Below are 72,089 nucleotides of genomic sequence, written 5' to 3' on the forward strand. Positions count from 1 at the left end.
ATATAAGAAAAACTCTGGTCAAAGATAGATTTTTTTTTATTATTTTTTATTTTTTTTAGCTCAGAATAAAGTGGCACATTTTCTACATCAGGGAATTGTCTTGTGAGGTAGACTAAGAAATGGAATATGCTAATGACACTTCAGTTAATTTCTAAACATCTCCATGAAGATGATCTAGTTTATAAGTGAGTAGGGGGTGAGAAGTTTTTAATGGTGACCAGTTTTTTCTTGCTTAACAAAGTGAAAACTAATTAGCAAGTCAAACATGCTCAGAGGAAGTCATCTAATTAGATAGATTTTACAGACTAATCAAAGTAGTTAGGGAATTTTCCCTAGACTTCCTTCTCTCCACTAGGGGAGGTTAAACACATCCCGAGAAAACATTGCCCTTACCAAACTTTATCTTCCTATGCAAGTCTTTCTGTAATCAAACTTACCAAAATATTATATCCAACACCCTAATGCAGACATGTATGCAGATTCCTTCGTGGGCTTAGTGTTCCGTGAATTTTCCCATAGAATTTAATAATTTTTAAGAAGGAGATGTGTCAATATATCAAGTCCTAATTATTCAAAATTACATTCTTCATTCGTTTCTACCTTATTTTTCAGAGTTAAATCAGAAAAGTAACACACAGAATAAAGAAAACATGTAAAGAGGTTAAGGAAAACTGTAATAAACAGCACACTTGCAATAAAAGGTGTATAATAAAAGGAGAAAAGATGTCTTTTTATTTCATGATAATAAGGGAGAGAATAGATACTTTCACCTGTTTCATCACACACATGAATCAGCTATGATGGAACACCTGGAGTAGTCAATACTTTTCTTGTTAGTTAAACAAGTTTGGCAAGCAAGTAAAGATTATCTTAATAAATCAAATGTTCATTTCTGCAATTCCAAATACTGAAATCACTGCATACTTAAGGAATAACAAAAAAAGACTGTAGGGTTCCTCTGTAAATTTCAGTAACTAAAGGATATATATATACACATATATCTCAATCTTGGCTAAGGACCAATTTTTTATTTTCAGGGTTGTCCTTTATAGAGCTCATCAACTTAATTTTCAAAACCCAAATGTTAAATATTCTATGGTATAAAATGTTTATATCTAGATGGTGAGATTAACTATGATTTTCAATTTCTTCTTTAGGTGTTCCCATTTCATATTTTTAAAAAACTAGTCAAGCATGGTTGTGGGAGGAGACAATGTTACTCAGCTTAACAATAACCCAACACCCTCAGACCAACTATTTTGTATTGTTTTTATAGTGTTTATTTTTATAGTGCTTATAACTTTTATAACTAGGAGGAAGGATATTGAAAAGAAAATCCTGGGCTATCAAACACACATGGAAGTGCAATTCACAAGGGCATGATACAATGATGAGTTTTGAGACAGGTTTTCACGAGGATGGCTTCTTACCTACTCTACGTTCTGGGATTCAGAAACTTAGCCATAAATGTAATCTTGTATCCATCTAAATTAGGTACCTAGATGTATTTTCTAAGAATTTTGTTAATAAGTTTAATTAAGAACTGATCCCACATTAAGAAATGGTTTATGATAAAGTTAATAAACATTTGAGCCAAGCCCAAAGCAAAACAATAACTATATAGTTTACAAACACTACTGTATTCCCCCAAAACTGTTTACCCTAGGAAACAGAAGAATGATCCACCATAAATGGTTAGAGAAACTCCTATGGAAGTCTTGGTCCTGCTCAGATTTTTGTATTCTCTCATAACCTAGTTCAGTATCATCCACAGCTACCTCTCTATGCACAATGAACCATATCACATGGCAGTCTGAGTCCTCACGATAGCACTTGATTTCTTTATATTGTACTTGAATCCTTAGTCTTTCTGTCTCCAATTGTCCAAATCTCAGACTTTAAGAAACAATGTCTTCTTTAACGTTATTGCTAATTGCCAGCTACTTCAGTCTCTAATCGCTGTATCACGGACCTTTGCAAATATAACACTGTTCAAATGCTATAAATGTCCACTCTTGTTCCCTGTTACAAAACACCTCCTTCTCTCTCAGACAATGGAAGTAGAGAGATTTTTTAGACCTCCTTGATTTGCCAGGCAGTGGACTGTTTTCATTTATAATGAAGATAGAAGCTGTTACTCCTTCTTTGCAAACTGACTCTGTTTTAGCCTAAAGCCAGTAAGAACTTAGGCCTTGCACCATTTTTACACAAGAAACACAATCATTCTCAGCATTTTGAGATTTTTAAAAATAGACTTTATTAAAAATTTCAAAGATGAAACACAACAGAGGTCTTACATCATGTATCCTCATCAAATTGCTGCAAACATCCCTATCAGAGCTGACTATCCTCTCCCTACTCTCCAACTTTGCTGCCAGCTGGGGTTTTCCTTGTTCCCTTCATCCCTAATAGAGCTCCTAGCCCCACGGATTCCTTTTCCTCTCTCCAATCTATCACCTGCAACCTGCATAATTATATACCCAGTTATCAGCAAATTAAACACCTTCTTTAGAAAGTGAAGGGGGTAAAGAATAACAATGTTATTTTCCTCTATTCCATTCACATTAAGTGCTCACAACAAGTCTTTGTGATAGGTTTCATCACCCCAAGTTTGCATTAAAGAATATCCGAGTACAAGCCAAGGTTCTCTTCAGAGTTTCATTCTAAACTATTATATCATGTCATTTCCTCATACAATCATAAGACATCTGTCTAACCCTCACATAAATGGATGCAAAATGCCCAAACATCAAAATTCAGACAGTTATAGATACATGGATGGTTTCCAAAATTCAGACAGCTATAGATACAGGGATGGTTTCCATAATTCAAGACAGGAAATAACCACAGAATTCGTTTGGTTTGTCTTTTTGTTTTAATAATGAAGGAGAATATCTCAATGTCAAATCCAACTTTGGAAGTTGCCTCTTTCAAAAAAAATTTAGGACAGCCTATCTATCCCATCTATCAGAGTCACATTGAAAAATCAATTTTCAGGGATCATATTTGTGCAGAGTAACATAGAATGAAATATTCTTAACACCCAGCATTTATAAAGGTGCATGCAGCAGCAAATAAACTGTGTGGTGGTGCCACGGAAGTAGAAATACAGTTAATAAAGATTCTGTAGTTTAAAATTTGCACTTGAGAACTGCAAAAAGAGAAAGTGAGAGAAATCTACGTCGTTATTATTATTCTTTATCAAAGAAGGGAACCATGACTTGCCTGAGTTGTGAACCACCATGGGATTTGGAAGGATAACAATGAATGAACCTGAGTGAAGGAAAAATGGGGGCCAATCGCAGTTATGGGGAAATACTAGTGAAATGAGTCCTGACATAAACTCTCAATGTCTTCCCTGCATCACACTCCTACTTTTGTTCTACATCCTTGCATAAAACAAAAAAGAGATTCCTTTATCTTACCTTTGAACACAGGAAAGAGTTGCCAAAGCAAAATCTAGGTATGTTATGGCTAGAAGAAAAATGGCATAAGCTCTTTGGAGATGAAAAGGGCTGTAAAGGCACTGGAGGTGGAAGTTCCTAGGAAACTATCCACAGGAATGAGACTACCCACATGTTTTGACTCATCTTAGGTGGAGAAAGAAACCATTCTCCCATATGCAGCTGAATTGTAAGGACTGTGTCAGTCAATATGGGCTAGATTTTGCTGCATAAACAAACTACTTAAAAAAAATCCCAGGAGCTTGAAATGACAGATGTTAATGTCTTGCTCACACTTATATATCCATTGCAGATTGGCAAGGCTGTTTTGCTCACTGTAATCTCTTAGGGACCCAAGCTGATGGAATCTTCATTTCAACATGTGCTTCCACAATCACCAAGGCATGAAAAGAGAAAGTGGCAAAACATACACTAGCTCTTAAAGTTTCCACACAGGAGTGATCTGTGTCACTTTTCTCTCACATTTCAATGGCCAAAGCAAGCCAAACACCCACAGTTACCTTTAAAGGGAGTTGGGAATGTGCAGTCTCTTGTCCAGAAAGAGGAAAAGTAGGATGTTTGAGATCAGATCCAGTGACTACCACAAGCAACTATAATGCTAAGTTAATAAGGGAGAGCTAGCAGGTTGTCCTCTCTCAATTTCTCTGTTTCCAAAGGTCACAAAGGCTGTACCTGTGCCTCCATGCAATGTATCAGCCATTTTGATTTAGTTTCACTATGGATTTCACCATTCAGTAATGAAGAGGGATTAGAATTAACATCAGAAACTCTCTGCACTTGAAATTCTATGTTCGTTAAAAGCCACAGATCAATACTGGGTTCAGTAAACTGCATATATTCATTACAAAGGTAAATTTAGCCATTTTCGGGTAATGCTCTTAGCCATCTTGAAATAAAAATCTCACGTAAGAAAGTCATATGAAAAACTTAAAAAAAGGATCACCTTATTTAGGTAACTGACAATTGCAAGCAAGACCCATTTGAATATACTGCTAACGAGACTATAATTTGACATAATCCTTTTGGGAAAAAATGCCTCACTATGTATTAAGGGCCTTACATTATTCCTCACTCTTTTACCTCACAATTCAATTATTGGAAATACATCCCAAAGAACCCTACGTGTTTAAAAACTAAACATGATGTTCACTACCATACTATTTATGGTAGTAAATAATTTAAAGTAGTTTAAATGTTCCACGACAGAGGAAGTATTTAAGCAAATGATGGTAAATCTACATGAGGGACCCATTGGAAGTTGTGTTTGTTGGGAAAATGATTACATTATAATATTAGCTTAAAAATACAAAATTACAAGATTTATAATTTTACTGTGGTCAAATCTGTGTTAAATGTATCTATGTCATGTAATATACATTTTTGTACATATTTTGACATCCTTTATGAATAGACCATTTCATACAATGGCACTAAACAGACCTGTTTCCCTTTTGATATGATGCATTTTATACATGTGTGACCAAAGGGCTACTATTATTTCTTAATTAACAAGACAGATCACCACAAACTTGTTGACAACACAAGGGTATAATAAGATTTTGAGTTGATTTTAGAAAGTTGAAAGATAAAGGCAAAATGCATGCATGTATGTGTGTGTGTGTGTTTCTTCGTAAAAGAAAAAGAGAACATTAGGGAAAATGCATTTTTCAAAGTTATTAAAAGAAACTGATTTGATATAAAGAGACCTAGTAGAAAAAAGCCTAGTGGACACATTGTAAAGACTGAGACTGTTTTGGAGCATAATTCTTGGGTGTATATTAACTGCAGAGAGGTAATCCTATATATTATGCTTTTAATATACTAATGTATACAAGACAAATGCTAGTTGTTTTATAATGATAATAATAATAATAATAATAATGTTTGAGAAAGGGCTACAATGGAAAAATTCTGAAGGGAATTGAGGTGATTGAAACTGGAAATAGAAATCTGTAGAGAAAACCAATAGGTATTTAATGAAGTAAAAGGCATATTTGTGAGAATGTTGATAAGCAGTCCTTTAATGGTCATCAACATTGTCTCTATTAAACATGGACTGAAAGCAGACAGATTTCAGACAAATTAGAGAGCACTTCCTGGGCCGAGCGTGGTGGCTCATGCCTGTAATCCTAGCACTTTGGGAGGCCTAGGTGGGCGGATCATCTGAGGTTGGGAGTTCAAGACCAGCCTGACCAACATGGAGAAACCCCCGTCTCTACTAAAAATACAAAATTAGCTGGGCATGGTGGTGGGCGCCTCTAATCCCAGCTACTTGGGAGGCTGAGTCAGGAGAATTGCTTGAACCTAGGAGGCAGAGGTTGCAGTGAGCGGAGATCTCCCATTACACTCCAGCCTGGGAGACAGAGTAAGACTCTGTCTCTAAAAAAAAAAAAGCACTTCTTAAGTAGCAAAGTAACAACATTCTGGAATATAATGTGAAGAAATTTGGGCAGTCTTCTTTCTCAGGGTTTGTTTTGCTTGAAGGAAAGAAAAATGGCCAACTATCTTTTGGGGTGTGGTGTCTTTCCTTTGGAGGAGGACAATGGTTTCTCCTTTAGTTCTTTCGGTTTGGACTATAGGTGCCTTGTCTCTCTCATTCTTTCCCTGACTTCTTTGAAGACAGCAAAAATTAAGAGACTTTTTTTTTTTTTTTTTTTTTAACTTTCAGTTCTGGGATACATGTGCAGAACATGCAGGTTCGTTACATAGGTATACATGTGCCATGGTAGTTTGCTGCACCCATCAACCCATCACCTAGGTTTTAAGCGCCACGTGCATTAGGTATTTGTCCTAATGCTCTGCCTCTCTTTGTCTCCTACCCCCTGACAGGCCCTGGTGTGTGATGTTACCCTCCCTATATCCATGTGTAGGAGACTCTTTTAAAAAAGAAATTGATGGTTATTTCCAGTCCTATTAATGATAATGAAGTAATTTTGAAATTTTAAAAATTTCTTACAGCACTCTCAGAAATAACTTCTTGCATATTTATTTTTCTTGCTTACAAAGTTAGAAATTTATTATAGGCCCACAATCTCTTTTCCAAAAGTATTGGAGACAAATATACTTTGGAATTATTTTTTATTCTAAAAAGACAATATGGTACAAAAATCATGCATTATGTAACATTCCCAGTGGAATCTGGAGCAGTACCTATTATTGAAAACATTAATACATATAATGTACAGTGATACACATCAACATTCACACAGAGTAAAGATGATAAATAGCCTTACCTCTAGGTTACATTTTGCCACAAAATAGTTACAAAAATCTTAGGTTTTTAGATAGGGTTGCAAGATAAAATACAGACTGCTCAGTTAAATTTGAATTTCACATAAACAACAAATAATTTTTATTGTTGTGGTTGTTTTTGTTTTTTGTGGTGGTGGTGGTGGTATAGGAACAAGTAATTTTTTAGTATATGTCCCAAACATTGCATGGAACACACTTATACTAAAAAAGAAATACATATTCAGGCCAGGAGTGGTGGCTCGTGCCTGTAATTCTAGGGCTTTGGGAAGCCAAGATAGGAGGATCACTTGAGGCCAGGAGTTCAAGATGAATCTGGGAAAAATAGGGAGACTGGTCTCTACAAAACACACACACACATGCACACACACACACACACACACACACACATTATTTATGTAGAATTCAAGTTTAATTTAATGTCTGTTTTTTTTTATTTGTGAAATGTGCCTCTTTGATTTGAAGCAGCAAAGAAAAGATTATAGACTCATATCTAAAAATATCCTAATTGAAATACTATTAAGAGCTACTATTCCAGGAGTTGAGTTTGATTTGGGCCTTTTTGAAGGGAAACACAGAAAACAAAGTTTTATTAAGTATGTTTACTTCCACAGAGTATGTGAGACATAAAGCCTGTGCAAAGCCAAACAGATGAACAACTCAAGGTATTTAAAGAGTTAGAAATAACATGGCTATTTTAAAAACAATTTATATCATGCATTTTAATAATGGTTCTTTCCTGTTTCACTGGAAAATTCATCATCTATAAAATATCCCTTTTAGAAATTTATAACAAGTCTCCTTAACAAAGATATAGCTCCATCTAATGGGAAAAATATCAAATTACAGCCCATCATGCAGCAGGAATTAATCCAATATTTCTATGAGTGTTAATAAAATTATATGTGTATGTAGTTTATACACACACATACACAAATACTGGACGTGTTTCTGTGCTTATCCTTTTTTTGCAGCCAGATAGTATCTAAAAGTTCCTTCAAGAGCTGCTCTTTTCCTTGGATTGAACTAACGTAAATATATTTTTATTTTTATATTTGAGAGACAGGGTCTTGCTCTGTTGCTCAGGCTGGAGTGCAGTGGTGCAATCATAGCTCACTGCAGCCTCAAACTTCTGGGCTCAAGTGATCCTCCTATCTTAGCCCCCCATGTAGCTGGGACTAAATCACGCACCACCATGCCCGGCTAATTTTTGTATTTTTTGTAGAGATGGGGTTTCACCATGTTGTCCAGGCTGGTCTCAAACCCCTGGGCTCAAGTGATCTTCCTGCCTCGACTTGCCAAAGTGTTGGGATTACAGGCATCAGCCATCATGCTTGGCTATTTTTATTTTTATATTTCTTTCAAGAGCATCTCTTTTTAGACTAATATAAATATATTTTTATTACATATAACCACCCACACCCTAAGCTCATTCCCACCCTATTAATCTATGAAATGTAACCTTAAGAGTGTTTAATTTTCTGCCCTTGAGAATCATGGCCTCTTCAGACGTGGAAAGGACATTAGAGATTATCCAACTTGTGGTTCTCTACCCTGGCTGAGTATTAGAATCATCTGGGAAAATTTTTAAAAATACCCCTGCCTGAAACCACCAACATAAATTCTTATTTAACTGGTCTGGGTAAGTCCTGGGCTTGTGTATTATGTAAAAGCTCCCCCAGGAGATTCTATTGTGCGGGTGATTCTAATCCCCCAGCTGACTTTAACATGCAGCCAGGATTAGGCCCTAGTGAATTTTAAGACAGACAACATATTTTACGATAGAGGAAACCAAGCCCCACTGAAGAGAAGTGATTTTGTAACTAGAATGTTAGGGTCTCTGACATATAAGAAATCACAATTCTTAGAAATAGATAAGAAAACACCATCATCATAGTGTTCTCACCCATCCTTTCTTTTATGTAAAACTTTCATCTATGAAGATACAGCAGGAAAATGTCTATTTCAAAACTCAAACTCAAAGACATCAAATCAGAAATATGAATTGTCCTCACTTCTGAGAATTTGACCTCCAGGTTCAAATTATAGTCTATTTTATCTCCATTTTTCTTTCACCCCTCTCTCCATTTCATCATCAAATCCTGTTGGTACTTTTTGTAAGCTCTGTGACAGCAGAGCGTGGGTCTATCTTGTTCACTGCTATAGTCCTAGCCCTGAGCATCATGTTGGCTCATGGCAAGCACTCTATATGTGCAAAATTAAGCAAATGAAGTCAAGTTCTCTTGCATCCATCCACTCCTTCACCTCAAGACCAAACCCTCAATTCTTCCTGCTTGGGTAACCATTCAAGTCTCTTTGCTAATTTTCTTTGATAATTTCCTAGGGTTTTTCCCCCCGCCAGACGTCAGTCTCTTTCGACTAATATATTTTACGTGTTACTTTCAGCCTTCATCATTTCATTCCCCGACATTCACATCTCTGTTTCAATTTCTTCCTTACTCTCACTCCACTTTAATTATTCAAACTTTTCCTCCAGTGTTCCCCATACCCTTCCACTCGTGCCATGGACTATAGCTCTATTTCCTCCTGCTCATACCTTTCTGCTTTGAAGAAGTGGAACAAACAGTCTGTGGGATCAGACTGATTGCAAGTGGTTCCAATTCCAGCTTTGCTGTTTAATCACTCTGAATCTCAATTACTTCATTTATAAAATGTATCAGTAGAAAATAAGATAATATATTTAAAGTACCTGGTGCTACTTCTTGTGCATAGTATTGAGCCAACTCTTTATAGTCTCTCCACCAGCAACACACAATCTTGATTACTGTAGCTATTTTTCACACCATTTAGAAGAGAAAAGCTTTAATTCTAGAAGTACTTAAGTTGACATTCCTCTATACTAATTTTATAAACAAATAAGCTGTGTCTTCCTTGTTTAAAGTATTAGAGTAAGAACAGTTATAATCAAAGGTCAATTTATCCTGAATTTATTTTGAAAATACCTCCCTCTTGAGGGCATTACTATATATGACTCAGTATACTGTGAACTTGAGCACTGTGATATATATTACTGGGTGGAAATGGAGGTAAACTAGTACAGACATCTTGGAGGACAATTTGGCAACATCAATTAACATTTAAAAATCCATGAGTATAAAGACTTATAGGCAAGGACAGAGAAGCATTATGCAGAGTCACAGAAATTGTAAACTGCCTAAATGTCCAGCACTAAGTGACCAGGCAAATAACACACAGTAAAACACACAATAAAATAACATGTTACTACTAAAGATTGAAAAATCTATACATACTTACATGGATTATATCCAAAACATATCTGCATAGACATACTTGTACACACATAAAATAAAAATACCTTCAGATGAATGCTGGTAATAGTCATTGCCTTTAAGAGAATAAATGGGTCAGTAGGCCTCAGGGAAAGGAAGGAATACTTTTCACTGTGTACTCTTTTACAATAGAAACTGATTTTTAAACCACCTATATGCATTATATATACATATATAATATTTAAATATATATAAATTTTTGAAATAGGACTTACACAAAGAAAGTGAACAAATCATAAGTGTTAAGAATATCTTTTTAATAAAGTTAACATACCCACCTACAAAACACTCATATCAAGGAAAAAAGCATTACAATATATGTTTACAAGAAAATTCCGGTATTATTTTACCTTTACTACTTCAGTATGTATAGCAAAACAAATCAAAAAATAACAATAATATCATAATCACACTGAGTAAAATGAATAATAGTTAGGTTTTAGAATATGTAATGCTTATATTTTTCAATACCCAGTTCATGTTCAATTATCTTTGCTTATCTCAAAAATATCTATTTGCATGTGGTTTGTTTGGATCGTTTTCCAAAACTGTCCCCATGTTACATATGGTGAATTTTTCTCTTAAATCTCTTTTGTTCTATAACTGGCCCACCCTCTTCTGTTAATGCTATTTCTTTGTCACTGGAGAAACTGGTTATTTATCTTTTAGAATCTCTCACATTCTGGATATGGCTGATTAAATCCTCCTGGTGTCATTTAATATGTTCTTTACCCACTGCATCTTTTGTAAACCATCAGTGAGCTCTAGAAACTCATATGTTTTCTTGAGATGGTAAATAAAAGTACTCTATGATCCACTACATTTGGGGAAAGCTACATATTTGGGGGAACCAATGTATGGAGAATCGCAAAGACCTGAAAAGTCCCAAAGTAAATAAATGTTTAGTTTTGCTTAACTGTCTATTTCCCATGTGTTATTTTGTTGTTACTGTACTACTTATTATGTTCACATGGAACTACAGTCCTGTTTTACACACTCTGATAAACACTGGAGCAGAAGATCTGTACAGTCTTCTCAAAATCCTATGACTTTGCATGGTATGAGATATACAGGCTGGGCACAGTGGCTCGCTCCTGTAATCCCAGCACTTTGGGAGGCTGAGGCAGGAGGATCCTTGAGCCCACAAGTTCAAGACCAACGTGGGGGATATAGCAAGAGCTCATCTCTACCAAAAAAAAAAAAAAGAGAGAGAGAGAGAGGGAAAAAAATTAGCTGGGTGTCATGGAACACACCTGTAGTCCCAGCTACTTGGGAGGCTGGGGTGGGAATATCCTTGAATCCAGGAAGTGAAGGCTGCAGTGAACTGTGATCTGCACTCTAGCCTGGGTGAGACAGCGAGACCCTGTTTTTTAAAAAAAAAAAAAAAAAAGAGAGAGAGAGAGGGAGAGAGAGAGACATACTGCAGATGCTCATAAAAGTTTGCTGATTAATCCAGCAGTCATGTGTTGTGTTTTCTATTTATAGTGTACTGTACTTGAAACCACTATTCCTGTCCTTAAGAAATAAGATTGAGTTGATAAATCAGCACGTGTTCAGGCAATAAACTCACATGCTTATTTAAAGCATACGGCAATTAAAAAAAAAAAAATCAGCTGTTTGTGTTGTGAATTTATGGAGTGGCCTGTTGGGTTTCATGAGGAAAGCTCCAAAAGAGAGGTCAGCCTTGGAGTACATCAACAAACATTCACAGCAAGACAGAGCTGGAAACACACACACACACACACACACACCCACACCCACACACACACACATCCACACACACACATCCACACATCCACACACACACATCCACACACACACATCCACACATCCACACACACATCCACACACACACACACATCCACACACACATCCACACATACATATACACACACACACATACACACACACATACATACACACATTCACCCCCCACACACATATCGACACATACACATCCACACATACACACACATCCACATACACACACACACACAATCCAGACACATGTATCCACACATACATGCACACACACACATACATACACACACATATCCACACACACACACACAGACATACACACATATATACACACACAGAGACACACAGATACACACACACACGCACACACATACACACACACACATCCAGACACATACACACACCCACACATACATACACACACAGACACACACATCCACATACACACACACACACACACACATCCACACACACATCCACACATCCATACACACACACACACACACATCCACACACACATCCACACATCCATACACACACACACACACACACACACACACACACGCACATACACACATACACAGAGCGAGAGAGCGAAAGAGAGAGCAAGAGAGAGAGAGAAACAGAAATCTGCTGGTTTAATCTCTTAATTTATAGAAGACAGGAAGCCTAAGGACAGGAAAGGATTCTTACGGCTGATGAGACCCAGACATTCCTGCTGCTAAGCTTAGTGCATTCCCTTAGTAGGTCCAATTCAATATTATTTCTTTGTAGGTAAACTGTTTTGTTTTGTTTTTTCTTCCCTCTGGAAGCTTTTGGGATTTTCTTTTTATCCTTTGGAGTACTGAAACTTCTTCAGGAAGTTATGAGCTTTTCCCTTCATCCTACCTGGACTACCTTGCAATACGAGGATTTGGGTTTTCTTGGGCAGAGGGAAACTTTCTTCTGTTATTTGCATATCTGTCCTGGGTGACTTGTTCTAATTTGTTCATTCCAATCATTTTCTTTGATACTGTTGGTTCTACTCATTTTGCGTGAACCTTGGTTGCCTTTCTACATTTATGAATGAAAGGTGATGTTATTAATTATGTGATTTGGGATTCTTTTGTAGTTATATGGATTTGTTTACCCAGAAAGGCACGCAGAGATAAATTTAACCTGGTTTTTAGCCACAGGGTATTTACAGTCTAGAGAGGGAATAAAACAAGCAAACCAAAAATTCTGTCAAAGCGTCAGAATGTTTATGATATACCATAAACAAAAAGGCAGTGGTATTAGTTTGTGTACCAGGGAATTCCGAGATGTGTACCTCCTTCAACTTCAGTAGGCTGCCTTTGGCTTCTCTGGGGTTGGCCTTGAAATGAGCAGGGTCTGGCAGAGAAAAGGAAGGGACAGAAAAGGTCTGACTCAACCACTACAGTTTGGTGCTGTAGCTTTCTGGGCTTGAAGAAAGTTCAAGGCTTCTGCTTTCTCTTGAAGTATAAATTTCTGGATTTCTGAAAAATTTATCACAGAGAATCTTTTGCTGCAACATTCGTGACATAGCAATGCCATTTCTCAGGCTCTTCACTTACTACCTGTAGCCCCTGAGCCCCTGTAGCCCCTGTGGTTCATTCTATACAGACTCTTTCTGTTTGGGGTCCCACTTCTCTCCCAAGCAGTCCTCCTAGGCGAACAAGAATGCAACCCAAGCCTGGTCTTTTCTCGTGCACTACATCCATGGACTACATCTGGTCCAGGGGAAGCACCTGTACCTCCTAATAGCTATGGAAATGTACCGCTCATTGCTCTCCCATAGGCAAACTGCTCCAGCTACGGCCTTTGCCGTAGTTTTTCTCAAGGATGAGTCAAATGCCTAAAAGTCTTCAATTTCTCATGTGTCCTGGAGATAGGTAATGAACTAAGTCTTAGAAAACTGGAACTGGAGCACCTCTTTGTAAGCTCTGCAGAGACTTGGAATGTGGGAATATTTGGCACCTTAATTTTGCTCTCAGTCCTTGGAGTCTCAGCTGAAACAGGAGAGAAAAAGTCTGTTTCATGCTTCAATGAAAAGTACAGGAGTGATGAAATAAGGAATCTTCCATGCTGTTTCTTGAAGGCAGTAGGCCATCTCCGATGACGGCTTTATTACAATAAAACTGTGTATCAGAGAACCCTCTGTTAAGCCAGTTTATGGTTCTCCAGAAGAGGAAAAGAGAAGCTTGGTTCTCTTCAAAAGCTAGATTATTCTTAGGCTTGGTTCTCCTAAGGAGCCAGCTGAATGTGCACCACTATGAGAAAAGATTGCTTGGCAGGGAGAAATTTAGAAAAATTTTTTACACGAAAGCATTTACAGAGCATGAGCATTGAAGCCAGACAGATCTGAATTTAAATTCCAATGTGGAACTTACTAGCTGTGTGACCATAGACTGACTGCTTAGCGCTCGAAGTCCTTGGTTTTCTGATTTGTAAAAGGGGACTAAGAGCTAACTTGAAGGGTAGCTGTGGAAATTAAATGAGATGTAGTGTGTAAAGACTCCAAAACAGATGCTCTCAATGGGTAGTAGCCACTATCACCATTCCTCCTCAGCCTGGAATTCTCTCTCTTCTTCTCTGCCCCATCAATTCCCATTCTTCCTTAAAGACAAGTCAGGCTAAGCCACCTCCTCCAGAGGCCTTCTTGGATTCCTTTTCCCATTCATTATGGTATAGGTTCTTCTAAAGCATTTTGTAATATCTCTATTACTGCATGAACCACACTTACCTGAAGTCATTTGTACCCACATTTGCTCCCCCCGTTAGAACTGGGATTTCCTTGAGTGCAGAGAATACATATAACTCACCCATCATCTCCCATAACTGGGACTGCCAGGGCAGAAATCATTGACCATATAATTGTGACATGTATGGCATCTGTAATTCACACCATCCCATCTCAGAGACATAGGGAGAGAGGAGTTGCAATGTTTCCTCCCTTGGGAGAAAACATAATTTTTTCTCCCAATCATAATTGAGATAACAGATCCTGATTCCCAGTTTGGCTCATTAAGTCATAGGGTTTTAGGACTGAAAAAAAAGCCTTATCATGGGGGAATTATGTTATTTGCAAGAAGCTTGTGTGTATCACGAGGTCAGGAGACCGAGACCATCCTGGCCAACATGGTGAAACCTTGTCTCTACTAAAATACAAAAAATTAGCTAGGTGTGGTGGCGTGGGCCTGTAATACCATAATCCCAGCTACTCAGGAGGCTGAGGCAGGAGAATCTCTTGAACCCGGGAGGCAGAAGTGAGCCAAGATCGTGCCACTGCACTCCAGCCTGGCAACAGACCAGGCTCCGTCTCAAAAAAAAAAGAGTCATATCCAATATTATGAGTTTATAGAGGGAAAATTATCCCAAAAATCTTACTTTGTTTTGTTTCATAATAGAAAGCCCCAAAATACCTCTGTTGGTGGGGATATTTATGCATTAGTCATATCACGGGGGCGTGGGGGAGGGGGTGGGTGGGGGCAACTGGAACTGGTAACAGGGAACATGAGAAATATCTGTGTTTATCAAAGGGAAGCAGGTGTTACTAAAGCCTGAGAAACACTGACCTATTTTTAACCACTTCTTTATATACAGAAGAGGAAACTGAGGCTCAGAGGGTGAAGAGATGTGTCCAAGGTCACAAAGCTAGTAGGCAACAGAGAGGCAGGATGTGTGACATGGCCCTGTGTGTGGGAGGAGCACTGGGTGAGGAGTGAGAGGTGGGTGCCCTGGTGTGACCATGGGGAAGCCAGTAAACCTGAGACCTGGTTTTCTCATCTGAAAAATGGGAAGATAATATTCTGCCACAAAGGGCTGTTAAGGGATCAAAAGAAAAGAGAAAGCCTTTTGTAAATGCAACACATTGTTTAAAACTGGCCTTCCTGGCATTTTAATTATCCAGCTTGTAAAAGAGCACACGCTGAAGCTATATATCTAAACTCCAGTCCTTTCAGCATGACCACATACAAGGGTTTCCAGACGGTAAGCAGGAAAACCTATGCTAAGCAAAGCTTCCTGGGAACTTTTTCATCAGGGGTAATGGTATAGGTGGGTAGTCACATGAGAAAAATGTATAATTGGATCCACTTCTCAAACTGTAAACCAGGATAAAATCCAAATAGAATAGAGACCACATGTTTTAAGATAAAAATATATAAATACTAGCAGGAAACATAAATGAATTCTATAACTTGATAATGGGGAAAGCTTTTCTAACTATAGCAATAAGAAAAAGGTTAATTGATTTAATTACATAAAAATAAAAATAATGCTTCTATAGCAAAAACCAAACAACAACAAAACAAAACAAAAACTAGTAATAAAACAAAAGAAAAATAGCAGCTGTGTATGGTGGCTCACACCTGTAATAATAGCACTTTGGGAGGCTCAGGCAGGAGGATTGCTTGAACTCAGGAATTCAAGACCAGTCTGAGCGATACAGCAAGACCCAATCTCTACCCAAATTTTTTTTTAAATGAGCCAGGTATGGTGGTGTGTGCCTGTAGTCTTAGCTACTCAGGAGACTGTGATGGGAGGATGGCTTGAACCTACGAAGTCAAGGATGCAGTAAGCCATGATCCAACCTAGGCAACAGAGTGAGACTTTGTCTCAAAAAAAAAAGTTAAAGAACAAAAATACCATAACTAGGGGAAAAAGACAAATGAGAAACTGAAAAAAGAAATTGTAATTTACATCACACACAAGGAGTTAACAGCCTTAATATAGAGGGAGCTTCTAAAAGTAAAAAATTAAAAATAGAAACAAGAATTCCACAGATATATATTAGAGATATAAACAGGCAGCTCATAGAGAATGATAAGCAAATGACCCTTATTGACATTCAACCTTACTCACAAATACAATGCAAAGTAAAATTACCCTGAAAACCATGTCTCACCTGTCAGATAAAAAGCCTCAAATTGGACAAAGTTATTTCGTTATCTATGAAATCTAGGAAAATAGATTTCATAGATTGCTGGTGGGAGGGCTAGTGGGAGAGCAAAATGCTACAACCCCTGTAAAGAGAAATTCAGCAATATCTAGAAATTACACATTCATTTATCTTTTGACCTATAAGTCTCATGTTTAGAGCTCCACTCTAGGGGCCGGGCGCGGTGGCTCATACCTGTAATCCCAGCACTTTGGGAGGCCGAGGCGGGTGGATAACACAGTCAGAAGTTCGAGACCAGCCTGGCCAATATAGTGAAACCCCGTCTCTACTACTAAAAATACAAAAATTAGCTGGGCATGGTGGCGGGCACCTGTAATCCCAGCTACCTGGGAGGCTGAGGCAGGAGAATCGCTTGAACCCAGGAGGCGGAGGCTGCAGTGAGCTGAGATCACACCACTGCACTCCAGCCTGGGCAATAGAGCAAGACTCTGTCTCAAAAAACAAAAACAAAAACAACAACAAAAACTCCACTCTAAAGATACAATGGCAAAAATATGAAAAGGCATGTGCACAAGGCTTTCAATTGCAGCACTATTTACAGTAGCAAAAAATCTGGAAACAAATGCCCATCAGTAAGGAACTTGTTGAATACATGATGGTACATCCACAAGGGAGCGATCAACTCCAGAGTATTATTAAGTGAAAACAGAAGCAATACGAAGAAAAGTGAGTACAATAAACTATCATTTAACTAGTGATACATATATATTTTTCAATGGAAGGATGAACCATAATTTTCTTTTTAAATGGCACCTGCATGGGGAACGATGAGACAGAATGGAGGAGGCAAACAGAGAAACTAGGCTTTTCTACATATACTTTGTTTTGTAGATTGGACTTTAGAATCCTGTAAATATTTTACAGAATTATAAAACACAAAGTGGGCTTAAGCAAACTTTTAAATCAAAAGCAAAATGAAACAAATGATTCTGTGCATCAAGCTTGTGCTATACCCACACAGAGATGAATCATTTCTAGTGACTTTAAAACATGAAATTTTGTTCATTTCTAGTGGGATATACCATAAGGACAAAAAGAACTGCAAAACAATCTTAAGCTGTAAAGTAATTATATCATAGGTAATTATGTTGGTATTATTTTATTTAGACTGTTATATGTACATTGTGAGATAAAGCAAATGAGCATTTGTGTTGGTGTCATTGAGAATCGGAATTTTCACCATGGGAAAAAAAGAGATGTGGTCATACAATCGATGAAATAAAAACTCTTTTGTCCTGATTTTGAATTGGAAGCATCTGTATAAACGTATCATTTCCTCTTAAGAACAAAACTGTATTCCTTCACTCTGTCCACTGAAAAGGCCTAGAAACAAACACCAGTCCAGTAACGACAAGCATCTCCAGCACCTAGAAAATAGTCCAGAGCTCCTTGTAAAAATGGATGACTCCTGGCTGGGCACACTGGCTCACCCCTGTAATCACAACACTTTGGGCGGCTGAGGCAGGAGGATCACTTGAAGTCAGGTGTTCAAGACCAGCCTGGCCAACATGGTGAAACCACATCTCTACTAAAAATACAAAGGTTAGCCAGGCATGGTGGTACATGCCTGTAGTCCCAGATACTCAGGAGGCTGAGGCAGGAGAATCGCTTGAACCTGGGAGGCAGAGGTTGCAGTGAGCCAAGATCGTACCACTGCACTCAGCCTGGGTGACAGAGCAAGACTGTCTCAAAAAACAAACAAACAAAAAACGGATGACTTCAGATCTGAGGCAGGAAATTTGCAAGAGCCTAGCACATCCTATTATACCAGAAACCAAATAAGCAATAAAATCCAAATAAGATAATGTTAAAAGGATACAAGAGCCAACCTGAAGAGGCTCCTATTGGCTCAGTATGAAACTATTTGCATATTAGTAAGAGTAACTACAGTGGATTAGAATATAACATATCTTTTTCATCATAGGTTCGATATGATCCTAAAACAAAGAAACTGAAACAAAACCAAATAACAAAAGAAAACCCTCACTGATCACCTTTACAGAATATCTGATTGGGAATTAACTAGAAAAATTATAATACAAAGGAAAAGAAGCAAGCATTTATCCTACCTTTCTTATGAGAACTGTACCTCAGGGTTGATGAGAAGTACCTCTTTATAGGGGTATTCTAGTTACTAAGTGAAAAAGGAATGATAGAATATTACCATTGGGCAACCCTTAGGGAAACAATGATCTAAGCAATGGTCATCAATGGCTGCTAACACAACAGAAGAGGAAACTACACATTACATACTTCTTAATAGATATGCACAATGGAACTTATAAGTATTCAGGTAAAAAAATATCACTTGAATCTCATATTGATCAAACTTCTAGATCTGGTCATCAATTTTTAGGAAATACAGTGGACAGAGGGTCACATTAAATGACACTGTGGGGAGGGGAATTATGAAAATCTGAATTGGGAAAATTCTACAGGACAAATGACCCAGTGTGATAAACAAATAAATTGGGGTAGGGGAGTAGAGAGAGATAGAGTGAGGGCAAACTTTTAAAGGAGGTTAAGAGACATTTAATTGCAACTGTGTACCTTATTACAACTGTGCACCTTATTACAACTGTGCACCTTATTACAACTGTGCTTTGTACCAACTTAAAAATTACCAGATATTTGGGGAAATTTAAGCACTGAGTGGGCATTGGGTAATATAGGAAATTATTGTTAATTTGTTATAGGTGTGATAATGGTATGGTAGTCATATTTAAAGAGTCCTTATCTTTTAGATACTAACATTTAGAGATATAAGCATACGTTTGTAGATGAAATGATAAAATGTTGGGAACTCACTTCAAAATAATCTGGGGATGTGGGAGTAGAAGGAATATAGATTAAACACATTTTTTCTACTTACATATATAATTGAAGTGTTTCATAATAAAAAGTTAAAAATAAATAAAAACCATAAAAAGTTAAAAACAAAACAAAAAATTTCCCAGCTGTTGCAAAGACTGTGCAAGGCAAGAAAATCTAAGAATCTTTCAGCCCTTCAGAATAAAGTCAGCTTCACGACTGTGAAGTCACATTCTTAAAATGCACAGTCTGATTAAGATTAAGAGATTCTCTGCATTCTCATTCCTTCTTGTCATAGACTAACAAAATACTTCACTGTAATCTAAAATACATCAGATCATTATATTTCTCTGTTCAAGTCTATCTGTAGCTCCCCAGTACTTTATCTGTACTCAGAAAAACAGCTGATGCCCTTGTAATAGCCTACAGAGCTCTCCCTGCTTGATATCCCCTCAGTGGTAGCCAGCCTCCAAGACGGTCCCCAAAAATGATCCCTACCTCCTGGTATTTGTCATTCTCTTCCAAGACTAGTCTATGTGATCAGTAAAATAACGAAAAGGTGATGGCATGCTACTTCTGAGATTCAGTTATAGACACTGTGGCTTCCATCTTGGTTTCTTTCTCCCTCTTCCTTGGATCACTTGCTCTGGGGGAAACCAGCTGTCATGTCATCAGCAGTGCCACACAGTGGCCACATAGTAAGAATTCTGGAGAACTGAATTCTCCTGCCAACAGCCCTGTCAGTGTGCATGGAGGCTGATCTTCCAGCTTCAGTCAAGTCACTTTTTCTTAAAGGGTTAGATGGTAAATAGTTCGAGCTTTGCAGGCCATGTGGTTTATATTGCAACTACTCAATTTTTCCATCATACACAACATGCAAATTAATGTGTTCCCAGAAAATCTTATTTATAAAAACAGGCAGTAGTTTGCTAACTCTTCCATGACTTCAGCACACACTCACAGCTTGATTGCCACCTCATGAAACCCTGAACCAGAGCTATGCAGATAAGCTCCTCCAATTCCTAAGCCTCAGGAACTGTGATATATATTTGTTTCAAATGGCTACATTTTAGTGTAATCAATAACTAATATACCATCATCCCACTCTCCACACCCCACATATACCTCTTTTTACTTCTCTAATTTCACTTCTCTCTACTCTCCACCATTCAGTCAGCTGAGGTCACAGAGACCTCCTTGTTGTTCCTTAATTATACCAGGGGTGCTTGCCTTTGGGCCTTTGTACTTGCTATTCTCTATGCCTGAAATGCTTCTCCCCAAGACATCTACTTGGTGAGATTTAGTATCTCCTTTAGGTCTTTACTCAAATGAGCCTTTCTCAGTAAAGTGAGGAGGGGAACAGTGAGGATGTTCCCTCATCCTACTTATAGATGCAACACACCTTCCTTCCTACATTCCCTATTTCCTTTATTTTTCTTCATAGCATTTACCACCATGTAACATATACTTTATTTTATTTTCTGTCTTCCTCCACTGGATTGTAATCTTCATGAAGGCAGGAGTTTCCATTTTGTTTACTTCAGTATCCAAAACAGTACCTAGCCTGCAGTAGTCCTCAATAAATTTTATTATTCAACAAACCTGCCAACACCTTAAAGGCATGAATATCTTACTTGACATAATATACCCAGCCCCTGGCACACAATAAATATTAAATGCTAAATTAGCTTTCCAGAATTTTAAACATGTGAATATCAGATGTGTTTCTGAAAGATCACTCTAGGAAAAGAATGGAAGCAGCAATTGGTGTTTGCAACCACTTGATTCTCATTTGCTCTCCATAGGCAATTTCACCCATCCTCATTGTTCATTACTTCCTAAATGCAATTTAACCTTAAAATTTGCATTGTCCCTGCCCAATTTCCCAAAGCCACCCTCTTTCTCAAGTTTGGGTTGCATAATTTACTGTGTGACTTTGGATGAATTACTTAACTCTATGTGCCTCGTTTTCCCTAGCTGCCAATGTGGATATTATTAATACTTATCTCAAAAGAATATGATGATGATAAATGAGTCAATTCATGTAAAATACTGAGAACAGGTCTGGTGCGGTGGCTCACACCTGTAATCCCAGCACTTTGGGAGGCCGAGACAGGTGGATCACTTGAGGTCAGGATTTCAAGACCAGCCTAGCCAACATGGTGAAACCCCATCTCTACTAAAAAAATACAAAAATTAGCCAAGTGTGGTGGTAGGCGCCTGTAATCCCAGCTACTAGGAAGGCTGAGGCACGAGAATCACTTGAGCCTGGGAGGTGGAGGTTGCAGTGAGCCATGGTCATGCCACTGCACTCCTGCCTGGGCAACAAAGCGAGACTCCCTCTCAAAAAACAAAACAAAACAACAAAAAGTCCATTCTCCACAATACAGTCTGATCTTTTTCAAAATGCTCATCTCATCAGGTCACATTACTTTCATTACTCCCATTGCTCTCAAGATGAAAACATGGACTTCAGTCCTGCATTGGCTAGCTTCTACTTTTCCAGATTATCTTCATGATCACATTTAGTCCAGAATGTACTCTGGCCAACCAGACTCCCAATGCCCTAAGAACTTCAGAAGTGCTCCCCCCTCTGTCTGGAACACCCTACTTTCCCCTTCCCAGATACTGTCTACCTTTCCTGTTCTACAAAGTGCTCATAAACTTCATTTGACTTCCCAGATGAAATTCCTTTTATTAAGCCCTCCCTTTGGTAGCAGCAAATTTGTTCGCATGTGATTTGATCAGTTTCCCTCATTATACTAACACAGCAGAGTAGGCTGGGTGTTTTTACTCACCATCACGTACATCCTCGATGCTCTGCAGCGGTGCACAGTAGTAGGTACCTGGTTAACTATTTGTGAAAAACATGAAAAATAGAAAAAATGGGGTAGAGCCAAGTTAGGAAGTTGAGTCATTCAAGAACCAAGGAGTTGCTGCACTGAGGTATTGCACAAAGATGATGGGAGCACTTAAATTTTTAGGAAAATGCATTAAAACAATTAAACTATCATTTCAAGCAATTCCCAAACCAATTAATGCATAGATCAGGTTGTAACTGTCAAGATACGTTTGGCAATACAATTCTATTGGCATCAGGACTCATCTAAGTACCTGAAGCAGTGGCAGCATCAGGCTCAGTAGTACAAAAAGGCACATCATTCTCGTCTTCCCCAATCTCCTGCAGTATGCATTCTGCCAAACCATTTCGATTAGAGCTTTCAAAGGTCACTTTATTCGGGAGAAAGGGTCCATCCACTTTTAAGTTTTAATAGACAACCAACATTCCAGTGTAGGGGTAGGGGCTTTTGAGAAAGAGAAGATAGTCTGAGACAAGTTTCCAACCAAGTGAACTAATTTTTCAGACAAGGACCACAGTAGATTCAGTAGCTGAGTTGAGATTTGGTTTTGAGTTTCTGGTTCCTACAAGGTGGGCAGTGAGGGCTTTCTAATCGGCAGTTAAACATTGGTTTACAGCAAGACTCACACCCAGCGTCTTTGGGCTAACTAGAAGAGCAAATTCTGAAGCAGAAGAGTAACACAGAGCAACTTATATGAAAGAACTGCTCAAGCACTTGAGATTACAAACTATTAAAAATGGTATTTGAGACTGCCAAGACAATCATATACATTTTATACAGCTATATAAACAATTGTTCTACAGTAAGATTTCCTGGCCAGGCACGGAGGCTCACAGCTATAATCCCAGCACTTTGGGAAGCCCAGGTGGATAGATCACTTGAGGTCAGGAGTTCAAAACCAGGCTGGCCAACATGGCCAAACTCTACTAAAAGTACAAAAAATTAGTTGGGCATGGTGGTACACACCTGTAATTCCAGCTATTTGGGAAGCTGAGTCACTGCACTCCAGCCTGTGAGACACAACGAGACTGTCTAAAAAAAAGATTTCCTATATAACACTACTTTTACCTGAGTACACAAAAGATTTTGGAAATCCTGGGAAAAAAATTCTACTAGCTATAAGCTATTTAAATACTGTTGATAGAAATTATCAGATGGAAATTAAAATCATGTAAACAGCATACTCAAATAAAAGAATGAGACAAAAGTTTAAGAGTATAATATTTTTTATTCACTGATAGCAAAGCCCTGTAAGGGGAGCCTTTGCCTAGTCCTCGGACTCTGATTCATCTTCATCTTGACTAATCTGGAAGTAACGAAGTTCATAGGTCTCCTTGTCAGATGCAACCACTCGAAGCCAATCACGAAGATTGTTTTTCTTAAGGTATTTCTTGGTAAGGTATTTCAAATACCTTTAACATAAAAACATAAATTTCATTAAGAAATACAATTCCTACTATGTAAAGGTTTATTGTATGAAAAATATACATCATTTTCATCTTTTCTGTACCTAGCTTCCTCCAAAATATTTCATCCTTCCTTTCACACTATGCATTGTGCAAGACTGTTAGGGTAGCATCCTCTTGTCATACTGCCACAGCCAAATTATTTAAGCAGTATGATTTTACTCTTCAAATATATTATGTGTGTGTGTATATATATGTGAAAACGTTAACACCCCCTTCACCACTATTAAGCCCCCTAACTCCCAATTCCACCCTGGCTCAAGAGGGAACCTATTAATAGGGTTAAATTCTTACTATGCTCATTAAGTCTCAACTTCTCTGAAAACTCTTAGGCCCTCTCTACATCTAATGTAATCAGAGTTGTACTTCATAGTAATTATCTGATTATCTGTAAGATCCTTGAGGACAGCTACTACATTTTTATCTCTGAATCCTTAGTGATTATAATCTCAGTTAACATGTACTGCAACCACTTTAGTCCAAGCCATCATCGTCTCTTACTGAAATCAGCTCTTATATCTTCAGTTTCCACCAGATGTATCACCCTAGTCTTTTTCAGCCACAATAAACAATTGCTTCCCCTTACACATTCCATGGCTTTCAAGATCTGCTCCCCAGACACCCTCCCACCTCATGCATTCCTCCCAAAACACTACACCCCAGACACACTGGCTTTGTTACTATTACTTTAATCCACCAGGCTTCTGGTTCATCCTGCCTGTAACAATTATCCCCCAATTGCAAGGCTCACTTCTGCATTTCATTTCCTGAACAACTTATCAACTTACCCAAAAACTTTGCAACTAGCTTTATGCCCTTACAGCACTTATCACTGCTTGATTAATTCCATTTCACTCTCTCCCTTCTCCACTAGAAGTTTCTTGGTGGTGGTTAAACCGCCTGCTTGGTTCGCTGTTCAGTTACCCAGTCCTATGCTGCCCATGAAGTATTTAATATATGGTGAATAAATTGAACAAATAAAAACTGGCAGCAAGATGTTAAGACTTTGCCTCTGATCAGCTACCTCTCCTGAATAAATAACTAAAACCTTAAAAATTGTAAGAAAAGGTTTGTATCATTGAGACAATCCTCGTATGTACACATTAGACATGTTTCTTTTAACACACTCAAATACTAAAGTACTCAGCATTAAAGGTTATATACAACTTGGATTTACAGGGCCTGTAATTTACGGGACCGGGACCATGGACACAACTGCCCTATATTCTAGCAATAAATTACACTTACAACTAGAATCAGCAACTGGCACTCATTTACTGAATTTCCCATTTATGTAGGCCTTTAGTAAGCTCTTATTTATTCTTGCATATAAACAGAATACGCGTAATAATTACATATTCTATGAAATATTCCAAAAACTACTATAATTTTATTAAAATTTGCAAAGGTACCAACCTTTTAGAGAACTGTTTCTCAGAAACAACTGTGATTTTATTCTTGAAGCGTTCAATGTGAACAACATTCCCGAGATTTCCAGTTTTGCCATTGACTTTAACCTTCTCCCGTAGAAATTGCTCCTATTTTAAAACAGAAAAAATGCACAACTAGGGAAGAGAACCCTAGATATTCACTAGGGAAGGTACCCTAGGAATAGAGCTTAGGTTATTATCAAATATTACATATTTAAACCACTATAAATAACTCGGATTATAAAAATGAGCCAAGTAGAATGATACTTACAAAATTTCCAGAATCAAAAATTCCATCTTCTACTGGATGAGTGAGGTCCAAATTAAACTTCCAGGTTGACCTTTTGGGCTTCTTGTCTTTCTGCTACATAAATGTGAAATAATTATGTAGCTATATAAAACAATTTATTCAATTGGTATAAACAATTTTAAAGTTTGTACCAATGCAATCCGTACAATGCACTGGGAGGTTACATATACAGAAATGTAACAAAAATAAAAATTAAAAAACCCCACCGACCCGGGATTGATGTGAACCTCTAACCAAGTCCTAATATGTTCAAGTTGTCAAAAGGTTATGGACTTTCATTGTTTTCCATACCACCGATGTTCAATTTTAAACTATCGTGCTTTACTGCCACCCCACTGCAGATGGAAATAGATTAGTAAACCTCCTAGCCCAAGCACAGTTAAGTGCCAGAGCTAGGATTCCATCCATCTATGTCTAGGAAATTCAATTCTTACGTTGTTATAGGCAAGGGAAGAGGACTTCGGTAAAAAAAAAAAAAAAAGAAAGAAAAAAAATTTTTAAAAACAACCAAATAAAGGCCAGGCGCGGCCCCAGTACTTTGGGAGGCTGAGGCAGGAGGATCACTTGAGGTCAGGAGTTTGAGACCAGCCTGGCCAACATGGTGAAACCCCATCTCTAGTAAAAATACAAAAATTAGCCAGGTGTGGTGATGCATGCTTGTAATCCTAGCTATTCAGAAGGCTAAGTCGGGAGGATTGCTTGAACCCAGGAAGCGGAGGTTGCAGTGAGCCTGATCATGCCACTGTACTCCGAACTGGGGGACAGACTCTGTCTCAAAAAAAAGAAAAGCCAACACCGTGGAACTTAAATTTTCCATATCCAAACCTTTTATACCAAGACCATATTATATGGCTACATAAGCAAAATGTTGCGGTAGCCAGTAACCATGTACATTCACTGAAATATAAACAAATCAGTATTTATCAGATGATAACCTCCAATTTAGATCCACCCAAATGGCTACCAAGTATTACACCTTAGTTTGCTTTCTCAGGTAACACGGTAACATGTACCAAAAGAAAATCACTCAGTTGGCGCAGAAGTTAATTTGGGAGACACAAACAATTTCTGTCTAATGGAACAGATAACCCTGTAGGGTTTATGGCCATGCTGGGCATTACGCAGTTTTGTAGCTAGCCCAGCAATTTTATCCTAACTTTTTCTGTAAATTACGCATATATACCTAGCTTTTCAGATATTCTTAGGAACATTTTAACATCTTACTGGTTCCCTTACTAATGGCTTAAGTACAATATCTGAAGCATGTTCATTTCACATTGCCGGAATCTAGGCTTTTACTTTTCTAAAAATTACTTCACAGAGGAGCTTCTTCCCCAACTGAAAGTTCTCAAGAAACTTCCGTGATGTCCGCCATCGCGGGAGCTGAGCGCCTCGGAGTTCCCTCTGGCCTGGGGCACAGGTCGTCAGACCGGCCGGATTACTCACCTTTCTCCTACCCAGTCCAGAGTGGCAAAAACATTATCAGGCGCAAGGCAGTAAATAAATGGCTCAGATTGCAGTACCACCGGCCAATTTACAGCTGTGCCTCCCTCTTTCCCACGTGTCCAAAACCACCCATTCTAAACCATTTCCGAGCCCAGCTCCAACTCCACTAGACCGCATGGCAGATGCCAGGAGTCTCGAAAAACAATTCAGGATCCTCGCGTTTTGGTTGTGTTTCTGACCCAGCCTCCACTACTCCCCTCCCTTTATCTCGACTGAGACGTCCCCACTCGACAGATGCAAAATTCGTTACAGCAAAAATCATTAAATTGCCGCACAACACTCCCACCAAGACATCGCTCACTCACAGGCGCCATTTTGCGAATCGGCCGCGCGAGCAGAGAGAAACCTACGACCGAGCGGTCTGTATTTATACCAAAGCGTGCTGCGTCACGCGCTGAGAACGTCAGATTGTCGCCTCCAGGAAAAGAAAGCAGGAGGAGCGCGGAGGCCGGTAACCTAGGAAACCAGTGCGCGGCCGGACGCCAGTACGGAATCGGCTTTCCGCGGGCGCACGCGGGTGGCGGTGGTTGAACTGACTCCCGGGTTTCTGCTCCTGGCTGTACAAGCTGATTGATCGCAGTGGTCCCTACAGTTACCAAGTGGCTGCTCCCGGATACGGACGCACGCGAGGGATGCAGGGGTCATCTTTCACTAATCACCGGAATCCCCTTTCCAATCAGGGCAAGACAGTGTCTCAGGTTGCTTTGGGATCTCCTCTTTTATTGCAGTTATACTCCTCCAGCCAAAAAGTTATTTCTATTTGTGTTTTGTCTGTGGTCCTCGTTTTCTAAATGACTGTTGAGGGAAATCGGTTCTTCGGGGACCAGGTCCTCGGAAAAAAAAGCATTTATATATATATATATGGGCGTGGTGGCCCACACCGGTAATCCCAGCACTTTGGGAGGCCGAGACCGGAGGATCTCTTGAGCCCAGGAGTTCCTGACCACCCTTGGCAGCATAGGCATAGGGAGAATCCGTCTCTACAAACAATTTAAAAAAAATTAGCCCGGGTGGTAGTGCGCTTCTGTATTCCCAGCCACTCGGGAGCCTGAGGCAGGAACATTGCTAAACTTGGGGGGAGGAAGTTGCAATGAGTCGAGATCTGCCACTGCACTCCAGCCTGCGTGACTCTGTCTTAAAGAGAAAAACACGTAGTGCTTGCTTCCTGTTCATTCGTTTGGTATAATTTATCATGGGTTTTAGAGTTAATCCCAGGTCTCTTGATTTCCATCCAAAATGCTCCCCAGTTAAAATTCAATGAATGTTTGCTGTGACCTATCAGTATGTACAAGACATACGAAGGTGGAAGTGTCTTGCTGACAAAAGGAAAAAGTAGCTTTTGAGCTTTGAAGGATTGTAAATTGACATCAGATTAGAAGGGTGGCATGCTAAACCCCTTGAGTTTAGCAGTAATACGTTTTCGTGGAGATGAAATTATCATACCTAGGGGTAGGGGTATGGGATGGGGTGGACTTTGTTGTTAATTTGAAGAATGACCCCCAGAAAGTAAGAACTGTTCATGGCCTTTATGCCAGCAAGTAGTTATCGTGGAAACTATGCTTTAATAGAGCATATGACTTGTGGAGTCTGAAGAGAGGCCCTGAATTCCTAGAAGAAATCCATTTCAACAAGATTTTTTAGTTGTCTGCCTTAAGAGCCACAATAATTACATTTCTTTTTCCAAACATTAAAGAGATAGAAGGGAGCCATTGGCATTTCCTCCTCAAGGGCTGCCTAAGCTGAGGAGCAGAAATGATTCTTATTTTGCTTGTCTTTAGCAGTCTTCCATGTCTTGACAATAAACTCCTTAAGCACTATTAAGCCATTTGTACAAAGAGGATATGAAAACATACCTGTTTCACAATAACTAGTAATCGCCAAATAACTAACTAATTAGAAACTGTAATGAGGGAAAAATATGTCAATTAGAAGAAAAAACCCCCCAAAACTTAAGAATATTAACGAGAAATGTGCAAATGGGAAGACTAAAAGTTGTAAATAATTCAGTTCTTTCCAAACTGCGCGTGTGCACATGTATATAGTCACACAATGCTAGTCAATACCCCATAGTTATTTTTTAAAAATTTGACAGCTAATTAAAAAAATAATTTTAACATTTATTTTAGATTCAGAGGGTACATGTGCAGTTTTGTTACGTGAGTATATATAATGATGGTGGGGTTTGTGGTGCGATTGATCCCTTCACCCAGGTAGTGAAAATAGTACCCAATAGTTAGATTTTCAACCCTTACCCACTTCTGGTAGTCCCAGTGTCTATTTTGTAAAAATTTACTGATACATCATCATTGTATATATTTCTATATATAATATTGCATGGGATAATGTGATATTTTAATACATGGATACAATATGTAATGATCAAATCACAGTAATTTGGATATTAAACACCTCAAACATTTTTCATTTTTTTGTGTGTTGAGAACATTCCATGATGTCCATGAGTATCCAATGTTTAGTTCCCACTTATAAGTGAGAAGTACAATATTTGGTTTTCTGTTCCTGCATTAATTTGCCTAGGATAATGGCCTCCAGCTGCAGCCATGTTGCTGCAAAGTACGTGATTTTGTTATTTATGGCTTGTGTTGACAGGTAATTCTAAATTACGACTCAATAAATGTCTGAAAAGAGCCAAGACACTTTAGAACAATGAAAGGGAGTGTGCCTTTCCAGCTCTTTCAATATAAGATATTGTAATAGATGATAGATATGTATTTAATATATTATAAACTTCAGTCATTGGATCTATATGATGCTGAAGCCTTAGTAAATGGATCAGTAAGCAAAAAAATACAGAAAAACTCCTCCATATGTAACAACCTTACGAATGGCTAAAATATAGTTTTATTTTTGTGTATGCATTTATTTACTTTTTAGAGACATAGTCTTGCTCTATCACCTAGGCTGGAGTGCAGTGGCGCAATCTCAGCTCACTGCAACCTCTGTCTCCCGGGTTCAAGCAATTCTCCTGCTTCAGCCTCCCAAGTAGCTGGGATTACAGGTGCTTATCACCACGCACAGCTAATTTTTCTATTTTTAGTAGGAATTTCGCCATGTTGACCAGGCTGGTCTCAAACTCTTGGCCTCAACTGATCCGCCCACCTTGGCCTCCCAAAGTGCTGGGATTACAGGTGTGAGCCATTGTGCCTGGCCTAAAATATAGTTTTATAAATAATTTTTTAATGTATGCTTGAGCTGGTGGAAAAGTAAAATAATTTTTAGGGAGCAGAAATGACAAGCCATGATCCTACATGTTTGGAGCTTAAATTAGCTCTGCCCAGATAGCATGAAAAAGCTCCAAACTGAGTATGTAGTTTAAAGTGTGCTTGAATTGTTAACACCAGACAGAAGCAAAGGCAAATGCTCTCTGGAGAAATGCATTTTAGACTCTGGATTTTCTATTCTATTCCATTGATCTGTCTTTTCACTTGCCAGTACCTCACTGTTTTGATATACAGGCTTTGTAATATGTTTTAATTTCTGGTAATGCTAGTCCTCACTCAGCTCTGTCTTTTCAATATTTTCCTAGTGATTCTTGCACGTTCATATTTCTGTATGAACTTTATTAACAACTTGTTTAACTTCATTTAAAAAACTTGGTATTTTTATTAAGACTGTATTCAAATTATAAATTAAATTAGGTAGAACTATCATCTTACTAACTAGCTATCAACCAATAATATGGAATTTGTTCAGGTCAACTCTGTCTTTTGGGAGTGATTTATAGCTTTCTTTGTATAGGCTTTGAACATTTTCCTTTCATTATGTCTTCTAATTGGTTATTATTTGTATATATGAAACTATTTATTTTTGCATGTTAATTTATTTCCTGCTACCTTGATGGACAACTTTATTGTTTGAGTTAGCTTTATCATTGATTATCTGGGATTTTCCAGATATACTATCAGATCATCTGAAAACAGAAAATAGTCTTATTTTTTCTTTTATTCTTAAAATTTTAATACGTCTATTTTCTATTGTCCACTTGTACTGGCTAATACTTCCAAAACAATGGGGGTCAAGATATTGAGCATTCTTGTCTAGTTCTTGACCTTAGTGAGACTGCCTTCAGCATTTCTCCACCAAGGAAAAGGCTAGCTTTTGGAATTTTATGCAAAGACATACACACATATATATGCACATGTCTATACATATGTATACACACACACACATAGCTGTTAGGTGTACCATGTTGACATATATAAACATAAATACATTTACATCAAATAAGTATTCATACATCTCTATTTTCTAAAGAGATTTTTAAAGAATGGATCTTGTTTTACCTAAATTTTTTCAGCATTTATGCAGAAAATCATGTTTTCTCAATTTTTTAATTTGTTTATTTGAAACAGATCTTGCTCTGTCACCCAGGGTGGAGTGCAGGCGCAGTCACAGCTCACTGTAGCCTCCACCCCCTGGGCTCCAGTGATCATCCCACCTCAGCCTCCTGAGTAGCTGAGACTACTGGTGCGCTCCACCACACCTGGCTAATTGTATTTTTTTGTAGAGACGGGGTTTCGCTATGTTGCCCAAGTTGGTCTCAAATCCTGGGCTCAAGCCATCCATCCGTTTCGGATTACAGGTGTGAGCCACCATGCCCGGCCTTATTTTTTCCCTTTATACCTATTAATATAGTAAATGCTATGAAAAGATTTCCCAATATATTAATATATGTCCTATGATAGTGAGCTATATTAATAGATTTTCTAATATTGAACCATTCTTACATTTCTGATAGACACTGGTGTATTACTTTCTTCATGTGGTGTTTGAGTCTAAAAACTAGTATTATATTAGGATTTTTGCTTCAATATATTTTTTGTTATTTTTAACAGGTTTAGGATCAAAGTTATACTTGCTTCGTAAAAAGAATTTAGATTATTTTCCCTATTCTGAAACATTGTACATAACGTTAGCACCATATGGTCTCTAAAAGTTTGGTAAAATTCTCCTGTGAAACCATTTGGACCCCGTTTTGTTTGGTTGGTTTCTTTGTGGGAACAGCAACCCCAGCTTGGTTTCTTTGTGGGACAGTTTCTTGACAACTTTCTGTAGTTCTATTAAAATTACAGTTTAAGCTTTCTGTCTTTACTGAGGTCAATTTTAATAACCATATTTTCCTAAGAAACTGTATCATCTAGGTTTTCAAATTTATGTGCATAGATTTGCAGAGTTTTATTTTTATTTCCTCTACATTATCAGTGATTCCGTCTTGTCATTTCCCATTTTTGCATTTGTGCTTTCTTCATGTTTATTAAATAATAGCTAATGATCAATCTATTTTAATTTTTCCAATAACTAGAATTTTAATCTATTTGCTATTTTTCTTATTCATCTCATTAATTTCTGCTTTTGTTATTGTTACTTCCTCCTGTGTGCTTCCTTTTGGTTTATTTTTCTAGCTGTTTGATTTACTATTTATTTATGTTCATTCTGTCATTTTTATTTATATAGATGGTAGGGCAATGAATTTTCCTCTGATAATACTTTTACATAGATTCTGATATATAGTATTTTCATTATCTTTCAGGAATTCCTTAATTTTTGTATTTCCCTTTTCATTGTACACTGCATAATAGGTTTTAAATTTCTAGTTAGAAAGACCTTTTTATTTTCTAGTTTGTTTTTAATTTCACTTGGGACTGGTAACACAGTGTTTTTAATATTTCTGCTTTATAGAAGCTACTGCTGTTTTCTTTATGCACTAAATGCCCCTTTTTTGTGTCAAAGTTCTATTTGCCTTGGAAAGAAAATCTCTAACATCAGGATGGTAATATTTGATATATGTGCAACAGATTTACCTCATTAATTGTATAGCAATTAAAATGAGCTACAGTGACAGCCACATTAAGTGAAACTCACATAATTATGAAGGAAAAATGCATACACACCATGAATGTTAGTCGATGAACTTCTCCATTAGAATCTGTTGGGGATCTGCTGGGCCTTTTTGGCTTTCTTGGGCACTAGACTACAAGTCATTGTGGTCCTGGGAAGTGTCCCTGGGTGTAGCCAAAAATTATTTTAACTGGATTCAGAAAAAAAAAAAAAAAAAACCTCTCAAATTGGACAATGGATTGATATAACCTTGTAGGTAGGTCCTTTTGAACCAATACACACCCAGTGGTTGTAACTGATATGACTACAAGTATTGTGGGAAACAGATATTGTAAGTTCCCAGTGGAGTGAATAATTTAGACAGGTAATATGGTTTCCAAATATGCGGTTCCATAGAAGGGCATTCTATTTGGATAGAATGTTTAATGATTTAATGATGGGGGGATGGGGGAAGGATAAGATGCAGGTAAATTGTAAGAGACACAACTCATAATTAGCCCTTTTCAGTCTTCTTTTTCCCTCCTATGCCTCCCTCTGGGTAACTGGGCTACCGAATTTGCAAGTGGCAAAAAGGAGTGGGGATAGAGGCTAGAAGACCTTAACTGGTACTTCTTTTACTGCCCAACTTTGCATTGTGGATCTGGTAGATTATGGGTATTTGTAATGATCATAGATACAAGGTGACAACTGCCATGGTATCTCTGGCATGGCTCACATGTCAGGGAGCAAGAGGGATGTTCTAGAATGGTACAGTGTATAAGGAAGAAACCACTGAGCCACCTAGAAATGAACATGTCCAGTTGGTGTGGATTAGACACGGTGAGGACTGGCAAAAGGGTGAAGCGTTTGCTTCAGGAAATTATCGCCCCACTCATGTTGTGGAAAGGGAACAGCAACTCCAGCTTGTAGGAAAGAAACACCTCAGACCCTGGGAAATCAGGGGTGAGGGAAGTAGCATTGCCCTCTCTTACATTAAATATCTCTGGAAGGACACATAGGAAGGGGATGAAGAGAGGAAAATGTCTTTAGTCTTTTGTACCTGCTGAGTGACTATTTTATAGTTTAAAAAACATTAAACATTTAAAAATAACACTGTACCTAAACCTCAAACTAATATTTAGAAATTAATAGTCCCAGCCATAATGCTAGGGCACTACGTGAGGACCTAGAATATAAAAGTACTCAATAAAAACAAGTTAGATTTTCTTTTAAAGTGACATACACTTAAGTCATACAATTTTCGGGTATGAAATTGTTTTAAAGATGTAGATATACAAGAATAGTGCAAGCTGTTAACTTTATTTTTATTTAATACAATGATGAAATTAACAGACAAATATATTTTAATAATATAACAAAGCTATTATTGTTAGGGTATTATCTACATTTTAAGGTTTTTTAAGTCAAAGACTTAACATCTGAATTTTAACTATTTTTGAAATGTAAAATGCACAATTAGTAATACCCATACTACATATCTTAGAATTTTAAAGTTTTAGTGAAAACATTTGAGTCTCTGCAAGTAAAAGCAATAGTTCTCCTGTATCTAAGAAAAAAAATGTATTACTAAAAAAGTGCCACTAGATTTAGACAATGCTAAACTGTTTCCTTTTTGGGGAGGAGGACAAAGTACATAATAGTATAGAACTAGTCATTTTCATTATACTAGTATGGAACTAGTAATTTGCATTATGCTTTGTAACAAGCACAAGAGTGCTTATTTATAGTAGATATTAACCACAATAAATAACTCCTCAAAAAAGATCACAGCTATGATGGGTGACAAGCTGTTCAGTCATTGCTGAAAATAGTCCAGAGTTTTTTAAAAAGTGCAATCTTGATCTGAGATAAACTTAAGTCTACCAATACCAAGAAATAGTTTTAGGGACTTCATATAAATACAGTAACCTGTCTTTTTTTTCTTTTGTAAAATAGGTTTCTACCTGTTCTAAGGAGGGGAATAGTGGTAGATAGCAAAGTTTGGCAACAAGTATGTTTCTAGCAGGTGAAAGCCTGGTATCCATTCTGTAAGATGCATCTTTCTTTTTTTTTTGAGACGGAGTCTCGCAAGATGCATCTTTTACGGAAAGAAAGCATGCTTATTAGATGTATACAGTACTTTTCAGGCACTTGACCTCACTTGGTAGCTAAGTTGGTGTTCAGATGTTTGTTTAATGGAAAAACATTAAATTACATATTGGCTTCAAGCCATGTTCCCATAGAACATCTGTGTTTCATAAGCTAAATCCAAATGTTCCCTGCTAAAATCAAATAATGATGCCATATACCCAATTCAGAGAAAAAATTTAATAGATTAAATAGATTGAATTGTCTCAATTTTTAAGGTTTTCCGCTATAAATTTTTCTTAAATCTTTGTTGCCTGTTACTTGTCTGAATGTTAGCAGAAAAAAGGCTTGACAACTGTGAAATACTATGCCTAAATGACATTAAAATGAGAACTGCTGATCAGTACAATATACTGTTCATGGAAATATGCTTATATTTTCACTCTTACACTGCTTAAGAGCCATATTTTCTCATAGTAAATGTGTTCCTAGTTCATATTATAGAATTCAGTATGTAAACATTTCAATGTACCCAAAAGAGCATTATGAATTTATCTATTATCCCTAAATACGTTTGGTGAACTTCTACATCAATGCCTGGCTCCAAAACTATCTTTGGGGTCCATGCCAAAGGAATGCTTTCGGATATAATCTAAGGATAGGATTCTAAAATGAGACTGCCAAATTCTATTCTAAAATGAAAAAATATGGCAAGATTCCGGTATGGATGCCACTGTTTCCATTTTTTTCTTGACTATTTAGCATGTAGTGTAAGTGTGTTGACATTAAGGATTTTTTTATATGCATGTATCACGGTATTACAATTTGGGAAAATTCTGCAATATATTTTCAGGCAATTGGCTTTAAAATAATGAAGCTTCAGCTTTTAGCACAAACAGCCCTGAGAACAATGCATTCATATTACAGCTCAACTAGAAATAATCGAATTGAGAAACCTTAAAGTACAAAAACAAGTTCTGGAAAAGTTGTAAATTAAAAAAAAAAAAAAAGTTACCAACAGTTGAGGCACCACCAGACAATACTTTTAAGAGTTGGGAGTTTGGAAAAAAGAACTAACATACAAAGCTATGTGCGTACATGTGCACATGCAAATTGTGTTGTAATGAAAAATTGTGTCTCCAAATTTTACAGCCTGATCATTTTATTGCAGTGTCTCCTATTATAGATATCATGCTCTGACTGCAGGAGAGTTTTGGTAATTAACAGAAAGCGCTGGTACAGAGACTTATATCATTAAGGGAAACAGAGTCAAGAGCTTGGTTAGCAACAATTTCTTCAAGTGACTGACAGCCCCTGGAAGGGAGCCTGAAAAAAACATCATAATTATGTTTATGATGCAAATGCTAAGTCAAAGTAGCAATGATATGATCTATGTTGTAGCAAATAAGGTATAACAAAGTCTTCACAGTATAAATAAAATGTTCTAAAAAGAAACAAATATTCAACCTGTTAATAAATTGGTAAAATGTATACAGATAAAAATGGCTTATCATTGTACAATCTATCAACATGACAGTCCACATTCTATACATGGTAACTCATGATTTTTAACATTTGCTACAAAAAAGTACAACAAATATTAGGAATCAACTTTAACATTGCTGATGTCTAAAAAGAATGAAGTCACTTCTGTTCTATGTTTAAAAATACATGTTCCCTACTTCCTTTTAATATAATTTATAAAGCTTTACTAAATGAAATATTTTGTTCTAGAGAGATATCTATTGACTTATGTGAAAATAAAGTCCCATATCTTTAAAATCTATACTTATATATCAAGAGTATTTACACTTCATATATTACTTAAAATGAAAATATTTATGCATAAACACTTTTGCCATTCAAAGTATGAAGACAGAGATGCATTATTATAATTTGTACACCCTTAATTTGTACACAATTGAAAATATATGTGAAATTTTACAAGTTAGGAAGAACAGGGGCATGCTAATCGAGAGTTAATACTAAATCATAACACCAGCATGGTTAAGAGGGGCCACAGGAATGACCTGCAAGCAGCACAGATTAATAATTTTCTGGAATTCCTATGAGTTACAATGCCAACCAGTAGCAATGAAGATACACATTGCAGAGTACTAAGAAACTAGAGCAGTATGTAGTAGGTACTTAAATAGAATACTGGAAAGAATGTAGCCTAATTTTAATTGTGCTTTAGATGGGCAAACGCTAAAATGTTATACTAAAAACGACTAACTACAACCTCACTATTTCTTGTGTTTTAGAAATTTCCTCTTTGCATTTCTCTTAAAGTATCTTGCTTCTTCCCCAAATGTGTTTGCTGAGGCTAAGACAAGATTTAAAAGTATGTACAAATTAAGCAGCTAAAACTTGGGATCTTCTGTTACTAATGCTATTACCGGTCACTGATTAGATCAGTTACATCATCATATATGATATACTTTCCTTCAGAAGATAGGAACAAAGCACTTTTTAGAGGTCAAGGCATGATGGGAGAAGTCTAAGAGCCAGTCTTGGAGAATTAAGGTATTTCTGAGATAGTGATTTTGTTCTGTGTTTTGCTCCAATATGATGATTGTTACTGAGTCAAAGGTCCTCACAAACCCTGTGATAATGTCTAAAATTCTGGAAATAATATACATATGACTCAAAAGATTAAATAGAAATGCAGTGGTGTCACCTAAAATACCTTTTAAAATAATTCAGTTTATAGAATTATTTATTACTTATATTTCACACCAGCAACTGAATTAAGTCACACAACAATCAGAAAAAAATGCATATACTTAAAATAAGTTAAATAATAATATTCATATAAAGTAATGTTGCTTCCATGATTCACTTTCAATTCACTTTAGAACAAAAAGGACATAAAATTAACAAAAATTCCAAATCAATTTAAGGAATTCTCAGTTTTTATTTAATAAATACATTAGTGTCAAAAAATCTACTTAAAAATGGTTGGAAATGGGCCAGGTGTGGTGGCTCATGCTTGTAATCCCAGCACTTTGGGAGGCTGAGGCAGGCGGATCACCTGAGGTCAGGAGTTCAAGACCAGCCTAGACAACATGGTGAAAACCCCGTCTCTACTAAAAAAATACAAAAAAATTAGCTGGGTGTGGTAGTGCACACCTGTAGTCCCAGCTACTTGGGAGGCTGAGGCAGGAGAATTACTGGAACCCAGGAGGCAGAGGTTACAGTGAGCCGAGATGGCACCACTGCACTGCAGCCTGGCTGACAGAGTGAGACTCAGTTTCCAAAAAAAAAAAAAAAAAAAAAAAGAAAAAGTTGGAAAGGAGTATTTACTGATAAATAGTAGCATTTATTCAACATGGTTGGAAAACAAGCATTGCATAGTATCCTGTAAAGCAGATCACTCCCTTTATATGTTGGGGGCAAAGTTAAAAGCAAAAACAACTGAAAAGCAACTTCATTTTTATACTGACTTACAAAGTCCTCACATAAAAATGTATAGATTTAATGAACCCTCTCTGCCACTGTCTTTTGTGTCTTCCTTATAATCTTACTTGCTAACTTTCACCCAACAGTTCAGTGCCCTTCTGCCAACCATAAGAAGGGACTAAACCCACCATCTAAGGTTACATCAAGTTTGCCAACAATTTGATAAATAGTATGACCAAAGTAATTACGTGGTTGCATGTGGCCGCCAAAATAACTGCCACTTTTGGATAACATGATTTTTGTTTAAGGATTTGTGTTTGCCCTACACCGGCTGAAACTGCAACAATTCCAGTACATAATCAGTTCATTTAATATTAAATCTGTAATTAATGCAGAGTAGTTCAACTTAAATGTGGTACTTCAATACCACTTTATGCTACATTGTTTGATTTAAAACCCTGGTTTATCATTTAACTAAAACACAGGAATGATTTGCTCAGACATCACATCTGCTGAAGCTATCTTGTTTGTTTCTTGAACTGACATACTGAAAACCACAGGAATATTATAGGAAACATACCTACAAAATTAAAAAAAAATTATACATATTGATAATTTTTAAAAATTATCGATTGCTTGCAAAACTAACCCAGCACATTCTGAAAACAATTAAAAAAAGAAATGAGGTTGCTTATGAAGGCTATAGCTTTGGTGACAACTTAGAACCAAATTAGATCTGCAGTTGATTCAGACCTAAACAGTGTTCATGCCTGATGTTTCCATTTATTTGCAGGGTTTTATGGCTACAGCATATTCTTCACTCATTGCACACATGACAGACACCTAGAAGGAAAAAAGCAGGCAAAAGGTTATTCAGGAGACAATACACATAGAAGATATAATTAGTTCATTATATATTGTATATTTGTGGATATTTCATACATAGGGACTTCTGAAAGGGGTATTCCAAAACAAGCTACTTTCTTTACAGTTTTCCAAAGCAGAATTTCTCAAATAGTGGTTTGTAAGACAACTTCCAGGGAAAAGGAAAAATGACTATAAATGTTTGAATACTTACTACACATTACATTTCTGAAAGTTTTAACAAAGACAGTAAATCTCCTTCACTTTTTAACACTCTACTAGCATAATTTCTTACCTGCAAGAATAGCTCAGGGCCAGGCGCCTTGTTCAGGCCTGTAATCCTAGCACTTCTGGGAGGCCAAGGTGGGCAGATCGCCTGAGGTCAGGAGTCTGAGACCAGCTTGGCCAACATGTTGAAACCCAATCTCTACTAAAAATACAAAAATTAGCCAGATGTGGTGGCGTGCGCCTGTAATCCCAGCTACTCAGGAGGCTGAGGGGAGACTCACTTGAACCCGGGATGCGGAGGTTGCAGTGAGCCGAGATCATGCCACTGCACTCCAGCCTGGGTGACAGAGGGAGACTCCATCTCAAAAAACAAAACAAAACAAAAAAAGGGTCAGCTGCAGAGCTTCAGAACAAATTTGGGTTTGAGAGTAATGTTGATGTAGCAAAAACAAACTTTGATACTTTCTTTGGTAATGAGTCTCTAAGGGTTTTATGGAAAACCTGCCTGAGAGATCATTTTCAACATTTTAGTAGTATTTTTAAACCACATTCCATATGTAGTATTTTATGTTAACTAGTTGAGGCTGAAGTTTTTACAAAATGGTTTTCAAAAACAATCCTTCTCTAAGTCTTTACCTGTACATCTTCACCTGCATTGTATTTTCCTTCTATTTCTTTGCCTAGTTCACCTTCTGGCAGTTTAAGATCCTCACGAACTTCACCAGTTTCTGTCAGCAGGGAAAGGTAACCATCTTGAATGCATATCAGCTATTAGAAGAAATTACATAATTTGTGCTGATTAGATTATATCCACTTCTTTGTAATGTTTACATAGTTAAATTGCAATTGATATTCTTGTAAGTACAAAGTAATACATTAATATTCTTGGTATTTAAAAATGCTAAAAATATAAAAAATATAAAATATGTACAGAATGGAAGTATAAGTTTACTCCTCCCGGTACTTCTCATACCCAATCTCTGCATTATTAAACAGTTTAGGTTTCTTTACAGTGTATTCCATTTATGTTTACAAAATAAATATAGTTGCTTTTTTTTTTAAATGGGATATTTTAAGTACTTTACAGTGAGCTGTTTTGACTTAATAATATGTCTTAGAAATACTTTCTAACCAGAAAATATAAACCTACCTTAGTTAACTACCACATAGCTCCATGGACATACTATAACTGATTTAACCAATTTCATATTACTGGGCATAAAAGTTATTTTTGCTATTACAAACAATGCATTTTCTAATTTGAGTATGAGCAAAATTAAGTGGAAAATTTTTGGTCTTCAGCCAACAACAACAACAATAACAACAACAACAAAATCTACTAGTGTATGGATAACAGTAGCAGAAAAAAAAAACAAAAAAACCACAGTTGTCAACCCAACCTGCAAAAAAGCAGTTTTGATACCACTGAACTTCTTTTACTACAGGAATGAGGAAACAACCAACCTCCACTCATTTATTCTATTAATGAAAGCATGTACACCATTAGTATGCCTAGAATCCTAATACGTTTTATAAAAGGCTATTATCCAGAATACCGGCTGCTAATATCTACAAAAGGAATCAAAGACAATGGCCCTTGAACCCCTGTAAACCACTACGATATAACCCAGACATATCGTTGGGATTGTTCTCCTCCACATACAGCGCCTATCAAAACTGACTATGGCTCTCCACAGAAACTCCATCTACCACAGGAAATTTGTTTTTATGTCTAGAAATCTCAAAAATAAGAAATCCTACAGAGCTACAACAAAGAATTTTAACTAACCTCTTAGACCCTCAAATATTTGTGAGGTGGCTGGTAGAGAAGTAGGAGCAAGGAGGTTAAGGTAGAAGTGTAATTTTTAAAATATATATATATATGGATATATAGTTAAAGATGGGGATCTCATTATATTGCCTAGGCTGGCCTCAAACTCCTGGGGTCAAGTGAGCTTCTGCTTTAGCCTTCCCAGGAGCTGGGACTATAGGTGTGCACCAATCCACGTAGCTTGAAGTGTAATTTTTAAACAACCACAACATTCCAAGGCAAAACTTTCTGATTTCTGTTTAGTTATTCCCTAAAGCAGAGCTTGTCTATTTCAAGAGTTAAATGTTCCTACTGTGCCACTAGTGACTGAAACACAGAAGCCAAATAATAATACTGATATTTTGAAAACGATGTATGTAATGGAGTTATTTTATTTTTTAAGAGTTAAGAATCATAAACTGTGGCATGAAATATATAAAGCATTTCAAATTTGAAATGTATAAATATAAAACATCTAGTAAAACAATGCATTTACAAACACTAAACATCTTATAAAATAAATTGCTATATTAAATACAATTAGAGTTTTTAAAAATAAAACTAAGCTATGAAAAACAAAAATAATGAGAACAAATTAATCTTTGATATGGTTTGGCTTTGTGTCCCCACCCAAATCTCATCTTGAATTGTAATCCCCACATGTCGAGGGAGGGACCTGGTGGGAAGCAACTGGATCATGGGGTCAGTCTCCCCAGTGCTGTTGTCATGATAGTGAGTTCTCTTCAAAGTGTTTAGCAGTTCCTGCCTCACTTGCTCTATCTCCTGCCGCCATGTAAGATGTGCCTTGCTTCCCCTTCGCCTTCTGCCATGGTTCCGGAGGCCTCCCTAGCCATGTGGAACTGTGACTCAATTAAATATCTTTTCTTTATAAATTACCCAGTCTCAGGTAGTTCTTCATAGCAGTGTGAAAAAGGACTAATACAGAAAATTGGTACCAGGAGTTTGGGCCACTGCTATAAAGATGCCTGAAAATATGGAAGCCACTTTGGAACGGGGTAACAGGCAGAGACTAGAACAGTTTGGAGGGCTCAGAAGAAAGAAAGATGAGGGAGAGTCTGAAACTTCCTAGAGACCTGTGGAATGAATTTGACCAAAATGCTGACAGTAATATGGACAGTGAAGTCCAGGCTGAGGTGGTTTCAGATGGAGATGAGGAACTCACTGGGAACTGGAACAAAGGTCACTTCTGCTGTGCTTTAGCAAAGAGACTGGCTGCATTTTGCCTTGCCCTAGAGATCTGTGGAACTATGAACTTGAGAGAGATGATTTAGGGTATCTGGCAGAAGAAATTTCTAAGCAGCAAAGTGTTCAAGAGGTAACCTGGCTTTTTTTGAAAGCATACAGTCATATGCATTCACGAAGAGATGATCTAAAACTGGAGCTCATGTTTAAAAAAAGGCAAGAATAGCATAAAAGTTTGAAAAATGTACAGCCTGACCATATAGTAGAAAAGAAAAACCCATTTTCTGGGAAGAAATTCAAGCCAGCTGCAGAAATTTCCACAAGTAACAAGGAGCTGAATATCAATAGCCAAGACAATGGGGAAAATGTTGCAAATGGGGAAAATTTTGTAAAGATGGGGTTTCACCACATTGCCCAGGCTGGAGAACTAGTTTTTTTAAAAAAAAAATTCACAGAAATGTTTCTGGACATTCCAGATGTCTTCATGGCATCCCCTCCCAACACAGGCCCAGAGGCCTAGGAGGGAAAAATGGTTTCGTGGGCCAGACCCAGGGCCCTGATGCTCTGTATAGCCTTGGGACTTGGTGCCCTGTATCCCAGCCACTCCAGCTCCAGCTGTGGCTAAAAGGGGCCAAGGTACAGCTTGGGCTGTTGCTTCAGAGGGTGTGAGCCCTAATTCTTGGAGGTTTCCATATGGTGTTGGGCCTGCAGGTGCACAGAAGGCAAGAGTTGAGGTTTGGGAGCCTCCGCTTAGATTTCAGAGGATGTATGAAATGTCTGGAGGTTCAGGTAGAGGTCTGCTGCAGGGGCAGAGCCCTTATGGATAACCTCTGCTAGGGCAGTGTGGAAGGGAAAGGTGGGGTTAGATCCCCCCCACAGAGTCCCCACTGGGACACTGCCTAGTGGAGCTGTGAGAAGGGGATCACCATCTTCCAGATTCCAGAATGGTGTACCATGTGTCTGGAAAAGCCACAGGCACTCAATACCAGCCACTGAAAGCAGCTGCAGAGGCTGTACCCTGCAGAGCCACAGGGGTAGAGCTGCCCAAGGCCTTGGGAGCCTACCTTTTGGATCAGTATGCCCTGGATGTAAGACGTGGAGTCAAAGGAGATTATTTTGGAGCTTTAAGACTGAATGGCTGCCCTGCTAGGTTTCAGACTTGTATGGGACCTGTAGTTCCTTTGTTTTGGCCAATTTCTCCCATTTGAAGTGAGAGCATTTACCCAATGCCTGTACCCTCATTGTATCTAGGAAGTAACTAACTTGCTTTTCATTTTATAGGCTCATAGGCGGAAGGGACTTCCCTTGTTTCAGATGAGACTTTGGACTTGGACTTTTGGGTTAATGCTGGAATGAGTTAAGACTTTCAGGGACTGTAGAGAAGGCATGATTGTGTTTTGAAATGTGAGAACATGAGATTTGGAAGGGGCCTGGGACAGAATGATATGCTTTGGCTCTGTGTCCTCACCCAAATCTCATCTTGAATTATAATCCCCACATGTCAAAGGAGGGACCTGGTGGAAGGTGATTGGATCATGGGGGCAGTTTCCTCCATGCTGTTCTCATGATAGTAAGTGAGTTCTCATGATATCTGATGGTTTAAAAGTGTTTGACAGTACCCCCCTGCTTGCTGTCTCTCCTGCTGCCATATAAAACATGCCTGCTTCCCCTTCACCTTCCTCCATAATTGTAAGTTTCCTGAGGCCTCCCCAGCCATGTGGAACTGTGAGTCAATTAAATCTCTTTTCTTTATAAGTTACCCAGTTTCAGGTAGTTCTTTATAGTAGTGTGAAAATGGACTAATACAATCTTTTAAATTGAATTATTTATTAAAAAATCTTAAGTTCTATAGAAAAGTTGCAATAATGCAATGAAATCCCATATCCTTTACCTAGATACTGCCATTGTTAACATTTATCACATGTGCACTATTTTCTCTATGTATACATCCAACATATATAACATCTATCATATACATTCTTATTATTTTTACAGAACTATTGAGAGTAAGTTCCAAAGATCATGATTCTTCAGCAGTAAATACTTCAGTGCAACAGCCATGACTTTTCAGCAATTAAAACTTCAGTATATTTTTCTCAAGAACAAGTATATGCTCTTAGATAACAACAATATATTTTTCAAAGTCAGGGAATTTAATACTGATAACCTATTATTCAATATATAGTACATATTTAAATTTGCCAATTATCCTAGTATTGTCCTTGATGGCAACTTATTTCCCTAACTCCAGGGTCATATCTTGTATTTATTTGGCTATCATATCAGTTTAGTCTCTTAATTCTAACAGTTTCCCCAACCCCTTAACTTTCATGGCATCAACTTTTTGTTTTTTGGGGGGTTTGGTTTTTGTGAGACCAGGTCTTGCTCTTTCACACAGGCAGGACTGTGGTGGCATGATCATGACTCACTGCAGCCTCAACCTCCAGGGCTCAAGTTATCCACCCACCTCAGCCTCCAGAGTCACTGGGACCACACGCATACAACCACTATGCCTTTTTTTTTTAAATTTATTTTTATTTTTGTAGATACAGGGTCTTCCTGTGTTGCCCAGACTGGTCTCAAACTCCTGGGGGTTCACTGTTTTATAGAATATTCCTCAGTTTGTGTTTGTCTCACTGTTTCCTCATGATTAAGGTAACATTTTTGAAAGGAATACTATACAAATGATGTGCCCTCAGAGTATCCTATCAGGAGGCAAATGTCAATTTGTCCCATTACAAGTGATGCCAATTTTGATACCCTAAGGTAGTTATCTACCAGATTTTTCCACTCCAAAGTTACACTTTCCCCCTTTGTAATTTGCAAGCTTTAAGAAAAAAAAAAAAAAAAGGCAACAGTGTCACTGTCAAGCCCCCAAGCATATTTTTGTGCAAATGTTTCCATCTTCTCTCTGACTCCATAGAGTTGGAAGGTGGGGATGGTAAGGAAATTGTTATAAGTATCTTCTTCTGGTCCTTTACCTTTAAACAAACCTACTGATTTGATAACTTTTAGATGTTTTTGAACAGTTTTTTTTTTTTTTTTTGGTAGAAAGTAATTATTGTTAGTAGCAAGCAGGGAGACAGCAGAGGTGAGGGTCAAAAAACTTTAGAGATGTAAGGCATGTGAAGGTGTACCAAGCTCCTGAACAGTATATGAAGTTATAATGCTATCAGAATGTGGTATTTTTGGCTGGGTGCAGTGGCTCACACCTGTAATCCTAGCACTTCAGGAGGGGCCAAGGCGGGCAGATCATTTGAGGTCAGGAGTTCAAGACCAGCCTGGCCAATATAGCAAAACCTTGTCTCTACTAAAAATAAAAAAATTAGCTGGATGTGATGGCATCTGGAGTCCCAGCTACTTGAACCCAGGAGGTGGAGGTTGTAGTGAGCTGAGATCACACCACTGCACTCCCACCTGGATGGCAGAGCAAGACTCCATCTCAAAAAAAAAAAAAAAAAAAAAAAAAAAGAATGTGGTATTTTTTATTTCCTACTAAAATAATCCAGGGCTCCTTGGATAATTCCAGGTCCAGATCAGGAAGTGTGTAAGATGAACCTGGAGCAAGCTGTTGTACTAAAAAGCAAGGAGCTATCAAGGAGAATTAAAATTTGGCCCATGTCAAAGGGACTCAAGAGCTAACTTGAATAAGCTCCCATTGGCCAAGATGGAACAATGTGAGAATCAATAAGGACAATAACAACAGTGGATTGAAACACAAGTATGTCTAAATGTTTGAGTTTATAATGAAAAAATATGTATTTGGTCATCTTCAGTGGATGCCAGGAACCAATTTATTTCATAAACTGTACCTTAAAGGGAAAGAGTCAAATACAACCACCCCTGCTACATACACAGACACTCTCTCTTAAGGTAAACAAACAAAAATTGATGAAGGGAAGTTTCTTTTTATAGGAGTATTCTGGCTAAGAAAAACAAATGAAGGAATGACAGATCATAAATTTTGTCTCCTCCAATTAATAGATTGAGACAGTGATCACATATCTGATAATATCACAAAAGGAGAAACAATCAGACTTATTTATCTAATGACTGCATAGAACATTATGGAGTAGTCCTGTTAAAGGAAAGAAAGGAAGAAAATAAAAATCTGAACTGAATCTGATCAAGACTCTACATCTTACTACCAAGTTTCAGGAAACACAAGGGACAGAGGAACATGTTAGAAAACAAGGAAATGCAATTAGCAAAATCCATACAGTGGGAAAGTCTACAGAAGAAATGACCCAGTGTCTTTGTCAAAAACTTGCAGAGACAGAAGTAATCACACTGGTAATTGTTGAAGCTGAGTGACAGGTACACAGGATTCATTATACTACACTTTGAAAATTTCCACAATAAAAAGTGAAACAAAAAATGCTATAGTATATATGAATTCTAGAACAAGCACCATAACCACTAAGTGCTGGGAGGCACAGTAAGCTAAGGAAGCAAAACATGATCTAAAAGGGAGTGTGGGGAGAGTTAGTGACTACAGATTCTGTCTTAGATGTAGTCAGAATAGGAAAGAACACTGAAAAGGGGGAATTATTGGGAAACTACTTTGCCTCATTTGTACTACCGATATACAACAGAAGGCTGGAGAAGGTATATTATCCCTACAGGTGCCTTCCTCTTTTTTTTTTTTTGAGATAGAGTCTAGCTCTGTCACCAGGCTGAAGAGCGGTGGCGCAATCTCAGCTCACTGCAACCTCCACCTCACTGGTGGTCTCGAACTCGTGATCTCGTGATCTGCCCGCCTCAGCCTCCCAAAGTGCTGGGATCACAGGCGTGAGCCACCATGCGTGGCCAGGTGCCTTCTTAGTTCTAATTTCTGAATTTAATTTTTTTTCTCAATCTATTTCAAAACAACCAGACTTGTTTAGGTAACACCTATTCCTTTTTATTTCTTCCTTCTTTTCCCCCAGAGTGTAGCACTCTGGTGCTACTTCCTTAGAGTTGCTGGTTCCTGGTAGAGACTGAATGCTTGATCACCATTATTATACAGCCTAAGCAAATAACACCACCATCACCTGACCCTTCATCTAACCCACCAAGCCACACAACTGGGAAGGCACAGCAGCTCTCCATCATTGAGTGGAAGTAGCGTATATGAGATCAGCTTGAGAAGGACCTAAACGTACAAACAAGTTGTATAAGAAGTGGCTCAGATGGCCGGGCACGCTGGCTCAAGCCTGTAATCCCAGCACTTTAGGAGGCGGAGGCGGGCGGATCACAAGGTCAGGAGATGGAGACCATCCTGGCTAACACGGTGAAACCCCATCTCTACTAAAAAATACAAAAAACTAGCCGGGTGAGGTGGTGGGCGCCTATAGTCCCAGCTACTCAGGAGGCTGAGGCAGGAGAATGGCGTAAACCCGGAAGGCGGAGCTTGCAGTGAGTGAGCTGAGATCCGGCCACTGCGCTCCAGCCTGGGCAACAGAGCAAGACTCCGAATCAAAAAAAAAAAAAAAAAAAAAAAAAAGAAGTGGCTCAGACTCAGAAAACACCTTCTCTTACCACATTGACACTTCTCCCTCAGCTCATACCAATGACTTGATGGAGAGTTGCCTATGACTGAGAAAGGAAAATATTCACAATGGTTTCTAGATGGTTATGCATTATATGATGACGCCGCCATTCAGGGGTCGGCCTGAAAGTGGGTTTGGGAAGAACTTCAAGCACTGGACCTGAAAGAAGACAGAACCAGAAGTGTGTATTTGCACTGATTAGCAGCTGTAGCTAACAATTTGGCTGGAAGGTTAAGGACACAGAAAGAACAAGATAGGAAAACTGCTGACAGTAAGGTTTGGAGAAGTGGTATGTTTACAGACCTCTCCAAATAATTGAAGAATGTGTCCACATGAATGCTCACCCAAGGGAATCTGTAGAGATTAGGCTCTAAAAAATTAGGTGTACAAGGTGATTCTCACTGTGAATGTGTGAATGCCATTCAGCTTTTTTTTTTTTTTTTTTTTTTTTTTTTGAGACCGAGTCTCGCTCTGTCACCAGCTGCAGTGCAGTGGTGTGATCTCAGCTCACTCCAACTTGCACCTCCCAGGTTCAAGCAATTCTCCTGCCTCAGCCTCCCGAGTAGCTGGGGTTACAGGTGCGTGCCACCACACTGGCTAATTTTTGTATTTTTTGTAGAGACATACAGGTGCCTTTTTTTTTTTTTTTTGAGATGGATTCTCGCTCTGTCGCCCAGGCTGGAGTGCAATGGCGGGATCTTAGCTCACCGCAACCTCTGCCTCCCGGGTTCAAGTGATTCTCCTGCCTCAGCCTCCTGAGTAGCTGGAATTACAGGCACGCACCACCATGCCCGGCTAATTTTTATATTTTTAGTAGAGACAGGGTTCCACCATGTTGGCCAGGATGGTCTCGATCTCTTGACCTCGTGATCTGCCCGCCTTGGCCTCCCAAAGTGCTAAGATTACAGGTGTGAGCCACTGCACCTGACCTCAGCTTCTTTTTGTAGCTTCCCTCGTCTTTGCTTAGTGGGATCAATGACACAGGCTTTCTCTCACCAATACTGATCTGACTACAGCCACTACTGAAAACCTCACAGCAACAGGAGAGTCTTGATATGGCAGAGGAAGAACATAGAACAAATGAACAAGAAGTCTTGATATGTTCCCCAGAAGAACAGCTGGTCACCTGACTGCACCCCTTCCATCATGAAACAGGCAGCAATTTTTTCTTATTGCAGTAGTTTTACTCTACATATGGATTTGCCTTTCTTGCCTGCAGTGCTTCTGCTAAAATCTCATCCCAATTTACAGAATGCCTCACTCCTGTCATAGTATCTCACATTGCATCACTTCTGACTAGAAAACTAATTTTACAGGCAAAGTAACGAGGGAGTGAAACACCCAGATAATTCGCTGGTTCATGTACCCTATCATTCCAAAACAGCTTGCCTCTGTGGATCAGCCTAGTGAAGACTCACATATGGTACCTGCTGGATGGTACTTTGTTGGCCTAGAGTGTTGTTTTTGGCAGGTTACAATATATTTCAATATATGGTGCTATTTTTCCCATAATAGAATACACAGGTCTAGGAACTAAAGTTAGTGGCTCTTCTCATGATTACCCTTAATGATCCTGTAACAAATATCTGCTTCTAGTCCTTGCAATATTGGGCCCTATTGGTTTAGAGGTTTTCTATTTCCAAAGAAAGACTGCTTCCATCTGAGAACACAAGGATTCCCAGGAAACAGGTAAAAATTATAGAAAGACTTTAAGCTCAGGGAATTCAATTAACATATCTAAACATTCAAATAATATACTACTTATTGGAATTCAATTAACACATCTCAGCATTCAAATGATATACTACTTATTTGAATTCAATTAACGTATCTCAACATTCAAATAATATACTACATATTTGAAGAATATACTGGGATTTAATAGTCACAGTTTTGGCAATTCACTAATAATCCAAAGATCCACAATATGTACTTTATGTGTCTGTAGTAATTAGTTTTCCTTCTGGAAAATGTTCTTCAAATGGCAGGTAAAACTTTAGTAAAGGCAGAAACGGCATTTAACTTGTGGTGAGGTTTATATCAACACAGAACTTTCCAAAGAAATATGATTCCAGAGTGTACTAACGTCTGAATAAGCATTTCTCTATGAATTTGGGGATTCCCAAAGTTATATCTGGATGTATTTATAATTTACACCATCACTGAGTCCCAGACATCTATAACTACTTTTGGGAGAAGTAATGTAAATAAGCAATTCTAATCCAAGCTAATCTTGAAAAAGAAGTCAGGAGACATTTTTTCTTTCATTCTGAACTTATTTTAAAACACATAAAATTAAAACTATAAATATTAATATGTTTTGTTTCCTGTTTACTTTTTAATTACTATAATGAACAGAATACATATTTCTCTTTAGCCAACTGCCAAACTGGCACTCAAAATATTGAATTCAGCAAATATAAAGGATTACACACAGCCAAATAATGAGTAGGTATTTAATCAAGGCACTTGGTTAGGTAAGTGAAGATCACCAAAGCACAATAAATATAAATAGAAAGGCTCACAGAACTTTTTTTTTTTTTTTTTTTTTTTTGATACAGCGTCCCATTCTGTCGCCCAGGCTGGAGCGCAGTGGAGTGATCATGGCTCAGTGCAGCCTTGACCTCCGGGGACTCAAGTGATCCTCCCACCTCAGCCTCTGGGTCTGCTGGGACTACAGCTGCGCACACCACCATGCCTGGCTATTTTTTTTTTTTTCCCGTATTTTGTAAAGATAGGGTTTCACCACATTGCCCAGGCTGGAGAACTAGTTTTTTAAAAAAAATTAACAGAAATAAGTTTTCTATGCTGACTTGAAAATGAAGAGCTGATTGGCCGGGCGCGGTGGCTCACGCCTGTAATCCCAGCACTTTGGGAGGCCGAGGCGGGCGGATCACAAGGTCAGGAGATCGACACCACGGTGAAACCCCGTCTCTACTAAAAATACAAAAAATTAGCCGGGCGCGGTTGTGGGCGCCTGTAGTCCCAGCTACTCGGGAGGCTGAGGCAGGAGAATGGCGTGAACCCGGGAGGCGGAGCTTGCAGTGAGCCGAGATCGCGCCACTGCACTCCAGCCTGGGCGACAGAGCGAGACTCCATCTCAAAAAAAAAAAAAAAAAAAAAAGAAAGAAAATGAAGAGCTGAGAAATAATGAGTAATTTCTATGCCAGGCATTGTTGTATTAACTAATAAAACCTCAAAATGATCCCATAAGACATTATTATTTATGTCTTTGCTTTACAAAGAAAGAAATTAAAGCAAAACAGGTTAAGTAACTTGTCAACCAAGGTCACACAGCTATTAAGTGCCAAAGTAGAGACCAGGACCAAGCCTGACTGGCTTAAATCATCCTCTTACCCACTTTGCAGTGCGGTGTACATACCAAGGGCTGGGACAAGGGTGAAGTAAGACACTTGTCTTGGGTGCAAAATTAAAGAAGGCACCAAAAAAACCTCAGTGACCAGATAAGCACTTTAATGCAATATTTAAAAAAATTAGAATTAATGAAAAAATCCTATGATAAAATACCAACATTTTAAATAAAGATGGGATCAGAATTTTCTTTGCGCCTTGAGCTCCTATATGGCTTGTCATTGTTACTAGTTCTGTCTCTAAAATTTTGTGCCTGAGGCAAGAGCCTCCCTCACTTCATTCGCCTCATCCTAGTCTAGGACCCAAATCAAATTTTTCCTTTAAGTCTTGAGCTCCGATAAATGACTGGCTAACCTTAACATAGTATAATAGTAATTATCTGAACTGCTGATACCATCTTTCTGAAACATGCAACAGGCAAAAGCATTCTATATTGAATGAATATTACTGAATATAATTAATACTGAATATTTGAAGCATTCACATTTTAAGATGAAGAGAAACCCAATTTTGACAAAATTCTATGCTCAGCTTTAGCCTACTGTACTATCCTTACCATATTCAGTAATCACACATTTAACAAATATTTTTTGAGCACCTACTATGTACCACATCAAATTTGGTGCTCCAACAATAATGAAATGATTAAGTAGAATATATATTTAACAAATTTTTTTGAGCACCCACTATGAACCACATCAAATTTGGTGTTCCAACAATAATGAAATGATTAAGTAGAATTTTTACATAGGAAAAGGGGGAAACAGAACAGTACTTTTTGGTACATATCTACTTATGGAGTTCTTATGGGGTACATTTTCTCATTTAATCCTCATATTATCCCTATTTTGTAGATGAGAAGACAGGCTCAGAAAGGTTGTATTACTTGTCCAAAATCATCCAACTAGAAAGTGACAGAACTAGATCCAAACTCAGATCTACCTGGTTAAAAAAACCCACTTGCAAGACAATTCAAATTTCTACAAAGACTTCAAAGCAACCTAGAAAACATTTATGACAAGTCGGAAAATGAAAACATAGAAGTGTTTACTAGATTAAAACTACAAAAAAGTATGTTTGCATGTGGACAAACAGCAAAAGGAAATCATTGCATAAGTGCAGTTGATAGCAACATTAAAAAAATTTATACAATAAAGGGTACAGAAAAAAATCAGTTTAAGTTGGATAAAACAAATACCAGTGTCAACTATGTAGTTTTTACTACGTAAAATGAGCAGAAATGAGTTTGATATATGATATGCTTGATGTAGAAACTGAAGACTTTCAAGAAAAGCTTTAGTTATGAGTAATCTGAGCTTCCACATCCTATAAGGTCAATTATTTGGTTATCATCAGTACTCCAAACAACAAAATGCTATCATTAAATATGACCTACCCAAATGTATAGCTGGAACTAAAACTTGAAATTTACATATATAATTTAGCAAAAGGTCACAACATGGTCACTGAACGTAATTTAACCAATTACATAGTTTTCGTGTTTTCTTCACCATACTCAGTGACCATGTACTTTATATTTATGGCTTTCAACTTATTTCCCTACTTAAGAATGTCAGGTTCTGACTAACATTCATTAATACAAAAACTTGGTAGGAACATGAATTTCAGTAGTTTCTTGAATGTCTTAGGTCTGATCAGTGAAAAGAAACAAAACATCCAGGAGGGATGTTTTAAATTAGAATAAGAAATATATAATAACAGAGAGAATAGTACTTTTACTAAACATTGGACTTAATTGCAATATGCAGTCACTTGGCCTGAGGAGCACTAATAAGTATTTGACTTTTTAAAAAATGCAAGAATGTGAAAAAAAATAGCAAACTAGCAATAATCCTAGAAAAGGTACAAGTGTTAAACATCACTATTTCTCCAGTTTCTAAGATAGGTGGTGCCTAATAATTGGTTAGAAAAACCTACAAAACTACTCTTGGGTTTTGTCAAATTATTACTGATAGTACAAAGTATTTGCACCTTGAAGTAACAAGCAACATTCTAAAGAAAATCAGTGCTTACTTGATAATCATTTCTCTTAATATTTGGAACATCCATGTTGTGAGTAGAAGGACAAATATCTTCATATTTTTTGCCCGTGAAAATATCAATTCCAACAAGGTGAACCTAACAGAGGAGAACAGGAAACCTGTTTAATCTCTGCCAAGTATATCACTCATTACACACACAAGAGCACAATACCAACGCTGATTACGACAGATTCCTTTTCTCCGCCTTCCAAGGTCATCTGATTTTACTTAAAAAAAAGTAGTGGTCTTACAATTAGGAGGCAGTAAACAACTAAACAGTATCACATGTCAAGACCCAATATAGTCCAGTGATTCAATTATGAGATTACACAAGAAAAATAAAGTGTAGGTTTCTTAGAATTGCTGGAACAGGTTTTCTTATCTGTAAACTGAATAGATCTTCTAAGTCACTAGGATTCAGGAAAGTTTCAGTTCCCAGTTAATGAACATTGTTAAGGGCCCAAGAAGGGACTGCTACCTTTCAGTATTCAACGTAATAACTGATCACCCAGTAATTGTGGGAAGGAAAAAACAGTGCTTATTACAAAATTTTAAGTATAGAAATCTCATGATCTGTAACGGAACACAAATGATCAAAGTTCCAACGCCAAAGCCAAAGCCTGATCTGCAAGGGCACTTACCTTGGCATGCCCATGCTTTCCAGTTTTGGAAGTTGACATTTCCACTATTTTGCATGGTCGTCCTTTGAGCACCACGAAGCCGTTTTTGCGCAAGGCCGAACACTGCATAGGGTAAGTGCTGGAAGCCCCGGCATCTCCAGTAGTGAAATCAATTTCGTCCGCCATGGTGGGCTGGGGAGATGGTAGTTTTTCCGTGGGAACTACACACAAAAAGTTTGTGTTTGCTTTTCAACAACGGGTATGTAGGCACGGAAACGTCTCATTTCGGACAAGTTATGTGCCAAGCATCACGGGCCTGTTATTTCTGCATGTAAGGAACACCCACCCTAGACTAGTGGACACTTTCTAACTCTGGCCTCTACAAACTTTTCCAGCTATTGCTTGGGGAGGTGGGATGAGAAGTCGCAGAAGAGCTCGCTGAGGGTGGGGACACCCGCCCTGGGCGCTCCTCCGCGCTGGAAACAGCAGGTTGCGGCCCCCATCGCCCCACCGCAGAAGCCGGCGACCTTCCCGCGCCGCCCAGCACTCGGCCGCCGCCCCGAACCCTGCTGCGGGGTATCCAGCCCAGGCCGCACGTCCCCGCGAAGGATGCGGGGTAACAGAACCTGGCCGGCGGCACCCGGCCCTCTGCTAGCTGGCGCGCACCCCCCCGTCCACCCTTCAACGCCGCCGCCGCGGCCGCATAGGCGCCCCCTGTTCTGCCGGCATCCTCGGCTCAGCTCGGCCCGGCCCCACCAGGGCCTGAGCCCCGGCGGTCCCGCGCTCGCCTCTGTTCCCCCATCCATTCTCCTTCCTTCCCTCGGTCAGCGCTTGGCTCTGGACGCCTTCCCCGGCCCTGCCTCGCTCTGGCCCCATCCCCACCAGCTTTTCCCCAGGTCCTCACCTTTCAGCTGGCAAAGAGTGCCTTTCGTCTGCGTACCCGCGCTGGTCCCCTACAGCTGCGGCGCCGGCGGCGGCGGTGGCGGCCGCGGCAGTTCCAAGAGACGGGGCGGGGCCGCCACACTTTCCACACCCCAGCCTCCCCGCCCTTACCCGCCCCCACCTCAGCCCCATTTCCGGGATAGGCCCCGGAGCGTCACAGGCACCGCCCTCTCGGGCTACCATTGGCTACCAGATTCCTGAGGCTCCGCCCAGTCACGTGAAGAGCGCCCTGGCAACCCCACGTGCTGCGGATTAGTGCACTTCCGGCGTGGAGCGCACTTTCAGCAGTCTGATTGCCGAGGGTGAGCTCGCTGGCGGAGGAACTTGCGCCTTCCAACTCTTAGGTTTGTTGCGTTGGGGTCGCAGTCGACTTTAATGGGAACCAAGCAAGGCATCCAGTGGCCTCTGCCATCAGGTGCGTGGCAGTTATCACATGACAATTGTCAGAACTCGCGAGGCGCGCCGATTCAGCGAGTGCCAGTGTGGCTGGCTGTGAAGCGAACTTTAGGTTTGAGCTTCTGGTTCAGCTTGCAGCCTTTCTTGGGGTTCGAACCGCCTCCTGGTCCTTGAAGAAGAACTCAGGTGCGGTATTTTAATACCTAGCTCGGCACCGCGGGTCCTGAGGACCCCATTCACCCCTTGGTGAGAATTTTGGCAGCGACTGGCGCGGGGTGCCCCTGTAGAGTCAGCGCTGCTCCCCCGGGTAGGAACTCCTGAAGCATCCGCCAGCTAACAAGCCAGCAGTGAAATGAATTAATCCACTTCTCACAGCAAAGGCTGTTGTGAAGTTGTGGAGGCGAAGGGTGTCTGACTTCTACGGCATTGTGGGTCCAGAGAGGTGTTCTGCCACCTCATGCCTTCTTTCCTCCTGGCATTGGCATTCCTTAGAGTTTGGGGTTTAACTGTGCCACATTAGAACGCTTAGATGGTCTTCAAAATTGATCTAGAGCTTGTAGACTGCAATAGAAAGGTTCTTAAAAGAGATGTACTCCCCCTTCACAGTTTCATTTCACAACTCACCACAGTATCCTCTTGGGGAGGTGACCTAGGAAATTATTTCCCGTTCCACACCCGCATTTATGTGGTACTTTGATTTCCTATTGCTGTCTCATGAATAATCCCATACCTCACATTCCTATGTGCCTCTACAGTTTTCACATATCTTTCAAACATGTCCAATTTAACTTTTGCAATAAGTTACTGCCCTCTCATGTACTGCATTCAGCCTCTAGCTAATATACGAAGGAGCCATTACAGCAGTGGCTCATGCCTGTAATACCAGCACGTTGGGAGGCTGAGGCAGGTGGGTTGCCTGAGCTCAGGAGTTCAAGATCAGCCTGGGCAGCATGGTGAAACCCCATCTCTACCAAAAATACAAAAAATTAGGTGGGTGTGGTGCCATGCACCTGTGGTCCCAGCTACTCGGGAGGCTGAGGTGGGAGGATCACTTGAGCCTGGGAGGTGGATATTGCAGTGAGCCGAGATCAGGCCACTGCACTTCAACCTGGGTGACAGAGTGAGACCACCCCCCTCCCCACGCCCAACCCCCCAAAAAGAAAGAGCCAGATTAGAATCTCGGTTCATTAGGTGTTTTTGCTTTTCCTTATACCTCCTAACTTTTCCCTATTGTTTTTAGAATGATCACTAATAGTATTTAGTATTTATATAGGCAGGTAGTGTACTAAATTTTTGATGTGCATTATTCCTTTGATTGTGACTGCTGCTCTCTATTTTTAACCTTTTTAAGTTATTCACATAAAGTAAAATTTGTCCGTTTTCTTTTTATGAGTTTTGAAAAAGATATCTTGATCATCTGCTATGATCAAGATATGGAATATTTCCCGCATTCCAAAAGTTTTCTAGTGGCTTTTCGTGATCAGTTTCCTCCTTCTACACCCAGGCCCTGGCAAATATTAACAGTACTGTTTTAACCTGCATTTTTAGTTATGGAAAAAGGAGAAAAGTTAAGCAATTTGCCCCAGCATACAAAGCTAGTAAGTCAGAAAACCAAGATTGGAACATAGGCAGTTTGGTTCCAGAGTCACTGCTCTACCTACCAACATATACTGCATTCACAAAAGATTTGGGTTTGGAATCAAATGACTGGGCATCACTTATTCAATAAATACAGTCAGTTCTCCTGAAATCAGTAAGAACACTGAATTGGCAAATACTAAACCGGTGCTCCTAAGGGAAATACAGGGTTAGGTTCCTCTGAGCCTCTGGGCCACAACATTTGTTAATATGTGATTTTTAGTGTGTTTCTGTTTAGAGACACCTGATTTACTATATATTGTTGATTTATTAACATTAAACTCATGGCCAACAGCAATGTAATTCATACCTGAAGGTAGCTTATCTAACATATGCTCTCTGTAAGGCACACTGTAGCTTTCTTGTGTTTCGGAACATTAGACAGCTCTTCAGCACAGTGTTTGGGGGCCATTTCGTACAGTGAAATCACCAACAAAAAGCACAGCAATGCAAAAACTGGTGATAAACAGACTGAAAACAATACTGGTTTACAGTTTGACAACTGAAACAAGAAGGGAGAGCATCACTGTGTTTGACCTCAGCTAAATGTGCATTAGGTGGCACAAGTCTCTTTGTGTGTTCACAAATGACTTCAAAAGCACTGCAAATATTGATTTTGAGATTATAAGTAAATTATGTCAAGTATGCAAATTTGCAAATATGGAATCAAAAAATAATGAAGATTGTCTGTGTGTACTTTAGCAGCCTTACCTCTGGTATTACTATGTTGACCAAGAAAGCCTCTTGTTCCTAAGGTGCTTGCAGTCTAGTGCAGGAGACAGTCTAGTAATTTTAAAATATAAAACAAATGCTAGTAAAGAAATAACTATAAGGCACTGAAAAAAGGGGCTTATCTAGGCCAGCTGGTGTCCAGTTAAAATTTGATACAAGCCACATGTAATTTTGAGTTTTCTTTTAGACACATAAAGTTAAAAAAGGAAACTAATTTCAAAATTATATTCTGTTTAATAATATGTCCAAAATATTTTACATGTAACCAATATAAAAATTATTACTAAGATATTTGACTTTTTTTCCATACTAAGCCTTCAAAATCTGGTGTATTTTACACTTTCAGTACATCTAAATTCAGAGTAGCCATAATTCAGTGCTCAATAACTAGGCATGGTTGGTGGCTATCATATTGGGCATCATAGGTCTAGAAGGTTCAGGAACTGCTCCTCTGGGAGGATATCAATTTGAGATTTGAAAGACAAATGGAAGTTAGCAATGGAGAGATGTTTAGAAAAGGCACTTTAGGCAAAGGAAATGGGGTTACAAAGGTGTGTTGTATTGTGACAGAATCATGGCATCATTTGTACTGTAAATGGCTTACTATGATGGTGTGTACCATAAAGATGGGTGAATTTGGACTTTCTCCCAAGGGCAATAGAGAAGCATTGGAACAGTACATACAAGAAAATGATAAGAAATTTTTATTTATTTTTATTTTTTTTAATTTATTTATTTTTTGAGACGGAGTCTCGCTCTGTCGCCCTGGCTGGAGTGCAGTGGTGTGATCTCGGCTCACCGCAACCTCCACCTCCCTGGTTCACGCCATTCTCCTGCCTCAGTCTCCCGAGTAGCTGGGACTATAGGGCGCCCACCACTACACCCGGCTAATTTTTTTTTTTTTTTTTTTTTTGTATTTTTAGTAGAGACGGGGGTTTCACCATGTTAGCCAGGATGGTCTCAATCTCCTGACCTTGTGATCCGCCCACCTTGGCCTCCCAAAGTGCTGGAATTACAGGCATGAGCCACTGTGCCCGGCCTTTTTAAAAAAAATTTAGACCATTCTAGTTGTGATATGGAGTATTTTTTAGGAGAAAATATTGGAGGTAGGAAATCAATTAGACATAATTATGTTGAACAAACATGATGAATGAGAAGATTGCAGAGTTACAAGGGAAACTGGAAAAAAAGTCATAATTAATTGAATGTTAAGGGTCAAAATGCGGAAGCACAGAGTACGAAGAAGAGGAAAGAGTCAAATTAAGCCTCAACAGTTTATGGTGTAAAAATCTGGGTGAATGGTGGTGAATTTTCATTGAGATAGAAAATACAGGAGAAAAAGCAGTTTGCAAGGAAAGTCGAGTTTACTTTTGGGCAGATTGAGTTTAAGGTTCCTATGGGAAAGGGAACTATCTGAAATAGAGATACATGTTTATGAATCAGTATATAGGTGATTATTAAAGCTATGAAAGTGGAATATTTAGAGGAAGAATGCATAATGAAAAAAGAGGAGTGAGAAATAGAGCTCTGTGCTATTTAAAGGATCACCAGCAGAAGAGGAGAATGAGAAAGAGCATTGTATTTCTTAGGGTTTTTTGGTTGCAAGCAACAGAAAACAGTTCCTACCAATTTAGGCAAAAAGCCCGTCTTTATAGGACTCATATGGAATAACTACAGGTTTGAAAGGAAGCCTGATAGGACAGAAACTGTGCAACTTTAGAGTTTCTGTGGAAAGAACCATTGTATAGTCTCATCTGATGCTATTAGAATTAACAACCTACAAGTGTTAATACAAAGTCTAAGAGTTAAAGTTCGGGAAGATGAAATTCTGAATGCTCTAGCTTTCATTTCCCATCCACCCCTTGACAAAGTGCCTTGCTTCAATAGTCCTGTTTCTACCTTGCAAACCAAAAGTATCTGGGACAGATCTCAATCAATTTAGAATGTTTATTTTGCCAAGGTTAAGGATGCACTTGTGATACAGCTTCAGGAGGTCCTAATAACATGTAACCAAGGTGGTCAAGGTACAGCTTGATTTTATACTTTTTATTTTTTTTATTTTTTTTATTATTATTATTTTTTTAGATGGAGTCTCACTCTGTTGCTCAGGCTGGAGTGCAGTGGCACGATCTTGGCTCACTGCAAGCTCCACCTCCTGGGTTCACACCATTCTCCTGCCTTAGCCTCCTGAGTAGCTGGGACTACAGGAACCCGCCACCACACCTGGCAATTTTTTTGTATTTTTAGTGGAGACAGGGTTTCACCGGGTTAGCCAGGATGGTCTCGATCTCCTGACCTCATGATCCACCTGCCTTGGTTTCCCAAAGTGGTGGGATTACAGGCATGAGCCACCACGCCTGGCCAATTTTATATATTTTCGGGAGACATGAAATGTTGGTCAATACATGTAAGTTGTACATTGTTTCACTCTGAAAAGACAGGACAACTCAAAGTGGGGTGGGGTAGGGGGTGGCAGTGGGGCTTTCAGGTCATAGGTAGATAAAAGACAAATGGTTGCATTTTTCTGAGTCTTCAATCAACCTTTCACTGAATACACAATTCACATGTGAGAGGGGTTTAAAGGAATAGTTATTTATGCCTTAGTCTGGCTCGTGAATCTGCATTTTTACATGAACAGTGGGGCCTAGGAAGCAATCAGATATGTATTTGTCTTAGTTGAGCAGAGGGATGACTTTGAGTTCTGTTTTTTGTCCCTTACCTGTGAAGATAAGCTATCAATTTACATTGCCAGGGTGAAAATCAGCAGAACTGTTTTAGCGTAAAGATCATGAGGTCCACGAGGAATTTTCTTGTGGGCAAATTGTGAGGGAGGTTTGTATCTTTTTTATCTTTGTAGCTATCTTATTTAGGAATAAAATGGGATGCAGGTTTGCTTGATGCAGTTTCCAGCTTGACTTTTCCCTTTGGCTTGGTGAGATTTATTTTCCTTTCACACTCTGCTTTATATCAAGGAGGTTCGACCATATTGATTTCTTTTTAAACGGAATAGCTCTGGATTTAGAATAGCATTAACTAAACCAGCAAACTGCCTTATATAGCTGCACAAAAGTACAATGACATATATACCTACATCAACAAATTAAGCCTGATTTAATTTTTTTGATCTATGGTTGGGCACCCTGAGTTTCCAAAATAATTTTTGTATTTTTGACCGTATAAATCAACAAATGCCTGTAACTTATTTCGTGGCCAAACTTTCACTTTCAGGTGGTTTAATTTCAATTTCAGGTAGTTTAATTTGACTTTCAGTCTCCACGTTGGGATTGGATCCTGGCCTAAGTAACAATGAAGGGTGGAGCATAAGGGAATTAATGGCTTCCTCCTCAAGGGAGTGACGGTTTCCTCAGGCAAAGCAGATACAGTTGTTTACAAGAAACACTCCTTGTCAGATTATGTGTTGTTGATAGCATTTACAGAGGATTTGGAGGTTTGGAGTACTTCAACTTCTATGTCTCCATTTTTCCTTGTAGAGCTTTCCCTTATCAGTTGCCTAAAGTTTACAAATCAGAACAGCAATGCACAGATTCAAACTCTTAAATTTGTTTCAAAGAAATCTTAGCTTTTGAGTCAGTATTTTTTTCTTGTTCTAAGGTTAAATTTAGGGAACAAACTTCTCGTGGTTTAAGTTACCTGGTCCTGTCTGAAGTTGTCATCTCACCCCCAAAGTCCTAAAACTTTTCACATCCTTTAAACTCTTTAAATTGTTGGGTGGCAACAGTTACCAGTTTCCTTCAGTTACAGCTTCATTTTCAGTGGCCATGCAGCCTAAGAGATAATTTGTTGAGCGGTTTCACCACTGCATAACACAGACTACTATGTTCTACTTTTGTAATTTGAACTTAGAGTTAACGATCTTCTACCCCATCTTGGCTCTATCCAATTCTTAATAACCATATTTGCAAGATAATGTATGGGCTGCAACTCTCTGGTAGATTAGAGTTCTTTGGTTGCAAGCAAAAGAAACAAATTTTTAAAAAGTTAAGCAAAAAGGGAATTTTATGAAATAGTTTGAAGGAGCTGCCACAATTGAGAGAAAGAAGGAAAAACTATGTAGAAAGGAATCAAGCAGCTCTGGGCATCTCCATAGCAAATATGGCTCTGCCATTGAAACAGACAAGTTCAAATCGTTTGAGATGATACAATTGTTTCCTTAGTGGGTGAATGTGTTTTAACTTTGGGAAGGTTCCGAGTTATGTATAGAAATAAAGAAATAGGGTCTTCTCCCGGGATTGATGGTACAAATTTGATTTTTAATTGTATGTAATATTAAAGATAATTTAGCATATTCAAGTGAAGATAAGCTTTGAGATTCCAAATTTTAAAATGTATAATTGAGTGATTGGATTGAACTTGTGGTTTTAAATTGAAGTCTTTCTAAGTGCAGTGGTTTGAATGTTCCCTCCAAAACTCATGCTGAAACTTAATCCCCAATGGAACAGTATTACGAGGTGAGGCTTTTAAGAGGTGATTGGGTCATGAGGGCAGAAAGATGGATTAATGCGTTAATCGATTAATGGGTTATCACTGGAATGGGTTAGTTATCACAGTGGGTCTATTATAAAAGTCAGTTTGGCATGCTCTTTTCCTTTCCATGTGATGCCCTCCAGCATGTTATGACACAAGAAGGTCCTCACCAGAAGCCAACTGAATGCCAGCACCATACCCTTGGAATTCCCAGGATCCAGAATTGTAAGAAATAAATTAATTTTCTTTAAAAAACAACCCAGTCTCAAGTATTCTGGTATAACAACAAAAAACAGACTAATGACACTAAGTTTTAAAATAATATGGTAACATTTAGAAGATCTTAAGACTCACCATATTTATGACTTAAATTTATTTTATTTATGAGAGCTCTGTTTATACTTGGAAAGGTCTTATTTACTTACTAGACTATTGAGGTACTTTTAGAAAAAGCAATGTATTGAACTTTTAAATACAATATGTACTGTTTAAGAGTGTTTAGGTTTGTAATTGGGACCAAGCATTCATTAAAAGCTCGCTTAAAATTGATTAAACCTCGGTGCTATATTTGTAAGTAGAACGATGAGATTTATGAGTTGAATTTAAGGAAGACTCCAGATGGAAATGTAAATCTATTAGAAGATAGGAAGAACACCTGAAATGGTAAATATATGGGTAAATATAAAATATTATATATTTTTCTTCTAATTTTTTAAGAGTCATATGATTGATTAAAAAACTATAACAATCCTGTAATCTGGGGTTTATTACATTTGTAGATGTAATGCATATGATAACCAGCACAAAAAATGAGAGGTAAGTGAAAGTATATTGTTGCAAGGCTTTTAGATTTCATGTGAAGTTTTCTAATACTCCTCTAACTAGACTAAAATTAGATAACGATGCATATTATAGTTCTTAGAATAACCATTAAAAGCAATATAAAGAGAAATCACTAAAAAGCAACTGAAATAATTGAAATGGAATTCTAAACAATATTAGATTTACCACCCCCATGTCCAAAAAAAAAAAGCAGGAAAGTGTAAACAAATAAACAAATCAGACAGGGTAAATAGAAAACAAATAACAAATTGATAAATTTAGCCATATGTGTAATTACATTAAATATAAATGGATTAAACACTCAAAAGGCTGAGATTGTCAGATTAGAGACCACACAAAATACCCAACTATATGCCATCTATAAGAAACATTTTAAATATAAAGCATTTTTAAATATAAAATTTCTTGAAAAATACAACATACCAAAATGGACACAAGGTGAAATAAAATCTTAATATTTATTTATTTATTTATTTGAGATGAAGCCTTGCTTTGTCATCCAGGCTGGAGTGCAGTGGTGCGATCTCGGCTCACTGCAACTTCTGCCTCTTGGGTTCAAGTGATACCCCTGCCTCAGTCTCCTGAGTAGCTGGGATTATAGGTGCCTGCCACCACGTCCTGCTAATTTCATGTGTATATATACATGCACACACACACACACGTATATCAAATTTTTGTGTGTATGCATATATACACACACAAAATTAGCAGGTCATGGTGGCAGGCACCTATTATATGTATATATACACACACACACACACACAATTTTTTTTTTTTTTTCAGTGGAGATGTAGTTTCACCACATTGTCCAGGCTGGTCTCAAACTCCTGACCTCAAGTGATCCACCTGCACTGGCTTCCCAAAGTTCTGAGATATGTATGGGGGAGGGGTCTAATTTCCTTCTCCTCCCTCTTTTGACAGAGTTACAACTTTTGCTGGGAAACCTGGAAAGCCCAGGTATCTAAAACTAAATCTTCCTAAGTGAAGGAGAAATAAGATCCTTTCCAGATAAGCAAATGTCGAGGGGGTTTGTTACCACCAGAGCTGCCTTACAAGAGATCTTGAAAGGATCAGTAGAGTCTCCAGCTCCCAGCGTGAGTGACACAGGAGACAGGTGATTTCTGCATTTTCAACTGAGGTACTGGGTTCATCCCACTAGGGAATGCCGGACAATCAGTGCTGGTCAGCTGCTGCAGCCCGACCAGCGACAGCTGAAGCAGGGTGAGGCATCGCCTTACCTGGGAAGTGCAAGGGGGAAGGGAATCCCTTTTCCTAGCCAGGGGAACTGAGACACACAACACCTGGAAAATTGGGTAACTCCCACCCGAATACTGCGCTTTACCAAGGGTCTTAGCAAATGAGCACACCAGGAGATCATATCCCATACCTGGCCGGGAGGGTCCCACGCCACGGAGCCTCCCTCATTACTAGCACAGCAGTCTGCAATCTAATGGCAAGGCAGCAGCGAGGCTTGGGGAGGGGCGCCCGCCATTGCTGAGGCTTAAGTAGGTAAACAAAGCCTGGGAAGCTCGAACTGGGTGGAGCTCACAGCAGCTCAAGGAGGCCTGCCTGTCTCTGTGGACTCCACCTCTGGGGACAGGGCACAGCTAAACAACAACAACAACAAAAAGCAGAAACCCCTGCAGACGCAAATAACTCTGTCTGACAGCTTTGAAGAGAGCAGTGGATCTCCCAACACGGAGGTTGAGATCTGAGAACGGACAGACTGCCTGCTCCAGTGGTTCCCTGACTCCTGAGTAGCCTAACTGGGAGACATCTTCCACTAGGGGGAGACCGACACCCCACACCTCACACGGTGGAGTACACCCCTGAGAGGAAGTTTCCAAAGCAAGAATCAGACAGGTACACTCGCTGTTCAGCAATATTCTATCTTCTGCAGCCTCTGCTGCTGACACCCAGGCAAACAGGGTCTGGAATGGACCTCAAGCAATCTCCAACAGACCTACAGCTGAGGGTCCTGACTGTTAGAAGGAAAACTATCAAACAGGAAGGACACCGACACCAAAACCCCATCAGTACATCACCATCATCAGAGACCAGAGGCAGATAAAACCACAAAAATGGGGAAAAAGCAGGGCAGAAAAGCTGGAAATTCAAAAACTAAGAGCGCATCTACCCCTGCAAAGGAACGCAGCTCATCACCAGCAACGGATCAAAGCTAAACGGAGAATGACTTTGACGAGATGAGAGAAGGCAGCTTCAGTCCATCAAACTTCTCAGAGCTAAGGGACGAATTACGTACCCAGCGCAAAGAAACTAAAAATCTTGAAAAAAGAGTGGAAGAATTGATAACTAGAATAGTTAATGCAGAGAAGGCCATAAACGAACTGACAGAGATGAAAACCATGACACCAGAAATACGTGACAAATGCACGAGCTTCAGTAACCGACTCGATCAACTGGAAGAAAGAGTATCATTGATTGAGGATCAAATGAATGAAATGAACCGAGAAGAGAAATCTAAAGAAAAAAGAAGAAAAAGAAATGAACAAAGCCTGCAAGAAGTATGGGATAATGTAAAAAGACCAAATCTACGTCTGATTGGGGTGCCTGAAACTGAGGGGGGAAATGGAACCAAGTTGGAAAACACTCTTCAGGATATCATCCAAGAGAACTTCCCTAACCTAGTAGGGCAGGCCAACATTCAAATTCAGGAAATACAGAGAACACCACAAAGATACTGCTCGAGAAGAGCAACTGCAAGACACATAATTGCCAGATTCACCAAAGTTGAAATGAAGGAAAAAATCTTAAGCGCAGCCAGAGAGAAAGGTCGGATTACCCACAAAGGGAAGCCCATCAGACTAACAGCAGATCTCTTGGCAGGAACTCTACAAGCCAGAAGAGAGTGGGGGCCAATATTCAACATTCTTAAAGAAAAGAGTTTTCAACCCAGAATTTCATATCCAGCCAAACTCAGTTTCATAAGTGAAGGAGAAATGAAATCCTTTACAGATAAGCAAATGCTTAGAGATTTTGTCACCACCAGGCCTGCCTTACAAGAGACCCTGAAGGAAGCACTAAACATGGAAAGGAACAACCGGTACCAGCCATTGCAAAAACATGCCAAAATGTAAAGACCATCGAGGCTAGGAAGAAACTGCATCAACTAACGAGCAAAATAACCAGTTAATATCATAATGGCAGGATCAAGTTCACACATAACAATATTAACCTTAAATGTAAATGGACTAAATGCTCCAATTAAAAGACACAGACTGGCAAATTGGATAAACAGTCAAGACTCATCAGTCTGCTGTATTCAGGAGCCCATCTCACATACAGAGACATACATAGGCTCAAAATAAAGGAATGGAGGAAGATCTACCGAGCAAATGGAGAACAAAAAAAAGCAGAGGTTGCAATACTAGTCTCTGATAAAACAGACTTTAAACCATCAAAGATCAAAAGAGACAAAGAGGGCCATTACATAATAGTAAAGGGATCAATTCAACAGGAAGACCTAACTATCCTGAATATATATGCACCCAATACAGGAGCACCCAGATTCATAAAGCAAGTCCTTAGAGACACTTAGACTCCCACACAATAATAATGGGAGACTTCAACACCCCACTGTCAACATTAGACAGATCAACGAGATGGAAAGTTAACGAGGATATCCAGGAATTGAACTCATCTCTGCAGCAAGCAGACCTAATAGACATCTACAGAACTCTCCACCCCAAATCAACGGAATATACGTTCTTCTCAGCACCACATCACACTTATTCCAAAATTGACCACATAATTGGAAGTAAGGCACTCCTCAGCAAATGTACAAGAACAGAAATTATAACAAACTGTCTCTCAGACCACAGTGCAATCAAACTAGAACTCAGGACTAAGAAACTCAATCAAAACCGCTCAACTACATGGAAACTGAATAACCTGCTCCTGAATGACTACTGGGTCTATAACAAAATGAAGGCAGAAATAAAGATGTTCTTTGAAACCAATGGGAACAAAGATACAACATACCAGATATGTTGTATGAGACACATTTAAAGCAGAGTGTAGAAGGAAATTTATAGCACTAAATGCCCACAAGAGAAAGCAGGAAAGATCTAAAATTGACACTCTAACATCACAATTAAAAGAACTAGAGAGGCAAGAGCAAACACATTCAAAAGCTAGCAGAAGGCAAGAAATAACTAAGATCAGAGCAGAACTGAAGGAGATAGAGACACAAAAAACCCTCCAAAAAATCAATGAATCCAGGAGTTGGTTTTTTGAAAAGATCAACAAAATAGATAGTCCGCTAGCAAGACTAATAAAGAAGAAAGGAGAGAAGAATCTAATAGATGCAATAAAAAGTGATAAAGGGGATATCACCACCGACTCCACAGAAATACAAACTACCATCAGAGAATAATATAAACACCTCTATGCAAATAAACTAGAAAATCTAGAAGAAATGGAAAATTTCCTGGACACTTACAGTCTGCAAAGACTAAACCAGGAAGAAGTTGAATCCCTGAATAGACCAATAGCAGGGTCTGAAATTGAGGCAATAATTAATAGCCTACTAACCAAAAAAAGTCCAGGACCAGATGGATTCACAGCTGAATTCTACCAGAGGTACAAGGAGGAGCTGGTACCATTCCTTCTGAAACTATTCCAATCAATAGAAAAAGAGTGAATCCTCCCTAACTCATTTTAAGAGGCCAACATCATCCTGATACCAAAGCCTGGCAGAGACACAACAAAAAAAGAGAATCTTAGACCAATATCCCTGATGATCATAGATGCAAAAATCCTCAATAAAATACTGGCAAATCAGATCCAGCAGCACATCAAAAAGCTTATCCACCATGATCAAGTGGGCTTCATCCCTGGGATGCAAGGCTCGTTCAACATACGCAAATCAATAAACGTAATCCAGCATATAAACAGAACCAAAGACAAAAACCACATGATTATCTCAATAGATGCAGAAAAGGCCTTTGACAAAATTCAACAGCCCTTCATGCTAAAAACGCTCAATAAATTCGGTATTGATGGAACATATCTCAAAATATTAAGAGCTATTTATGACAAACCCACAGCCAATATCATACTGAATGGGCCAAAACTGGAAAAATTCCCTTTGAAAACTGGCACAAGACAGGGATGCCCTCTCTCACCACTCCTATTCAACATAGTGTTGGAAGTTCTGGCTAGGGCAATCAGGCAAGAGAAAGAAATCAAGGGTATTCGGTTAGGAAAAGAAGTAGTCAAATTGTCCCTCTTTGCAGATGACATGATTGTATATTTAGAAAACCCCATTGTCTCAGCCAAAAATCTCCTTAAGCTGATAAGCAACTTCAGCAAAGTCTCAGGATACAAAATTAATGTGCAAAAATCACAAGCATTCTTATACACCAGTAACAGACAAACAGAGAGCCAAATCATGAATGAACTTCCATTCACAATTGCTTCAAAGAGAATAAAATACCTAGGAATCTAACTTACAAGGGATGTAAAAGACCTCTTCAAGGAGAACTACAAACCACTGCTCAGTGAAATAAAAGAGGACACAAACAAATGGAAGAACATTCCATGCTCATGGATGGGAAGAATCAATATCGTGAAAATGGCCATACTGCCCAAGGTAATTTATAGATTCAATGTCATCCCCATCAAGCTAGCAATGAGTTTCTTCACAGACTTGGAAAAAACTGCTTTAAAGTTCATATGGAAGCAAAAAAGAGCCCGCATTGCCAAGACAATCCTAAGTCAAAAGAACAAAGCTGGAGGCATCACGCTAACTGACTTCAAACTATACTACAAGGCTACAGTAACCAAAACAGCATGGTACTGGTACCAAAACAGAGATATAGACCAATGGAACAGAACAGAGTCCTCAGAAATAATACCACACATCTACAGCCATCTGACCTTTGACAAACCTGACAAAAACAAGAAATGGGGAAAGGATTCCCTATTTAATAAATGGTGCTGGGAAAATTGGCTAGCTATAAGTAGAAAGCTGAATCTGGATCCTTTCCTTACTCCTTATACGAAAATTAATTCAAGATGGATTAGAGATTTAAATGTTAGACCTAATACCATAAAAACCCTAGAAGAAAACCTAGGTTAAACCATTCAGGACACAGAGATGGGCAAGGACTTCATGTCTAAAACACCAAAAGCAACGGCAACAAAAGCCAAAATTCACAAATGGGATCTAATTAAACTAAAGAGTTTCTGCACAGCAACAGAAAGTACCATCAGAGTGAATAGGTAACTTACAGAATGGGAGAAAATTTTTGCAATCTACTCATCTGACAAAGGGCTAATATCCAGAACCTACAAAGAACTCAAACAAATTTACAAGAAAAAAACAAACAACCCCATCAAAAAGTGGGCAAAGGATATGAACAGACATTTCTCAAAAGAGGACATTCATACGGCCAACAGACACATGGAAAAATGCTCATCATCACTTGCCATCAGAGAAATGCAAATCAAAACCACAATGAGATACCATCTCACACCAGTTAGAATGGCGATCATTAAAAAGTCAGGAAACAACAGGTGCTGGAGACGATGTGGAGAAATAGGAACACTTTTACACTGTTGGTGGGATTGTAAACTAGTTCAACCATTATGGAAAACAGTATGGCGATTCCTCAAGGATCTAGAACTAGAAGTACCATATGACCCAGCCATCCCATTACTGGGTACATACCCAAAGGATTATAAATCATGCTGCTATAAAGACACATGCACACATATGTTTATTGCGGCACTATTCACAATAGCAAAGACTTGGAATCAACCCAGATGTCCATCAGTGACAGACTGGATTAAGAAAATGTGGCACAGATACACCATGAAATACTATGCAGCCATAAAAAAGGATGAGTTTGTGTCCTTTGCAGGGACATGGATGTAGCTGGAAACCATCATTCTCAGCAAACTATCACAAAAACAGAAAACCAAACACTGCATGTTCTTACTCATAGGTGGGAACTGAACAATGAGATCCCTTGGATTCGGGAAGGGGAATATCACACACCGGGGCCTATCAAGGGGAGGGGGGAGAAGGGAGGGATTGCATTGGGAGTTATACCTGGTGTAAATGACGAATTGATGGGTGCTGACGAGTTGATGGCTACAGCACACCAACATGGCACACGTTATGCACATGTACCCTAGAACTTAAAGTATAATAATAATAAAATAAAATAAAACAAATACTGTATCATTTTCAGTTAATGTTTATATTAAGCACATTCAAAAAAAGATTGTTCAGTATTATGATTAAATAAAAGCACATTATATTTAAAAAAAAAAGAATCATTAAATACAGAAAGGAAAGACCACTACCAGTTAAAACAAAAACACACTTAAATATACAGAGCAGTGACACTATACAGCACCCACACAAAGAAGCAAGCACGATAATCAGCCGACAGCACAATGACAGGATCAAATCCACACATATCAATACTAACTGATATGGTTTGGCTGTGTCACCACCCAAATCTCATCTTGAATTGTAGCTCCCATAATCCCCATGTGTTATGGGAGGGACCTGGTGGCAGGTATGTCAATCATGGGGGTGAGTTTTTCTTTTGCTGTTCTCAATAGTGAACAACTCTCATGTTTTTATAAAAGGCAAATCCCCTGCACACGCTCTCTTGCCTGCCACCATGTAAGATGTGCCTTTGTTCCTCCTTCCCATTCCACCATGATTGTGAGGTCTCTTCAAACATGTGAAACTGTGAGACCATTAAACCTCTTTTTCTTTATGAATTACCCACTCCCAGGTATACCTTTATTAGCAGTGTGAGAAGAGACTAATACAAGTAAATTGGTACCAGTAGTAGGGAGTGGGGGAGTGCTGTTATAAGGATACCTGAAAATGTGAAGCGACTTTGGAACTGGGTAACAGGCAGAGGCTGGGGCAGTTTGGAGGGCTCAGGAAAAGATAGCGAAATGTGGGAAAGTTTGGAACTTCCTAGAGACTTGTTGAATGGCCTTGACTAAAATGCTGATAGTGATATGGACAATAAAGTCCAGACTTAGGTGGTCTCAGATGGAGATGAGGAACTGGTTGGGTAACTGGAGCAAAGGCGACACATTATGCTTTAGCAAAGAGATTGGCAGCATTTTGCCCCTGCCCTAGAGATGTATGGAACTTTAAACCTGAGAGAGTTGATTTAGAGTATCTGGAGGAAGAAATTTCTAAATGGCAAAGTGTTCATGAGGAAGCAGAGCATAAAAGTTTGAAAAATTTGCTGCCTGATGATACAGTAGAAAGAAAAACCTATTTTCTGGGGAGAAATTCAAGCCCATGCTGAAATTTGCATAAGTAATGAGAAGCTGAATGTTAATCATCAAGACAATAGGGAGAATGTCTCCAGGGCATGCCAGAGACCTTCTTGGCAGTCCCTCTCATCACAGGCCCAGATGCCTAGAGGGAAAAAATAGTTTCATGGGCTGGGCCCAGGGAACCCCTGCTGTGTGCAGCTTGGGGACTTGGGATGTCCTGCATCGCAGCCTCCAGCTGTGGTTAAAAGGGTACAAGGTACAACATGATCCACGACTTCAGAGGGTGCAAGCCCCAAGTCTTGGCAGCTTCCATGTGGTGTTGAGCCTGTGGGTGCACGGAAGTCAACAATTGAGGTTTGGGAACCTCTGCCTATATTTCAGAGGATGTGTGGAATGTCCAGGCAGAAGTTTGCTACAGGGACGGATCCCTCATGGAGAACCTCTGCTAGGGCAGCGTGGAAGGGAAATGTTGGGTCAGAGCCTCCACACAGAGTCCCCACTGGGGCACTGCCTAGAGGAGCTATGAGACTACCATCCTCCAGACCCCAGAATGGTAGATCCACCAACAGCTTGCGCTGTGTGCCTGGAAAAGCCATGGGCACTCAACACTAGCCCATGAAAGCAGCCAGGACGGGGGGCTGTA

At 38.8% G+C, this 72,089-nt stretch overlaps 2 protein-coding genes across 3 annotated transcripts; both read right to left on the bottom strand.

Moving 5' to 3' along the window:
* Nucleotides 1-23,625: 23,625 nt before the first annotated feature.
* Nucleotides 23,626-27,471, bottom strand: RPL22L1 (ribosomal protein L22 like 1). 2 transcript variants are annotated; one of them, XM_015131628.3, is made up of 4 exons: nt 27,435-27,471; nt 25,585-25,674; nt 25,300-25,421; nt 23,626-23,829 (listed from the first exon to the last, which is right to left on the bottom strand). In XM_015131628.3, exons 1-4 carry the CDS (start codon nt 27,441-27,443, stop codon nt 23,685-23,687), a joined length of 366 nt encoding a protein of 121 aa, XP_014987114.1. In that variant the 5' UTR covers nt 27,444-27,471; the 3' UTR covers nt 23,626-23,684. The 2 variants fall into 2 exon arrangements, with proteins under 2 accessions (XP_014987114.1, XP_014987113.1); XM_015131627.3 differs by having other exon boundaries at nt 25,585-25,677.
* A 10,847-nt stretch (nt 27,472-38,318) lies between these two features.
* Nucleotides 38,319-55,113, bottom strand: EIF5A2 (eukaryotic translation initiation factor 5A2). The gene is given in 5 exon segments (NM_001260939.1): nt 38,319-39,300; nt 40,186-40,317; nt 53,500-53,604; nt 54,149-54,348; nt 55,032-55,113. Coding segments are annotated over 4 exon segments (462 nt in total). The 5' UTR covers nt 54,314-54,348; nt 55,032-55,113; the 3' UTR covers nt 38,319-39,240.
* Nucleotides 55,114-72,089: the final 16,976 nt, after the last annotated feature.

The sequence above is a fragment of the Macaca mulatta genome, chromosome 2 (genome assembly GCF_049350105.2).
Source record: "Macaca mulatta isolate MMU2019108-1 chromosome 2, T2T-MMU8v2.0, whole genome shotgun sequence".
Taxonomy (NCBI): Eukaryota; Metazoa; Chordata; class Mammalia; order Primates; family Cercopithecidae; genus Macaca; species Macaca mulatta.

Excerpts from the sequence above, each read along its gene's own strand:
- RPL22L1 (XM_015131627.3), bottom strand. Across the intron at positions 25,422-25,584 it reads TTTTTGATTCTGGAAATTTT|GAGCAATTTCTACGGGAGAA; the intron begins GTAAGTATCATT and ends GTTTTAAAATAG. Across the intron at positions 23,830-25,299 it reads GAGAAACAGTTCTCTAAAAG|GTATTTGAAATACCTTACCA; the intron begins GTTGGTACCTTT and ends TTTATGTTAAAG.